A 71,667-nucleotide genomic window follows, 5' to 3' on the forward strand; every position below is an offset into this window, starting at 1 on the left:
AACATGCTGCTTTGACTTTCACTGCCTAAACTTGAAACGTACTACTATAGCTTTGTAGTATGTTTCAAGATAAGTCAGTGACAGTCTTCCCACACCACTCTTATCAGAATGATTTGGCTATTCAGGTTCACCTCTGTTCAAAAAATTTGGTAATTGCCTTTTCTATTTCTGTAAAGTAGGCTATTGGAATTTTGATTGGTATTGCATTGAGTCTGTAAATCAGTTTGGGTAGGACTGACATCTTCATGATATTTAGTCTTCCAGTCCTTCAACATGGAATACCTTTCCATTTGTTTAGGTCTTCTTTGATTTCTTTTTTTCTTTTTTTAAAGATTTATTTATTTATTTCTCTCCCCTCCCCTCAGTTGTCTGTCCTCTGTGTCTATTTGCTGCGTCTTGTTTCTTTGTCTGCTTCTGTTGTTGTCAGTGGCATGGGAATCTGTGTTTCTTTCTGTTGCATCATCTTGCTGCATCAACTCTCCGTGTGTGCGGCGCCATTCCTGGGCAGGCTGAACTTTCTTTTGTGCTGGGTGGCTCTCCTTCCAGGGTGCACTCCTTGCGCATGGGGCTCCCCTACGTGGGGGACACCCCTGCATGGCACAGCACTCCTTGCATGCATCAGCACTGTGCATGGGCCAGCTCCACACCGGTCAAGGAGGCCCGGGGTCTGAACCGCGGACCCCCCCATGTGGTAGACGGATGCCCTAACCACTGGGCCAAGTCTGCCACCTTCTTTGATTTCTTGTAGCAGTGTTTTATAGTGTTCTGAATATAGGTCCTGTATTTCTTTAAATTGATTCCTAGGTATTTGAGTCTTTTTATTGCTATTGTAAATGGATTTCCCCCCCTTTATTTCCTTCTCAGATTGCTCAATACTAGTGTACAGAAACATTACAGACCTTTGTGTGTTGATCTTGTATCCTGTCACTTTGCTGAGCTCATTTAATGCTCAAGTAGCTTTGTCATAGACATTTCAGAATTTTCTAAATATAGATCATGTCATCTGTGAACAGAGAGTTTTAATTCCTCTTTTCCTATTTGGATGCCCTTTATTTTCTTGCCTAATTGCTACAGCTAGAACTTCTAGTAACAGAGGTGACAGTGGGCATCCTTGTCTTGTTGCAGATTTTAGACGGAAAGCTTTCAACCTTTCTCCATTGAGTACAATGGTGGCTGTGCATTTTTCATGTATGCCTTTTATAATATTGAGGAATTTTCTTTCTATTCCTTTTTAAGTGTTTTTATCAAGAATCGATGTTAGATTTTGTCAAATGCCTTTTCTGCATTAATCAAAATGATCACATGGCTTTTGTTCTTCAGTTTGTTAATATGGTTCATTAGGTTAATTGATTTTCTTATGTTGAACCACTCTTGCACATGAGGAATAAGTCCCACTTGATCGTGGTATATAATTCTTTTGATATGCTGTTGGATTCTATTTGTGAGTATTTTGTTGAGAATTTTTGCATCTATGTTCCTTAGATTTGTCCGTAATTTTCTTCTCTTGAAGTATCTTTTTTTAAAGATTTATTTACTTATTTCTCTCCCCTTCTCCCCCCCCCACCCCAGTTGTTTGTTCTCTGTGTCTATCTGCTGCATGTTCTTTGTCCACTTCTGTTGTTGTCAGCGGCATGGGAATCTGTTTCTTTTTGTTGCGTCATCTTGTTGTGTCAGCTCTCTGGGTGTGCAGCTGCACTTTCTTTCGCACTGGGCGGCTCCCCTTATGGGGTGCACTCCTTGCACGTGGGGCTCCCCTGCGTGGGGGCGCCCCTGCGTGGCAGGGCACTCCTTGCATGCATCAGCACTGCACGTGGGCCAGCTCCACATGGGTCAAGGAGGCCCGGAGTTTGAACTGCAGACCTCCCATGTGGTAGATGGATGCCCTAACCACTGGACCAAGTCCGCTTCCTGTCTTGAAGTATCTTTATCTGTCTTTGGTATTAGAGTGATATGGACTCATAAAATGTGTTGGGTAATTTAAAAAGTTTTTCTTCCCCTTCCCTCATTGTTTATGCTCTCTCTCTGCTCTCTATGTCTGTCTGTTGTGTTCTCTCTGTGTTTCTGGGCCTGCAGGTCTTCTTTTTAGGAGGCACTGGGACCTGAACCTGGGACCTCCCATGTGAAAGAGAGGCACCCAATTGCTTGAGCCATCTCCACTTCCTGCAGTGTTGAGTAATTTTCCCTCCTCTTCAATTTCTGGCAGAATTTAAACAGGATTGGTATAAATTCTTCTCAAAATGCTTGGTAGGATTCACCTCCTCTGAAGCCATTTGGTCCTGGTTTTGTTTTGTGAGATTTCTGATGACTTATTCAAGCTCTTTAAATGTGATTGGTTGTTGAGTTATTGTATTTCCTATAGAGTCAGTGTAGGTTGTTGGTGCATTTCTAGGAAGTTGCCCATTTCATTCAGGTTGTCTAGGTTATTGGCATACAGTTTCTTCTAATATGCTCTTATGATCCTTTTAATTCCTGTGGGATCAGTCATAACCTTCCCCCTCTCATTTCTGATTTTATGTATTTGCATCTTCTTTTCTTTCTTTGGTAGTTTAGCTTAGGGCTTGTCAGTTTTATTGATCTCAAAGAACAAGCTTTTGGTTTTGTTAATATTCGCTATTGTTTCTTGGTTCTCAATTTCATTTATTGCTGCTCTGTTTTTATTCTTTCCTTCTGCTTGCTTTGAGATTGGTTTGCTGTTCTTTTTCTAGTTTCCCCAGTTGTTCAGTATATAATAGATCTTTGATATTAGCTCTTCCTTCTTTTTTAATATAGACATTTAGGGCTATAAATTTCCCTCTAAGCATTGCTTTTGCTGTATCCCATAAGCTTTTTGTGTTTGTTTAGGTACAGAGCCAGGGATTGAACCCAGGACCTCATATGGGGGAAGCCAGTGCTCAACCACTGAGCCACATGAACTCCCTGGAGGTTTTTTTTTTTTTTTTTTTTTTCATGTTTGCTTGCTGTTTTTGGTTTTCAGGAGGCACCAGGACCCAAACCCAGGACCTCCCATGTGGGAAGGAGACATTTAACTGCTTGAGGCACATCCATTCCCCAAGTATCCCATAAGTTCTGATAAATTGTGTTCTCATTTTTGTCTCAATAAACTTACTACTTTCTCTTACAATTTGTTCTTTGACCCACTGATTGCTTATGAGCGTGATGTTTACCCTGCACACATTTTCAAATTTCCCCTTTCCCATCTATTATTGATTTCCAGTCTCATTCCATTATGATTTGAGAAGGTGCTTTGTATGATTTCATTTATATTTACTGAGACCTGCCTTGTGACCCAACATGCGATCTATTCCGAAGAAAGATCCATGACCACTTGAAAAGAATGTGTAACCCACTGATATGTGATGCAACATACTATGTATTTGTCTGTTAGGTCTAGTTCTTTATCATTTCATTCAATTTCCCTGTTTCCTTGTTGATCTTCTATCTAGTTGTTCTATCTAATGCTGTGTTTTACTGAAGAAAACACATATTATTGCAGAGATATCTATTTCTCCCTCCAGTTTTTCCAAAGCTTGCCTCATGTATTTTGGAGCACTCTGGTTAGTTGCATACATATTTATGATTGCTATTTTTTCCTAGTGGATTGTCCCTTTTATTTATACATAATGACCTTCTGGATCTCATTAATATTTTTTGGACTTAAAGTCTTTTTTGTCTGATATTAGTATTATTACCCATGCTCTTTTTTGGTTACTATTTACATGGAGTCTCTTTTTCCAGCCTTTCTGTTTCAGCCTATTTGTATCCCTGGGCCTAAGATGAGTCTCTTGTAGGTAGCATATGGATGGCTCATTTTTTAAATCCATTCTGTCAACCTATATCTTTTGATTGGGGAGTTTAATCCTTCGCATTCAATGATAGTAGTGTAAATGAACCATTTACTTCCACCATTTTATTTCTTGGCTTTCACATGTCATATATTATTTTTGTCTGTCTTTTTACTCTTGGTTATCCTTTCTGCTATTCTTGTCTTCTACACTCTCCTCCAAGCCTGTCTCTCTGGTCTTTTTCTTTTAGGGTGTAAAGCTCCTTTTAATACTTCCTGCAAATGTAGATTTTTTTTTAACAAACTCTCTTAGTTTCTCTTTGTGAATATTTTAAACTCATCTTCATATTTGAAGGACTATTTTGCTGGATAAAGAATTCTCAGCTGGCAGTTTTTCCATTTCAGTATCCTAATTGTATTATACCACTGTCTCCATGGTTTCTGAAGAGAAATCTGCACTAAGTCTTACTGGGCATCTCTTGTATGTGATAATTGGCTTCTTCCTTGCTGCTCTCAGAATTTCCTCTTTATCTTTGATTTTGTCATTCTGAGTAGTATGTGTCTTGAAGTAGGTCTATTCAGATTTATTCTGATTCAAGTATGCTGAAATTCTTGAACACTTAATCCATCTCTTTCATGAGATTTGGGACATTTTCAGCCATTATATCCTCAAATACTCTTTCTGCCCCTTTTCCCTTCTCTTTTCCTTCTGGAACTCCCATAACATGTGTGTTGTTACACTTCATGTTATCATTCAACTCCCTGAGCCCCTGCTCAATTTTTTTTCCCATTGTTTTCTGTCTTCTTCTTTTCTCCAATTTCAGTTCTTTCTTCTGCATTACTTATTCTTTCTTCTATCATTTTGAGTCTGCTGGTGTATGCCTCTAATATTTTTTTTTTTATCTCAGTCTCTCATATCCATACACTCTGTTACTTTTCTATTCAGGTTTTCAAATGTGCTTAGCCAGTGTCTTCTTGATATCCTTTATCTCTTTAATCATATTGTCTTTCTACTCATTAATTTTAGTTTGGATATTTGTATGTCTCTCATTGATTAGTTGTCTCAAATCCTGTGTCTCATTAAGAATTTGATATATTCCTTTTCTTGGGCCTTATCTTCCTATTGTCTTAGTATGGCTTGTAATTTTTTGCTGATGTCTAGGCATCTGACTATGATGGTGAATTTATTCTGATGCTCAATTTCTTTCCTTCATAGGGATTTAGTCATGGGACCCTGTGTGTTACTGTTCTTTGATTCTTGGTTCAACCTATTCTAGGTCTTTAGGATTGTCCTTGTTAGTTGCTCAGATCTAGACCCTGGACCCAGTAATGGGGTTGCAGACCCACTTCCAAGGGCCTTGGGGAGGGAAACCATAAAGGCCAGGAAATCCTTTACTTTTTATTTCCTCACAAGCACTTCCTTGGTCTACCAGCAGATGGTGTTCTTTGGCAGTCCTCCCAGTTCAAACCCTGGTCATAGTGTGTTCACTGCAACACCAACAGAACAGTGTAACAGATGACCCTGTCTCAAGGATATTCAAAACCTTCCAATTCAAACTTTCTCAGAAGCTGTTCTCCAACTTTTGAGGGCAGCCCCCTCCCTTTTTGTCGGTAGGAAATAATTCCACTCCCCTCTATGTCCTCAAAAACCAGTCCCAGTCATTAGGGAGGGTAACTGAGAGGATCGGATCTCTTCAGTCCTGTGCCAGCTCCCAAGGCAAGCAATGGTGTGGCCCCAACCAGCCTGGAAGTGCTCGTGGGACACAGCAGACCAATTCATTGGTCAAAAGCTGCATCAGCCTTAGCCTGCATTCCCTCTCCTGTTTCCTGGGGAAGTGGATCGCTATGGCCCCCTCTTTCTGTAGCTGATGGCCAGAGGTCAGAGAATATAAAGCTCAGAGGGTGGGGGGAAGGATGCCAGCAGCTACAGCTGCAGCTTCTACTCACAGTATTACTGCCAAGATTCTTTTCCTGTGCCCTTCTCTCTTCTGGTAGGTGTCTAGCCTTCACTTGGTATCCTAAATCCTAGAGCCTTTTTTTTTTTTTTTTTTTTTTCCAGGCCATTTCTGCCTGTGCTCTAGCTATTTTTCTGGGAGAGAAATGAGTCCCGTCTCTCTCTAATCCACAACCTTCCTGGAAGTTCTCATTTCTTTCTGAATATATTTTTCTTCCTGAATATATTTTTCATGCATTTGTGATTACCATGGAGTTAAAATTTAGCACCCTAAATCTATAACAATCATACCTGATACCAACTTACCTTTAATAGCATGCACTTACTCTATTCCTCTACCCCTCTCCCTGCCCACCCCCCACCCGTTTTGAGTACTTATTACAAATTATATATTTGTACACTGAATATCCAAAACCATCAATTTACCTTTACTTTTTAAGCATCTGCATTTCAGCACCTGTAAGAAGTGTAGTTACATAATAAATAACACAATACAATAGTACTGGCAATTACAATACCCATGTGGCTACCTTTACCAAGGTCTTCATTTCTTTATGCTACTTTGATCCATTGACCAGTGTCCTTTCCTTTCAGTTTGATGAACTCCCTTTAGCATTGCTTGTAGGGCAGGTCTAGTGGCAATAAACTTCTTCAGTTTTTATCTGGGAATGACTTAATCTTCCCCTCATTTTTGAAAGAAAGTCTTGGTGGATATAAAATTCTTGGTTGACAATTCTCTTCTTCCAGAACTTTAAATATTTTGTACTTCTGCATTTTTGCCTTCTTGGTTCCTAATGAAAAATTGGTACTTAATCTCATCGGAATTCTCTTGTTGCTTTCTCTTGCAGCTTTCAGAACTCTCTCCTTGTTCTTAGCATTGAACAACTGTATTACTGTATGTTTATCCATGGTTCTCTTTGTGTTTATCCTGTCTCGGTTCACTAGACTCCTTGAACTTGCATATTCATGTCTTCTATCAAATCTGGGAAGTTTTCTGTCATTATTTCTTTGAATATCCGTTTTGCCTGTTCTCTTTCTCCCCCTTCTGGGACTACCATAATGTGAATAATGGTATGCTTGATGTGTCCCATGGGTTCCCCAGGCTCTGTCCGCTCTTTTTCCTTTCTCCTCCTCAGGGTGAACAGTTTTCTTGTTTTCAAGACCACTGATACTCTCTTCTAATTCCAATCTGTTGATGAAACCATCTAGGGAATTTTTTATTTCAGTTATTGTGTTCTTCTATTCCAGTATTTCTCTGGAGAGAGTCCCATATTGCTCATTCATTGTTTTCCTCATATCCTTTAGTTCTTTCTCCATGTTTTCTTTTATCTCCTTGAGCATACTGAGTGTCATTATTTTGAAGTCTCTGTCCAGGGAAGTGGATGTGGCTCAAGCTACTGAGCTTCCACACAGGAGGTCCTGGGTTCAGTTCCTGGTACCTCCTAGAGAAGGTGAGCTGGAATGGCAGGCAGGTACAGTAAGCTGATGCAACAAAAGAGACACAAAGAGGAAAGACAACAAACCAGGAGCTGATGTGGTTCAGGTGATTGTGCATCTCTCTTCCACATAGGAGGTCCCTGGTTCGGTTCCCAGTGCTTCCTGAAGAGAAGAAGAGCAGACACAGAGAGCACACAGCAAATATACACAGAAAGCAGATAGTGACTGCAAACAAGGGGGAGAGGATAAATTTTTTAAAAAATTTAAAAAGCGAAAAATAAAATCTCTATCCAGTTAAGTCCAAAGTCTGGTCCTCTTCATTGATGGTTTCTGGATTTTCATCTTGTTCCCTTGGGTGGGCCATAATTCTTTAATATTTTAATATCTTTAATATTTTAATATTTTAAAGTGTTGGCTCTGGGATTTAGTCCCTGAGCTGTATCCCTGTGGCAGTATGAGGCTATTTTATGAATCCCCAAAAGAGAAAGATTATGTCTGTAAACTAATCTATTCTGGGTGTGATACCCTTTCGTTGCATTAAATCCAGTTGAGAGGCCATTGATTAGATTACCTGTTAAGACTGATTCAGGGCTTTTGATTCAACTACATCAGTGGATGTGATTCAGGTTGAGTCCTTGCCCCCTTGCAGAGTCTAATATAAATGGACATTCACAGACACACACAAGAAGCGAGAGCTCTATCATTTTTCACCTTGCCATGTGACAAAAAGAAGTCCCGGGGGAAAAATGAACCACTTTGCCTGATAACTTACAGCTGAAATGGGGAAGCGAGCAGAACAGCTAAGACTGATACTGACGCCCCAGAAAGAGAGAAGCTCTATGCCAGGAAAGAGAAGACAATAGGATCACTTAAGCATGAGGTCTTAAGAGGTTGGGCCCACAGAACTCAAGAGAAGAGGAAGGGAAGCAGATGTGGCTCAAGTGATAGAGCTTCTGCCTACCATACAGGAGGACCCAGGTTCAATCCCTGGGGCCTCCTGGTGAAAAGAAGAGAAAGCATGCCTGCATGGCAAGTCAGTGCCCGTGTAAGTGGCCACCACATAGTGAGCCAGTGCCTGCACGAATGCCCACATGGTGAGCCAGTGCTATGCGCAAGTGAGTCACATAGCAAGATGATGACGCATCAAAAGAGGGACAAAGGGAGGGTTTTTGATGTTGGATTTTGATGCTGAAGCCTTAAGCTGGAACCTCGGGAAGTAAGCTCATAGAGGAAACAAGCAAAACCCAGGAAGAAAGGAACCCTGAGCCCAGGAAGAAGCAAGCCCTGGGAAGAGGGGAACCCTGAATCCAGAGAGAAGTGAGACCCTGGAAAAGAGGAACCTAGGAAGCCTGAACCCTGGCAGACGTCAGCAGCCATCTTGCTCCAACATGTGAAAATAGACTTTGGTGAGGGAAGTAACTTATGCTTATGCCTGGTAACTGTAAGCTCCTACCCCAAATAAATACCCTTTATAAAAGACCAAAAAAAAAAAAAAAAAAAAAAAGAGGGACAAGGGGAGAGTCAAGATGAAGTGCAGCAGAAACCAGGAATTGAGGTAGTTCAATCGACAGGGAACCTCTCTCCATATAAGGGGTCTCCAGGATCAAATCCCAGTGAATCCTAGAGGAGAAAAAGAGAAGAGAAGACAACACAGACAGCAAAAAAAAACAGCAGGACAGGAGGGGAAGGGGGAAAAATAAGTAAATAAAAATAAACCTTTTAAAAAAAAAAAGAGAAAGCCCAGAGGGGAAGGAGAGACCGGGCATAGATCACCCACCATCTTGCTTCAACACATGGCAGCTGACGTTGGTGAGAAAGCACCTTTATGGTGCCTTGAGTTGGGCTTTCCATGGCCTTGGGACTGTAAGCTTTTACCCCAAATAAATACCCTTTATAAAAGTCCACAGGTTTCTGGTATTTTCCATCAGCACCCATTTGGCAGGCTAATACGATTCCTTAAGTTTGTACCCAGCTAGTGATATGACAGATTTTCTTGAATGCCAGGAGCTAATTAAAACAAACTAAGTAAAAAAGCACCTTTCACTATCTTTATAAATGGGCTCTGCTTTTGCTGATGGTCAACTTCAGTGCTTAGAAAATCAAGGGCTTAGATATTCACTACTTAGAATATCAAGAAAATCAGCACAAGGCAGATGGGAAGTGCAGGGTACTCTTCTGAGCCTGCATGGAGCCAGGGCCAGGAAGCCTGCTTCTTTTCTTGGGCTTATGCTTGCTACAGGCTTTAGTAATTCTGCATTTACAGTATACAAGAGTTGAGTAAAGGCCTCCTGTACACCCTTCGTAATAGTCCTCCTCCTCCTCCTGGGAGCTGAGTGACTTAATGCAAGTAGTCCTTTGCCCCAGACTACTTCAATTCTCACACTACCCCAGCTGTCTGCAAGGGGCTTCTCTACCCTCAGACAAACTCTGGGAGGGTGAGCCCAAGACAGGTTCCCTGGCTCAGTCTCCCAGAGTTCTATCTGATAGATTGGCACTGACATACACGTACCCCAGTGTGCACACAAGGGCCATTCTGCTCCCTCTGGAACAGGGCCAGAGACCTACAATGGGAGAGCAAGCTGACTCCACCCTGTCTTGTGGAGGAGGTGGAGGAAAGGCCAGCAAGGGCACAGGAGCTTCCTCTATGGTTTTTGAAGCTGCCTTTTCTTAATTCGGCACTACTGGTTAATATAGCCCTCTGTTTTCCAGTTTTGAGCAATGTACTGCCTTTAAGATTCCCCTGTCACTTTTGCCCAGGCAGCTGGAACAATGGCCATCCTCCAAGCTGTATGAAGTAATTGATCAAAGGTAGAGATCTAGGATCAGACCACACACTACCAGAGTTTGGAGGACTCTGTTCGGAGCTTCAGTCCCCACTGCTACCTGCCACAAGGCTCAGGGAAGAGAGATGGTAGCAGCTGCAGAGAGGGTGAAACTCAGGGCCTTTATCACAATCTACCAGCCTCTTCCTCTGACTCCTGCCTGAATGTGGCACAGAGTTCCACTAGACTCCAGTGTTTCAAAGTGGTTGATTCAGACAGTGCCTACCAGTTTGAAAGGTTTGGGTAGAGGAACTGGTAACTGGAGCTTCTTACTCTGCCGTCTTCCCACAATCCTCTGAGCCAGCTTCTGTTCTGGTCTTCTGTTTACATTCTGTTCTGAGCAAACATTCTGCTTCAGTGCCTCTGAGCTGTTTGGATGCTTTCCAGGGTACTGCTCACCTGACATTTAAACCCGTTTTTTTATGTCCCCTAAATAATCCAGACCTAGATAGAGACATGTAAATGGCTCAGATATGATGTCCCCCCATCACTGTATGTAATAAATTGGGCCTCCTTCCCACATTTAACTGGTCACCAAGTCCCAGTGATTCATCTCTTAAAAGTCTGGAAGACATCACATTCTCTTCTTCCCCAGGTTGTCTTGACCTCTCACTATGCCTTCCTCCTGTCAGTTTATTCTGCTTATTTGCCTCGTCTCTTCCTTAAAAGAAAGAAAAACCTAAGTCTCTCACTGAAAAGTCTCTTGGCTACAAGATAAATTCTTTTAGCCATTAGTTGCCTAAAGCAGGTGTATGAGTCTCCTATTGCTGCTGTAACAAATTACTACAAACAGAGTGGTTTAAAACTACACAGGCATGTGATGTGGGGGCATTTTTGGAGGTTGGAGTTGTCTGGGTGGTGCTGCAGGGACAGTTACCAGACATTGTATGTCCTCCCATGGCCCACTGAGTGGACTGTGGGAGAGTGTGGGCTATGGTGTGGACCATTAACCGTGAGGTGCAGCAGTACTCAGAGATGTATTCACCAAGTGCAATCAATGTCTCATGATGATGGAGGAGGATGTTGTTATGGGGGGAGGAGTGGGGTGAGGGGGGTGGGGGGTATATGGGGACTTCATATTTTTTTAATGTAACATTAAAAAAAGAAAGAAAGAAAAAAACTACACAGGCATTTCAGCTTATAGTTTCAGAAGTCAGAGGTCCAAAAGTAACCTTGTGGGACTAAAACTAACGTGTTGGCAGGACCACATTACTTCTGAAGGCTCTAGGGAAGAAGCTGTTTTCTTGCTTTTTCTAGCTTTTAGAGGCCACCTGCATTCCTTGGCTTGTGAGACCCCTTCCTCCATCTTCAAGTCAACAGTTGCCTCCCTCAGACCTCATTGTCATATCTCCTTCTCTGATTGACCCTTCTGCCTATCTCTTATAAGCACCTTTGTTTCCACTGGACCTACCTGGACAATCCAGCATAGTCTTCTCACCTCAAATTTTTTAACTTAATCACATCTGCAGAGTGATTCACAGGTTCCAGGGATTAGGATGTGGACATCTTTGGGGGTCCCAAAGTAAGGCTCAGCAAACTCTTCTGTAAAGGGTCCAATGGTAAATATTTTAGGTTTTGCAGACCATATAGTCTCTGTCACAAGGATCAGCTATATAACTTTTCATGCCTGCAGCCAAACAAAAATATCGGGCCTATTATTTACAAATTATTGAAAATTTCAAAATAGTGACAACAGAAGTATAGGGCCCCGTAATACTGCACAAGTTGCATATCCACAAAGCCAGGCCTGCCTATAGCAGTTACTCAACTCTGCCTCCACCATATAGTTTGAAAGTAGCCACAGGCAATATGTGAACATCAGGCATGACTGTGTGTCAATAAAATTTTATTCATGGACACTGGGACTTCTATTTCATGCAATTGAAAAAAAAAAAAAACTTTATTTTTAAATAATTCCAAACTTAGAGGAAAATTTAAAAAAATAATATTCAAAAACAATACAACCTGTTTCATCAGTGTGACTCATTTATTGCATTTGATGAATACATTTTGGAACATTGCTACACAAAATGGATTAGGGTATCTGATATTTTTTAATGTTAAAAAAAAAAAAAGCATCTTCTCATCCTCTATTAAACCCATCATAGTCAAATGAGGTTGTATATCTCAAAAAGTGGAATTAATACTATAGAGGTAATCTAGGGGGAAAAAAATACAGAAAAATGTATGTAATATACCCCTTCCCCTGAAAACCAGATTTACCAACTTTTAACATTTTTCCACATTTGCTGCAGTTACATCATTTTATCAGTGATCTAGTTATCACTCTATCCTCTATCCATCTATCCATTTTTCTACCTATCTTCAAAACATTTCAGAGATGTAGAAATCATGCTTCTTGAACACTTAATATTGGCATGCATATTTCCTAAGAACAACAATATTCACTTATATACCTACCTTAAGTACAATGATCAAGTTAAAGAAACTTAACATTGATAGAAAGTTTACAGTCTATATTCCAAGTTTTTCATATGGTCCAATAATGTCATTTTGGGCCTTCTTTCCTCCATTATTAGATTCAGTCTGGGATCATGTATTGCATTTAATTGTCATTTTCTCTTTGGTGTCTCTCTCTCCCTAGTAATCTATATACAACAGAAAATTTCTCACCTTACCCATTCCCAAGAAAACAATTCCCAATGCTGTGCTACCATCACTACCTTCCATTACCAAAACACTTCCATCAACCCAAGCAGAAATCCTGCATCCATTATATTTCATGTAATTTTCACACATCACAAAATATTATTCTTGCTTTCATTTTTTTTCAACCATTAAAAAAATGTAAAAATCACACTTAGCTCATGGGTTGTACGAAAGCAGGTACTGCGCTAAATCGGTGTGTAGTTTGCCAACTCTAGTCCTTCAGGCTTTAATCCCAACTGCTCTATCTGACCCCCCAGCCACATATGGGTAGCATTCCAATCTCCTCTGGCCATCCTCTTCCCTCACAACCTGCATTCCAGCACCTCCAACATCTCCCTGCTCAAGAGCAGGGACCCAGGCTGAATCATTTTTGTCTCCTACCCTCACAGACTTTCAGTAGCTCATGCTGAAGGAATGGACCAGGACCTGGAGGGAAAGCAAGAGCAACTTGGACCCACAGTCGCTCATATGTACTATTTTCCACCCCTAAGGATCAAAACTACACTTCCCACAGAAGAAAAAAAAAAAGCAAGAACTTCCTTTCAAAATCAGACCATAGGGAGTAAAAAAAAAGATGTCTGGGATTAAGCAGACCTGAGTTCAAATCTTGGTTCTGTCGCTCTGCACTAGGTACGTGCACTCGGACAAGTCGCTCCCCTCACTCGTAGAACTGAGCCTCAACTCACCTGTCAACTCCTGTGGCCCACCCCTACAAATCCCATGAGTCTCTTCTGCCAGTGTCTCCACTTCTCAGTTGTTGTTACGTGTGCCAGGCTCCTGCCTGCCTCAGGGCCTTTGTACTTACGGTTCTTTCTGCCTGAAATGTTCTAATCCCTCTTTGCTTGGTAATACCCTTCAGCCGCAACACCACTGACAAGGGAAGCCTTCCCTGGCCACCCTAAAAGGAGGTCAGGTCCTCCTGTTAAATGCTTTGCTGACTCTCTGAACCACTGCTGATTATAATTATTTCTGTAATTTATCACTATGAATAATAGATAAGATTTAATAAACACCTTATGCCAGGTTCTGTTCTAGAGATTGTAAGTGGGTTATATTATTTAATTCTCAAAGCAAGTTCATGAAGTATTATAATCATCCCCATTTTATAGATAGAGAAACTGAGTTACAAAAAGATTAAATAATTTGCCCAAGTTTGCACAGTTAGTAAGTGTTGGAACTCCCCTCTTAAACCTGTCTCTGCAAGTTAATTCTGTGGGTGATTAAAAAGTACTGATGAGGGAAGCGGACTTTGCCCAGTGGATAGGGCATCCGTCTACCACATGGGAGGTTCGCGGTTCAAACCCCGGGCCTCCTTGACCCGTGTGGAGATGGCCCACGCGCAGTGCTGATGCACGCAAGGAGTGCTGTGCCACGCAGGGGGTCCCCGCATAGGGGAGCCCCATACGCAAGGAGTGCACCCTATAAGGAGAGCCGCCCAGTGCGAAAGAAAGTTCAGCCTGCCCAGGAATGGTGCTGCACACATGGAGAGCTGACACAACAAGATGATGCAACAAAAAAAACGAACAAATTCCCATGCCGCTGACAACAACAGAAGTGAACAAAGAACACGCAGCAAAAAGACACAGAGACCAGACAACTGGGATGGGGTGAGGGGAGAAAAATAAAATAAATAAATAAATATTTTTTAAAAAAAAATACTGATGCCACAGGGAGCAGACAACTGTGGGGTGGGGGAAGGGGAGAGAAATAAATAAAAAATAAATCTTCAAAAAAAAAGTACTGATGGGAAGTAGATACAGCTCAAGCAGTTGGGCACCCGCCTACCACATGGGAGGTGCCAGGTTCACTTCCCAGTACCCACTAAAGAAGATGAGAAACACAGAGAGCTGACGCGCCAGGCTGGTGTAGCAAGCTGACACAACAAGATGATTCAACAAGATGACGCAAAAAAGAGACACAATGAGAGACAAAACAAGCAGGAGCTGAGGTGGTTCAAGCCATTGGGCATCTCCCTCCTACAAGGGTGGTCCCATGTTTGATTCCCGTTCCTCCTAAAATGAAGACAAGCACACAACAGACACAGAGAGCAGACAGCAAGTGCAAACGAGGTGGAGGGGGGAATTAATTAATTAATAAAACATTTTTTTAAAGTGCTGATGGCTTAAAAGAAATGACATCCCAATGGCAATGAGCACACCTAGCAATCAGATCTTGATTTCTAACACCATTCTCCAATAAATGGAACCTGGGCTCTGTGGAGAAATGGCTGATTTGAGGATCAGGACAGGAAATAGACAAGATGAGCCTGGAGCATCTTGCTGTTCCAGGAAGTAAGGAAGTGCTCTAAAACAACCACAGAAACTTCTTGATAGGGGTATATCGGAGGGGCCCAGGAGCCAACTGAAAGAACTCCCAATGGCCAAACTGGGAACAATGTGAGCAACAAAATAACCATGGGTTGTAACATAAAGTATAAAATAAATACAAGTCCATACTGATCTAATTAAATTGCTGAATAAATTAATACTTGGCAGAGAAGAGAAAAATCTCCCATACAGAAGAATTCTAAATAATTTATGAAGATACTCCACTCTGAAGGAGGGGCAACATAACTCCCCATCTCTTAAATGTAGGCTGTACATGGTGCCTTCCTTCCAAAGGTACAATAAGGAAATGGCAGAGGAAAAAGTCATTTCATTATGGAGAAACTCAACTGACACTATCTTAGCCAGGTGATGAAGGCCAACATCAAGTCAAAAATAATACTGACAGCATGTGCTCTTGATCTGATGTGATGAGAAGAGCACTTTACTTCTGTGCTCTTCCTCCCAAGAACCTGTAATCCTGTTCTTATGAGAAATGTATCATACAAATCCCAGGAGAAGGGCATCCTACAGAATCCTGACTGGTACCCCTCAAAATGGTTAAGGTCATCAAAAACAAGGAAAGGCTGAGAAACTGCTACAGCCGAAAGAAGCCTAATAAGGTGTGATGATTAAATGTATTGTAGGATCTTGGGTAGGATTCTGGGACAGAAAAAGGATATAAAGGAAAATCTAAGGAAATCTGAACAAAGTCTGGACTTTAGTTAATAATATGTATCAATATTAATTCATTAATTATAACAAATATATCAAATGAATTTAAGCCATTACTAATAGGGGAAACTAGGTGTGGGGCAGATGGCAACTCTCATCTATTAATATTACTAATGATAAAGTATTGATTTATGAATGAAGGCCTTCATTCTTCATCATGATGACAATGATTATAGCTCCCACCTCACAGAGCTATTGTGAGGATTACATAGATGAATGCACATAAAGTATTTAGTATACAGTATGTACACAATACTAAGTACTTGTCACTGACGTACTAACTGACACCATCCGCTATGGGAGCCACTACCTTATGGAGCTGTGTAAATTTAAATTAATTAAAATCAAATACAGTGCTCAGTGGTTGAGCACCTGCTTCCCATGTACAAGGTCTTGGGTTCAATCCCTGGTACCTCCTAAAAAAAGAAAGAAAGAAAAACAATTAAAAATTCAGTTCCTCAGTGGCACTTGCCACATGTCAAGCACCCAAAAGCCACATGAAGTTAATGGTGGCTGAATTGGACACTGTAGATATAGTACATGCCCACCATCCCAGCAAGTTCTACTGAATATGGCCCTAAACAATGAATAGTGGAATTTTTTGCCCAATGTCCTCAATTTCTTCAGGTTTTTCTTTCACTGCCATCTTCTCACCTTGAAACCTTTCTGACTGCCTTTTTTATAATTGCAATCCCCACATTCCCCAATTTGCTTTTCTCTTTACCACTTTTCACCATTTGATGTGTTGTCCACTTCATTGTTTCTTTTCTGCCTCAGTCCAACACAGTAGCCACTGGCAACATGTGACTTTTGAGTCACTGAAAGATGGACAGCTGGACTTGAGATGTGCTGTGACAAATTTCAAAGATGTGAGAAGAAAAAAAAAAGATTGCAAAAGATCTCATAATTCTTTATATTGGTTATAAGTTGAAATAATATTTTTGATAGTGGGTTAAACAAAACATTAAAATTCACACACCTTTTTTTCCTTTTAAATTTTTAAACGTGGCTACTAGAACACTTAATTACACATGTGGCTGGTATTTGTAGCTGGCTTATATTTCTATTGGACAGTGCTGGTCTAGAATGTCAGCTACTAGAAATTTAAAATGATGCATGTGGCTCACATCTGTGGCTCGCTTATATTTCTACTGGACAGCGCTCGTCTAGAATATCAGCCCAGTGCAGGCAGGTATTAGTATCTGTTCATTTCCCATACAGTGATAGGCACACAGGAGGTGTTCAACAAAGCTTTAATGAGTGATTGTTACACTGAGCTTCTGGGAGCTCGCTTGCTTACTAACGGCAACACTGGTGAAGTGCCCATCACGTTCCAGGCCCGCCTCTTCACCACACCAGATAAGGTAACTGAGGCCCAGCGAGGTGACCTCAGCCCCTGCCCAAGAGCAATTAGAGAGGAAACATCGGGGCAGGGATTCGAACTCGAGTCCTGTCCATGTAGTCCTGGCGCGGTTACCATTCCTACCTGGCAGGGCGGCTGCTGCGAGGTGAACAGGCTCAGTGACCACGGCAGGCACTCGACCAGGGACGCAACTCCTCAGCTGACTTCTCTCGGCTCGCTCGCCCCTCCGCGGCCATCGCGGGCCACCCGCGTCCCCGCCAGTCTACGAGAAACTCCGCAGGCTGCGCCGACCGGAAGTCCCGCCTTCCCCGCGCGCCCCGGGATCCCGCGACAGCCGTGCCGGCCAATAGGAAGCGCGCCGTGGCGGGCGCCGACCAATGGGCGCGCGCGCCTGGGGGGCGTGTCCGGGCCGCGGGCCGGAGCGGGTCGTGCGCGCTGAGGAGGAGCCGCCGCCGCCGTCGCCGTCGCCGCCGCCGCCGCTACCGAGGCCGAGCGGAGCCGTTAGCGCCTCGCTGCCGCCGCCCGCCCGCCCCGGAGCACCCCCGGGCCCTCCCGCCCGCGTCCAGGTGAGACGGAAGCCTTAGGCGGCGCCCGGCGGGGTAGGCCGCGTCAGGCCTGAGCTCGCCTGACCGGGCCGCGGGCGCCCGTGGGCCTGCACCGGCCGAGGACCAGGCCGCGCCAGGCCGGGAGGGGACGCGCGCGGCCCGCGGGGAGCGGGGGCCGGCTGGTATGGGCGCCGGCGACAGGCCCCGGGCCGGATTCCTCAGCCGCCGCGAGGGGAACACGGCGTGGGCGCGCGCCTGGCGTCCGGGGCGAGCGCTTGGCCCCCGGGCCCCGGCGGTCTTGGGAGCCCGGAATCCGGGGGCGGAAGCGTGAAGCCAGAGACCCGGGAGTGGGGTGAGCGCCGTCTGCGCGCAGAGGTCACAGCCCACGGGCTCGCTCTCCCGGGAAATCCTACAGATTCTTTTGTGGTCGTTGTCAGAGGACCGCAGTCGATCTGGAGTCCTTTTTGAAGTGTGCAAACCTTTCAGTATGTATGAGTGTCCTAGAAAAATATTTATCTTGGGGCGCCATCTCTAACAAAGCTGTTTATGGGGCGTGGGACGTTCGGATTTGTAAAATGTGTGTGTGCTGAAACACAAACTGCACGCAGTTGAACAATGGGGGATGGATGCTCTTCCTTTTCCGGTGTCCTCTGCTGTTAGGTTTGTTAAAATGGGTTCTGAGACCTACTGTGTGGGGAAGAACTTCTGCATGTGCTGCGCCTGGAGGGACAGAGCAAGCCCCCCATATGGAAAGTATTCAGGTGGGATCCTGGTGGCCAATGCTTCAAAAGTGGGAACAAGGGGACGATGATGGGACTAGAGAAGGGTTACTCAGCCTTGGAAATTACTGATATTTTGGGCCCAGTAAGTCTTGGTTGGGGGAGAGGGGAACGTCCTGTGTTGTAAGATGTTTAACAGTTACCCACGTCCTCTTCTCACCAGAAGCCAGTAGCATCTCCCTCCCCACCCCCAGCCCTAATCATGAGAATCAGATATATCTCCAGACATTGCCAAAAGTCCCCGGGGGGGGGGGGGGGGGGGGGGCGGGACATAGAATCTCCCCCACCCCCAGAATGAGTTCACTGACTTCCCCAGGAGCCAAGGCTCCCAAGACCACGGACAAACTCAACTGTGGGGGCCTTATTTTCCTTATCTGTAAATTGGAGAGGATGAGAATATCACTGTGCAAATTGAAGTACAGGGAAGCCAGGCTGATTGTGCATGGCTTTTGCATGGTGGGCACTGAATAAATGCTGTAAATACTTTCCAGTATTTATTGAGAACTTTTTGCTTGACACTTCACATTTATTCCCAACCCTTGATGTAGGTACTGTTATAATTTCCATTTTATGCATGAAGAAACTGAGGCAGAGGTAGGTCACCTGATGATGGCCAAACTCACACAGTCAGGCAACTGAGCTGGGATTTTAACTTAGGCCTTTCGACTCACAAGCCCTTACTCTTAAACATGGTGTTCTACGGCTCTTATAGACACAGGGGTCCAGGAGACCCTGAGAGACAGTTTTTCAAGGAATTCCATTCAGTTGTTACTGAGCATCCACTGTATGCAAGGCTCTGAGCTGTGTTCTGTTTAAAAATTTTTGCTGCCTCAAGGTTCATGAAGAGGCTAAGATATATGAATGTCTCAAAATGTGGAAGGAAATTTAAAAAAAAATTTTTTTGAGGTACTAGGGATTGGACCCAAGACCTCATACATGGGAAGAAGGTACTCAACCACCAAGCTACACCCACTCTCCTATGAGAGTTGGTTTTTTCATTTGTTTGTTTTTGTTTTTAGGAGGTACTGGGGATTGAACCCAGGACGTCATGCATGAGAAGCAGGTGCATAACCACTTGAGCTACATCCACTCCCCCAGTACTATCTTCCTGATATTGGCTTTATCGCCTACTCTCCCTGTGGACCTGTTTCCCATCTCTGTTGTCTTATCACAATCCAGCAAAAGTTGTTTTTTTAAGACAAGGATTTGATCATGGAGATGGGGGTGGTGAGGAGGGAGAATGACAAAGATGACAGTTGACCTCTTTGGGTGACTTACAAGATAAAGTCAGAAGCTCTCAGCTTGGGATTCCAGGTCTTTCACACTCTAACCCTTCTTTCTTTTTTGACCTCATCTGCAGACAAGACCCCAACTATGGGCCTCTCTGCCTCTTGTTCCCACTGCCTGGAATGCTATTCTCCTCCACCTGTAGATCTCTCCCTTATGCTGTATGACCCATCTCAGAGCTCACTCATGGCCTGAAGCCTTCTTCAACTCCTACTCTGCCTCCACCTCCACCAGAATTAACTGTTCCCTCATTTGTGCCCCCATCCCATTCAGTTTTTATTGAATCCAATTTAATGCTCATGAGAGAAGTGCAGTTACAGCATTTCACCCCTAGATGGCAATAGTGAACTAAGGCCTTGGTCAGGAGAAGCCCTAAGGAAAGCAGCCTGTAGAGGGGAAGTGAGTCTTGCTTCCCTCCTTGACCTAACTTTCCCTGATCTGCTGTGTATCCCAGACTCTCTGCTAGGTTCTGGGGAGGCAGTAGTGTATATAATGTGTGTGGAGATCGTTTCAGTCTGCTCTAGTGAGCGCAGTGATAAGTTACATACCACCTGATAGGGAAGCACCGAAAAGGGCATTGTGATCAGACTTGGTGCACAAAAGAGATGACAAAAGGCATCCTGGAGGAGGCAAGGCATGAGGCAGAGTTAGCCAAAATGGTTCTAAAGTGAGACTGATTTTCAGGGTGCAGGAACAGTGTGAGTAAAGGCCTTGAGGTAGGAACATCTTGGTTTGTTTAGGGAACCACGTGGGGTGTGGTAATTGAGGGGCAAGAAGGATGAAAGCAAGTAGATTCAAGGTAAGAGTTGTATCTAGTTGTGAAGGGCCCCCATGCCTGTCTGTTGTGTAGTTATCTTGCAGGCTGGGCCAGGGGCAGTTATTGAAAGTTTTAGTTTGCAGAGTTGGGGGAGTCACATTTGCATCCAGGTGGAAGAGTTGGAGGGGGATAAAGTTGAAGGCCAGAAAACCAGTTAGGAGGGATTGTTTTCCTTGAGGTAAGAAAAGTTGAGAAGATTACCCAGGGCTGTATCAGTAGGGAAAGAGAGGGGTTTGAGACAAAGATATAGGACTAAGTGGATACTTAGTGATGGCAGGTGAGTGTCTGCAGAAGAGTGCTGGGTGGCTCCTGGGTCTCAGCTGGGTAGATGAGCAGGGGTCACTAGATGAAACAGGCCAGAGAAGGAGCATTGTAGTATGTGGCCATCAATGAGAAAGCAGAGCCCTAGAGTTTAATGCATTTCCTGTTAGGATGCATGCACACTGACACATAGACAATGGAAGTGGGAAGGCGGCAAAAGGAAGCTTCTGGGTTTGTGTGTGTGGCCAGCTCACTTGGATGATCACCTGGTACGTCTCCACTTGATCCAGAACCTCCGTGGGAATTGGCACAATCAGTGATCACATTTTTTTTTTTTAAAGATTTATTTATTTATTTAATTTCCCCCCCTCCCCTGGTTGTCTGTTCTTGGTGTCTATTTGCTGCGTCTTGTTTCTTTGTCCGCTTCTGTTGTCGTCAGCGGCACGGGAAGTGTGGGTGGCGCCATTTCTGGGTAGGCTGCACTTTCTTTTCACGCTGGGCGGCTTTCCTCACGGGCGCACTCCTTGCGCGTGGGGCTCCCCCACGCGGGGGACACCCTTGCGTGGCACGGCACTCCTTGCGCGCATCAGCACTGCGCATGGCCAGCTTCACACGGGTCAAGGAGGCCCGGGGTTTGAACCACGGACCTCCCATGTGGTAGACGGACGCCCTAACCACTGGGCCAAAGTCCGTTTCCCAGTGATCACATTTTTATAGATTGGGAAACCAAATTTAATTGCTTGTTTATTATCATGGGAAATAGAGAGATGTAGAAGAAATTGTCTCCTCACAGAACCTACGATCCAAATTGGGAAGATAAGGCATGGATGTGTTCAAGAACAAAATAATGATGCAGTAGGGCAGGGTGTGACAGCATCTAGAGAGTGTTAAAGAAATGTTTGTCCATTGCTTGGTTTTTGTCTTCATGAAAGAGATGGTGCTCAAACTTTTCCTTGCAGTCGATTGGAGAGCAGTGGGGAGGTTGTCCAATTGCAGCAAACAGCCTGAGTGAATGACAGAGGGAGAGGAAAGCACAAGAAGCTCTGCAGGTGCCAGTGGACTGGTTTGGCGAGGCAAACGGTCTGGAAGGTGAACTTGGAGATGAATCTAGCTCAGAAATGACTGATTCCACCCATCCATCAAAGAGATGTTTCTGACAGAGGAGGGATTCACAGGAGAAGGAATAACCTAGAATGACCCACTGGCAAGGCTGATGTCACCATAAACAGAAACAAGATGGGGAAGGTGGGTGATTTGGAGGGGAAAAAATAAGCTTGGGTTGAGAGATGCCAAATTTGAAATAATTGTTTAGCAAGAGGTGACAAGCACAATTGTGATTATACCAAATACTCCTGGTTGTACACTTTGGGTGAATTGTTTGCTTTATTAATATGCATCAATTAAATAGATTTGTTAAAAAATAAATAAAACATAACATTAAAAAAATAGGTGACAAGGACCTGAACAATGAAGAACAGTGGCAGAGTGATGAGGGGAGAGTTAGAGAAAGAAATAACTCATATATAAAACTAGCAGAACTTGGTGTGGGGGATGGCGAGAGGGAGCTTGGAGTACAGGTGTGGATGAGCCACCAAGAGAAATAATTCAGAGGAAGGAGGAGGTTTGAAGAGAGAGGGTGTGGACAGTGAAGAAGACATAAGAATATTTCCAACCTGGGGCAGAGAGGTCCTGGAAGCACATATGCTCACCTCGATTTTATTGAGGAAGTCGGAAGCAGGATCTCTCTCAATAGAGCATCAGGATATGGGACATGAATGAAGTTCACCTTGCTAGTGAACAAATCAAGAGGTTGGCTGATTGGTCCAAGGTTCTGTATGCAGATTATTCCACCCAGGTGGCAACTGTGAATCCTTGCTTGCATAACCAAACTGCAGCCCATTAGAAATGGCATCAAAGATGTGGGAAAGGATTGCGGTTCCTTTGTAGACCCAGTGGTCCTGGAGGGACCATGCACCAGAACTGCTGGACACTTTGAAGTAGGTGGGGGCATCCTCATTTTACAGACAGGTAACTGACACTCAAGTGAGGTAGTGACTTACCCAGAAAAGTTCATCTGATCAGTGGGAGAATTAGTATCGGATCTCAGGTTTGCCAGACTCCAGAGCTTGTGGGGTTTTCCTGCTCTGCAATTCTGAGCAAGAGCCCTGGAGCAGCATGGACCAGCCAGGAAAAAAGCCCTTACTCCTAGCAAGACCCTGGAGCTGATCAGGTTCCCAGAACCTGGCCTGCACCTGGTCAGCTTCTCTCTCAGCCTTCTCTGCCTGGCTATAGGGAATTGTGGGGTTGTCCCCTCCCTAGGCCACGAGAAAAGGAGTGGAAGAAGTGTGCACTGTGTAAACTGCTCGCCTCCCATAGCTAGTATAATTGGGTCAGGTGATGCAGTCACCCTTTTTTCTGGCACCAGAGCCTGTCCTGAGTACCTTTTATTCTTAAGAAGTACCTTGGAGAAGGCAGATTTGACATCTGGAAGGAACCATAGAGATGATTGAGTCAAAGCCCCATCATATGATGTGTGAAGTTCAGGGTTGAGCCTGAGATTATATTTGACTGTTCTAGTTTTGTTCTGGCTCAAGCAGTTTAGAAAGCATGCTCTGTGACTGTTAAATGAGACCAGTTCTCTTGCATGCCTTATGGAAACCAGTCTCTCTGCTTCATATATGTATGCACACATATCCCCTCTATATTTAATAGGTGTGTGACAAATGTCAACTTTGCTGAAGTCACACAGGCAACCAAGATTGTTTAAAATAGTGTGAGGGAGCTAAAAACCCTCAGAGGCCATGCATATTGGATTTCTCCAGATATGTCTAGTTTCTGGAGACTTTTCCAAATTAGCAGGAATCAAAATTTCCCTTCTTGCTCCCTGCAATTGACTCTGCATCAGTCAGGGATGGTGCTTATTGATCCTAAAAAAAAAGTAAGATCCTGAATGTGTTAATAGAATGTCAGGACAAATACAGCAAATGCCCATGATTCCAGGGTGAGTCTGAGACTCTGCACTTTCCTCTTCTGTGTGTGCCCTGCGTTGACACACCCTGACTGGGGACACTGGGGTTCCAGTGTAGCCTCGGCCCTACATGCCCTCAAGGCTCTTGCCCATTGCATCGGGAGAAGCATTTCATTACAAGTCAAAGTGATGAGTGCAGTAATAAAGGTTTGCTCCCACTGAGAACTAGAACAACCCATTGTCATGGGGAAGGTGACTTTTTAAATTCTCTTTTTATTTTTTGTTTTCTTGTTTTTGCCTTTTTGTCTTTGAAGGTGACTTTTTAAAGATAGTAGAGAGGTGAGGGAGAGAGAGGGGGTTCCACATGAAACAAAGGTACTGAGATATGAAGGTCTGTATGGGTTTGGGGAGAAGCTAGTGGGAGGGGAGTGTTAGGGTGCAGGGAAGGAGGCTGAGGAAACACATGGGGATGCAGGGGTTCAGGACCCTGTGTTTCTTCCTTGGGAGACTGCTCTCTAGTGACCACTCAAGGGCTGGCCTCTCCATTTTTTTCACAGAGTGACCATAAGTGAAATAATGTGGCCTCTGAGCCTGTGGGTGGTGAGGCCACTGACAGGGAAAGCTGGCAGGGAGGACCAGCCTGATGGGGCTGCATATGTTGAGTGCGAGTTGCTTGCAGCACTTCCCAGGGGAGAACTGTGCCGAGCAGATGACAAGGGGCTGGCCAGCTGAGAGAGGGGCAGGGGCAGCTATGGCTTGTGCACCATTGGTTGTTAGGCAGTGGTGAAGGTCCATTTGTGGTTGGAGCTTGTGGGGATGGAAGCTGGTGTGGTCCACACTTAGAAGTGTGAGTTTGGGAAGAATCAAGGGAAAGGACCTGGTGAGCAGACTGGAGTGGCCTAACAGCATAGTCCTGTGGGGTTTGCTTTTTCCCAGGTTGCGGGTTTACCCAGTGTCGAGAAGGCAGTCTGCAGGGCTCAGCCTCCAACTGGGTATGTCAGGAGGAGCAAGCATGCTGTGGAAAGAGGCAGCAATTTTTTAAAATTCACTTTTTTATTTGCTTCTGGTAAAGTTCACTTTTTTGTATGTAGTTATTCTTAAAGTTTTGTCATATGCATAGAGCCGTGGAATTGCCACCATAAGCAAGATAAACCGAACAGTTCCATCACCACCCCCCACCACCCCAAAAAAATTTCATCACAGTGCTGCAGGATAGTTAGCCCTTCCCCTCACTCCTTCCTCTGTGTCAACCACTGATCTGTTCTCTCTCCCCAAAATTTTGCCTTTTGCAGAATGTCATATAAATGGAGTTACACAATGGGTGGCCTTTTGAGTCTGGTTTCTTTCACTCAACAAAATGTATTCAAGATTCATCCAAGTTGCATGAATCAGCACTACCTTTTTTTTGCTGAGTAGTTTTCTATTGTATGGTATACCACAGTTTATCCCTTAACAGGTTTGAAGGACATTTGGGTTGTTCCAGTTTGGGGGCAATTATGAATAATGCTACTGTAAACATTTGCACATAGTTTCTTTTATGAACAGAGGCTTTTGTTTCTCTTAGGGTATATACTAGGAGTGGGGTTGCTGGATCATATGGTAAGTGTATGTTTATATAAGACATAAGACACTGCCAGTCTGGTTTACAAAGTGGCTGTAACATTTTTTGCTTTCCCACCAGCAATGTATGAAAGTTCTGGTTTTACCCATCCTTACCAATCTTGGTATTGTCTGTTGTTTTTTGTTGTTTGATTTGGGCTTTGACTCTAACAGGCAGCTAGTGGTATGTGGTTTTCATCTGCATTACCCTGGTGGCTGATGATGTCAGGCATCTTTGCATTTATTTATTTGCCTTTCATGTATCTTCTTTGGTACAGTATTTGAATCTTTTGCCATTTTTAAAATTGGGTTGTATTGAGACGTTGTTGTTTTTGTTGTTGTTGTTTTTAATATATTCTGGATACAAGTCCCTTTTCAGATATATTATTTGCAAATATTTTTTCCCAGTCTGGCTTTTAATTCTCTGTCTTTGGCAGGGCAAAAGTTTTTATTTAGGTGCAGCTTTTTGTTTTATGGATTGGGCTTTAGGCATCATATCTAAGAAATCTTTGCCTAATTACAACATCACAAAAATTTTTCTCCTGGAAATTTTGTACTCTTTCATTTTAGAACAGGGGTCATCAAACTTTTTCTGTAAAAGGCCAGATGGTAAATATTTTAGGCTTTGCAGCCATACGGTTTTGGTTACAGTACTCAATTATGTCATTATAGCACAGAAACAGCCACAGATAACATATAAACAAATGAGTGGCTGTAGCTCCAATAAAATTTTATTTATAAAAACCGGTGGCTGGCTGAATTTGGTCCTCAGATCATAGTTTGCAGACCTGTTTTAAAAGAGTTCACATTTTACCAGAGAACAACCCACTCTGGATAAGAATAGGGTAATCATTGTCCAAGTCATCATCTGTGAAAGCAAGGTACAGAAGAAGGCAGAAGAGTAGATGCTTAACTCTTAGGGAAAAAGGGTGGAAAAAGAAAGGAAAAAAAAGAGGAAGAAGAGAACGTTTCCATTACATTTTTTTAAATTAACACATATTTTTAATGAAAGTTAATAGATCACATAGAAAGTTACATGAAAAAACATGAGGTTCCCATACAACCCACTCCCTACCCTTCCACCCCCATCATTTTTGTAAATTGTATTTTTTTGAAGATACATACATCACAAAAAAGGTTACATTATAAAAAACTTAAGAGGTTCCCGTGTACCCCCCATCCCCGCACCTCACTCCTACCACACCAACAACCTCCCCCATCATTGTGGCACACTCATCACATTTGGCAAACACATTTTGGAGCATTGCTGCACCACACGGATAATAATTTACCCTGTAGTTGACACTCTCCCCTAGTCCATTCAGTGGGTTATGGCAGGATATATAATGCCCAGCATCTGACCCTGCAACATCATTTAGGACAACTCCAAGTCCCAAAAATACCCCCTCATCACATCTCTTCTTCCCTCTCCTGCCCTTAGCAACTATTGTGGCCACTTTCTCCATGTCAGTTACACAATTTCTTCTATTATTAGTCACAATAGTTTTACAGTAGAATATCAGTAAGTCTACTCTAATCCATATTTTATTCCTCCATTCTGTGGACCCTGGGATGGTGATGTCCATTCCACCTCTATATCAAGAGAGGGTTAGATTTCACATGGCTGATGGATGCAATTCTCCTGCTTGCAATTGTAGGCACTCTTGGTTCCCTGGTGTGGTGGTTGACCTTCTTCACCTCCCTGTTAACTGACCTGGGTATGTCTAGCAAACCAGAGAGTAGGGTTGCAACTCTGCTGAGGCTCAGGGCCCAGCTGGTACATGGGCAGTCCAGAGGTTCAAGTCCCCTGAGTATACACCATCCCTAGCGGCAACCACAAGTTCATTAAAAGTGACCGAAGAGGCATGTGTATAAAGTTCACATCTGAGTCCAATTCCATCACTCTTAGGAGCACAAATTCCAAAGTAGGGCCCATTGACGTGACACAGAACTCAAAATCCATCTGCCATGACCATGTACCCTGTGGTTCTCCGTAGCCTTCAGGAGAACCAGTACCTAGGGTTGTATCTACTTTAGCTGTTTCTAGAATCCTGCTGAAGTATGCATAAACATGACCCCTCTGCTGACCTCCCAACTCTTTGTTGAAGACTCTTAGCCATATAAACTCATTTGTCTTTGCCATTTCCCCCTTTTATTCAAGGTCAAAAAGCTGTTTTTAACACATGATCTACATGTAGATTCAGATACTCCATTACATTTTGAGCAAACCTCAGAATGCGTTTTAGTTTCTCAAAGTTAACACTTGCACTTTGGCTCAGGCTTCAGCAAATATTTTTGTTGGCTTTAATTAATGATCTATTTTAAAGTCTCATGGTAACAGATGGTTACTTACTAGATGTCAGTGGCATACACATACACACATTGGTGACAACCAAAAGTGTCTCAATATATTGCCAATATCCCCAGCAAACAGAATTGCCCGGGGTGAGAACCACTGATCTAAATAATACAGAGCAAATATTTTCCCTCAGGCTGCTGCTTGTCTTTTCACTTTGCTTTTGATGCCTTTTGCCATGCAGAAGTTGTTAACTTTATGAAGTGAAACTTCCTAATCTTTTCTTTTATGGTTTTTCACGCTAATCTACTTTATAAAGAACAGAGTGCATAGAACATTTTCAAATGATTAAGTGAAACACCAAGAAACTACACATGTTGCACATTGTTTATGATCTGAAGCAAGTTAGAGAGTAGAAGGGTAGGGACAATCTAAAATATTTCCAAAAGGAAAAAAGAAGCCATACATAACTACTCTAAGCATTTATTCAGGGGGGTAGGTGTGAAACCTCTGAGGAAGAGATGTATTCAGATGTTTTTGGAACCACCAGCAAGGCTATTTTTAAAGAAGACTAAGTGTTAATGGCCCTGGCATTGGGTTTTCAAGTATCAAATCAGAGCAGTAGGGACAATGATCTGGAGAAAAGGGTAGGCTGCCTGCTGAGACCTTCAGGCTGGTGGTTGGAAGGAACTTTTTCTCATAGATGACAACATTTTTAGACCATGGGGGTCAAACATAGTTAGAGGTAGGCAGATGGGGCCCTTACTAGGCAGAAGCAAACCCAGTATCCATTGTACTTTTGAGAACTGCGGTCTTGGTCTCTTGGCTGCACTGATCCATATTCTTCTCTGAAGCTGTCACTGTGCTCTGATACCGTCACTAGAAAGTAAAGACATCTGCAGGCCACTCAAAGAATTCAAAAGCCTATAAGCAGGTAGCGGACTTGGCCCAGTGGTTAGGGCATCCGTCTACCACATGGGAGGTCCGCGGTTCAAACCCCGGACCTCCTTGACCCGGGTGCAGCTGGCCCATGCGCAGTGTTGATGCGCGCAAGGAGTGCTGTGCCACGCAGGGGTGTCCCCCGCGTAGGGGAGCCCCACGCGCAAGGAGTGCGCCCCATAAGGAGAGCCGCCCAGCATGAAACAAAGTGCAGCCTGCCTAAGAATGGCACCACCCACACGGAGAGCTGACACAACAAGATGACGCCCGCTGACGACAACAGAAGTGGACAAAGAAACAAGATGCAGCAAATAGACACAGAGAACAGACAACTGGGGTGGGTGGGGAAGGGGAGAGAAATAAATAAATCTTTAAGGAAAAAAAAAGCCTGTAAGCATTGAAGACCCAGTTTTCCAAACTGGCAGAAAAATACTGACCTCTTTCCCAGCTCAGTCACTATGTCTTTTGAAATAAAGGGGCACAAAGGATTTGGGTGAGACGGCCCTGCCTGCCAGCTAGGTAGCACACAGGTTGTGTGGGACTGGGATGCTAGTGCAGACCTCACTGGCTCCTCAATCTCCAGCTAAAATCAGTAGTGGACATGGAGATGAGAGAGAGCCATAAAAAAAGGTTTGGTAAGTACTTGGGAGACAACCCAAGCCTTTTTACGGAAGCTTTGGTGCTGGAATTGTTTGTAGGTTTCTTTGAAGCCCTTTTAGTGGAAATGGTTGAACTCATAGTTTTTAAAACTAAGTGCGATTCCAGCTATTAGTTTTGTCTTCATATACTGCAATGTGAACGTTTAGAATTGACTTATTTTTTTTCTTTGCAGATTTAAAAAAAAATACAATGTCTAATGGTTATGAAGACCACATGGCCGAAGACTGCAGGGATGATATTGGGAGAACAAATTTAATTGTCAACTACCTCCCTCAGAACATGACCCAGGATGAGCTACGAAGTCTCTTCAGCAGTATTGGTGAAGTCGAATCTGCAAAACTTATTCGGGATAAAGTAGCAGGTAAAGAAACAGACAGTCTTGTAAAAAGCATATTCTTGGCCATCTCACTAAGCAGTCTACTCTTAGTATGGGCAAACCATTCAGCTCTCTGAGCCTCAGTGTCCCCATCTATCCAGTGGGAGCGATGGTTCTTACATCGAAGGGGATTTGCAGAAGGCCTGGTGCCTTCCTGGTAGAGTCCTCCCATCTACAGGAAGCCCTCCATTCTGAGAACATGGTTTCAGAGACTATGGAGAAATGATGGAAAGACCAAGTGCTGCAAAGCCCTTCTTATTTTCTTTTCTCCCCAGGAAGGAGTATTGTTCTGATGAGCTCTTTACTTCCTCTTCCTCTTCTTCTCTGCTCTGCTTTGGCAGGTGGGCCATCCTCTCAGGGTTGTGGGACTCTGATTCACTATACTGAAAACTAATTGAAAAGTAAAAACATTTTATTACAGAAAATTTCAAGTGTACATAAAAACAGAGAATAATATATTGAACCCCATGTGCTCCTTGTCCTGCTTCATCAACTTCAACATTTTGCCAGTAATATGAAGGTACCTGTCCCCAGGATTATCCCTGCAGAAGGTGTCTGACTGCTGAGCAGAGCTACTGCTATACAGGAATTACATCATCACATTAGGGGCATTGGACCCAAAATCCTTTTAATTGTAAGGCCCCTTCCAACTCTGAGATTTTGTGATTTAATAAATGTCTTCCAAATAGGTACTTTAGATAGCATACAGACTTAAGCAGTGTTAGAACGTTCTAGAAGCCACTCTCTCTACACTGGTAGGAGACCATCCTAAGTGAGAGAGTCCTTTGAAAATTCTCCTGTATTGCTAACAAGTCTTGCCTTTCTCCTTTAACCATTTGGTGGAAGGGTTTTTTGGCCCTGTTGGTATTTCTGAGCACTAAGAGTGCAATTTTGGAAGAATTCTCAGGTACCAGACTTCTTTGTTCCTTTATTGTGGTTTCCAAAAGAATGTTAGCTATGTTAATAGAAACACCTAGGCTTGGGGAGATCAGTCTGTAGTGAACTGGTTTTAAGAACTAGTGAAATGAGGCAGCAGACTTGGCCCAGTGGTTAGGGCGTTCGTCTACCACATGGGAGGTCCGCGGTTCAAACGTCAGGCCTCCTTGACCCATGTGGAGCTGGCCCATGCGCAGTGCTGATGCACGCAGGGAGTGCCCTGCCACACAGGGGTGTCCCCCACGTAGGGAAGCCCCACGCGCAAGGAGTGCGCCCCGTAAGGAGAGCTGCCCAGTGCAAAAGAAAGTGTAACCTGCCCAGGAATGGTGCCGCACACGTGGGGAGCTGACACAAGATGACGCAATGAAAAGAAACAGATTCCCATGCCGCTGACGACAACAGAAGCGGACAAAGACGCAGCAAATAGACACAGAACAGACAACCGGGGTGGGGGGGGGCAAGGAGAGAAAAATAAATAAGTAAATCTTTTAAAAAAAAGAAAAAGAACTAGTGAAAGGGGAAGCGGACTTGGCCCAGTGGTTAGGGCGTCCGTCTACCACATGGGAGGTCCGTGGTTCAAACCCTGCGCCCCCTTGACCCGTGTGGAGCTGGCCTATGCTCAGTGCTGATGCGTGCAAAGAGTGCCCTGCCACGCGGGGCGCGTAGGGGAGCCCCACATGCAAGGAGTACACCCCATAAGGAGAGCCGCCCAGCACGAAAGAAAGTTCAGCCTGCCCAGGAATGGTGCCACACACAGAGAGCTGACACAAAAGATGACGCAACAGAAAGAGACACAGATTCCCGTGCCGCTGACAACAACAGAAGCGGACAAAAAATACGCAGCAAAAATAGACACAGAGAACAGACAACCGGGGTGGGGGCGGGGGGCTAGTAAAAGGAGCAAATTTGTAATTTGAAAGTTTTTTCAGTTCAAAAATAAGCTTTATCTTATCTTTGGGAAATAATGTAATGTACTAAAAACTCAGGAGTTGTGAAGTAGATGGACCTGGGCTCAAATTTCAGCTCAGCATCTTGTTAGTACTTTTCATTGGATGAAAGTAGCTGTATGAGAAACTTAACCACATTATCACTTTTCTTCTCTTGCTACCAGAGTGTGAAAACTTCCTCAGTGGCCAGTTCCTAGGCCATGGCCTTAAATTTCACTGCCCTTTTATCCTTTTTGTTATACCAATCTGCCAGAACCCCAGTGGAAAAGCCAGCGGATCTGTAGAACTTCCTCCATTCTGAGAGCACAGTTTCAGAGACTCTGGAGCACCCTATCAAATCAAATCCCTAACCTAACTCAGTTCTCAACCTGGGGTTTCACCACGCTGCACAACTGCTTTTTCAACAGTTTCCCTTCTCAGATCTTAGACCATCCCTTCATGCGCAGCTTATAACTACTTCCTGTTTCAGAGCAAAGATAACAGCCATCTCTGCCCTGGCTCCCTTCCCTGGGATCCCTGGCCTACCAGGAAGCTGTGGCTGTACCCACTTTATCAGCTCTCTCCAGGACTGCCCCATCAGCATTCAAATATGCCCTAGTCTTACTGTCTTAAAGAATTCTCTCTGGATTCCTTGAATTTCTCTAGCTCCAGGTTTTCCTATCTCAGAACTCAGTAGATATTTGGGGCTGGATAACTCTTATAGGGGACCTTCCTGTCTATTACAGCATGTCAAGCAGCATCTCTGACCTCTGTCCACTCAATGCCCCTATATAGCACCCCTGAGTTGTGACAACGAGGAATGTTCCCAGACATTGCCAAGTGTCCCTGAGGAGCAGAATCACCCCTAGTTGAGAACCCTGCTGTAGCTGTTGCCCATCCTCTCTTAACCATTCACACAGCTGTCAAATTCAGTGTCTCCACTTCCTTTCAAAAGTATCCTTTCCTTGGCTTTCATGAATCACATGGCTTTCTTCCTACCCCTGTGGCCACTCTGATACTCTGACAGCTCCTCCTTATTCTCTAGCCCTTTCCTTTTTCCTAAGCCCACACTTCGGGTGAGCAGAGTTACTCTCGGCTTAAATTTACCGTCATTCTGCCGTCTTTCTAAGCCAGAATGTTCTCCTAAGTTCCATACCCCTCAATGCTTCAAATTCAGTGTATTCCAAACTAATCTTGCAATCTCCTTGAACACATGGTTCTTGTTTCCCAGTGTCCCTATCTCCCCCACATGGCACCACTGTCCCCTCAGTGGCTCTGGTCAGAAATTTGAGTGACTTGAACATGTCTCCTGGCACTTGTTCTTCTGGCTGTTTATTGAGTCCATCTCCTTTCCTCCATTTCCCCTGCCAACCTCCTGGACCAGAACACCACAGTCTTTTGCCTGCACAAAAGACTCTTAGCTGGCCTCTTAACTCATTTACCTCTTAACTTGCCACCCTGCACCCACTCTTGCTCCCTGCAGACCCTTCTCCTCACTGTAGGAAAGGGATCTTTTTAATCAATTTTATTGATACATATTAATAAAGCATACAGTTCATCTAAAGCATATTATCAGTGGTGTTTGATATAACCACATAGTTGTGCATTCATTACTTAAATCATTATTAGAGCATTTTCATTATTTCAATAATAATAATAGACAAAAACAAACAAAATTCTTCACATCTCAATCCCTGCTGTACAAAGCTGCTATATCTGGCTATTCTTGCAGTTTTTTATTTATTTATTAAGCAGTTTTATTGAGATGTACTCACATACCATATGATCTATCCACAGTGTATAATCAATGGCTTTTAGTATAATCACAGTGTTGCGCATTCATCAGCACAAAAAATATTAGAACAATTTCATTACTCCAAAAAGGAAAACTCCACACCCCTTAGCATGTCTTCCCCAGCCCCACATAACCATTAATCTAATCTCGTCTTTGTAAATGGATTTATATTTACATTTTATATAATCATAAAATGTTACACAATATATTTGGTTCATAGTAACCCAGTCATACTATCTTTGTCCTTTTGTATCTGGCTTGCTTCATTCAACATAATGTCCTCCAGATTCATCCACATTGTTATATGTTTTACGGCTTCATTTCTTCTTACAGCTGCATAATATTCCATTGTGTGACTACAACACAATTTGTTTATCCATTCGTCGGTTGATGGACACCTCAGTTGTTTCCAACTTTTGGCAGTCGTGAATAATGCTGCCGTGAACATCGGTGTGTAGATGCCTATTCGTGTCACTACTCTCAGTTCTTCTGGGTGTATACCCAGTAGTGATACTGGAGAGTCACATGGCAAGTCTATATTCATCTGCCTTAGGAACTACCAAACAGTCCTCCACAGTGGGTATACCATTCTCCATTCCCATCATCAGTAAAGAAGTGCTCCTATCTCTCCAAATCCTAGCAGAGGGATCTTTCAACAGTTCAAGTGTGACCCTGTCACTCACCTGCTTTAAAGCCCTCAATTTCTGGGCCTCATTGGCTTTTGGAAGCCTTTCCTCCCAACTCGGCGCTAGGTGCTCCTCTTCTGGGTTCCGGTAACTACCTTGGCTTTCCACACTGCATTGAAACAAGAGCTTTTATTAAATTTCTTGGAGGCAGCAACCTTATTAGTCTCTTTATCCCTAGACATAGCCACAGTCAGTGTTTGTTGAATGGATGGATGGATGGATGGATGGATGGAAGAATGAATGGATCAAGGGATTGCAGAAGAAAGATCACTGTGGAAGTTCATTGGTTCAGCAGATATTTGTTAAGTGCCAATACAAGCTGGGCACTGGTGAATGGGAGAAGGAGGGACAGGGTGGTGGCTGGGGATGCTGGGGATGCTTAACATGTTGGGCTGATCTCCCCAGCCTCAAGAGTCAGAATGTTTCTGGATGGCCAGCCCCTTCCTCATGTGTGGAGGGCATGGTGTTGCTTACTGATTCATGCACAAACAACATCCACCTGAGCCACTCCCTGCCTGTTATGCAGCCCTTCCCTCCTCTTTGTCCTGGCATCTGGCCTCTCTACAAAGGGCCATCTGGAGGAGGGCGGGACTCAGAAGGTGTCCACTTTATACCCCCTTGAACTGTCTGCTAACCACTGGGTTCCAAGCCCTCGGCCCATTTGCTGAACTTTGTCGTTTTACCATAGAACTCTGGTCAGGATAAAGCCCAAACTTCTGACTGTAGTTCTCAAGGGCCTGTGCACTTCACCCCCAGCCACTCTACCCCCCCTCTCATCCTCCTCCTGGGTTGGACCTAGCTGCTCACCATTTCCCCAACATGTCCTGCTCTTGAGCTTTCACAATTTTTATTACATGCCCTCTGCTGAAATGCCCTGTGTGAACCAAACAGGAAAAAAAGTCTAAATCATCTGTGGATGATTCCACTGCTGTTTGCTTGTTGGTGCATGTCCTTCCAGACTTTTTTCTTTCCATATTCCTGGTGGTAAGCAATCATGTACTTTTACAAAAATGGGTCCTCCCCAACACCAAAAGCTTGGATAAGCTTTTCTTCCTGTACCACTGAACGTTTTACCTTGTCACTAAATGTAGTGCTGTCACCACATCACCAGTCGTTACAGTGTTCTGTTGCATCGGTGGACCCAGTTTACACCAGCACTGGTGACAGGTATGTTTCCAGTTTTCCATATTGTAAGCCACACTGAGGTAAATATCCTGGCACACGTCTTTGCTTACTGATTATTTCCATAGAATGTCTTCCTAGAAGTAAAATAGTAGTATGTAATTTCTAAAAAGCTTTTTTATTTTTAATGTGGGAAAAATATATATATACCACAAAATTTCACATTTTAACCGTTTTTAAGCATCCATTCAGTGGCATTAAGCACATTATCGTGCTACCATCACTACCTTCCATTACCAAAATTTTACTATTACCCTAAACATAAACTCCACACCCATTAAGTAATAACTCCCCATTGCCTCTTCCCTCAGCCCCTGGTAACCTCTAAGCTACTTTCTGTCTCTGTGAATTTGCTGATTCTAGATCTGCATAGAAGTGGAATTCTGAAAGCTGTTGATACATATTGCCCACTTGTCCTCCAAAGTGGGTCTCCAGTTTTTAAATCCTGCCCTGACTCTAGCCATTCCATTGGCTGGGTGTGACTTGTCATCATTGCTAGTCTAAGTAAAAAAATAACATCTGATCATTGTAATTTTCCTTTTTGAAAGACTGGTGAGCTGATGGTTGTTTGCATGTATTGACTGTTTGGGTTTCTTCTCTTTTGAAATACCCTTCTTGTCCTTTGCACATTCTTTTCTTTGGGGTGTTTGCTGTTTCTTATTTATTGCCTAATTCATTCATTTCCCACCACCACCAAGACCCCATTTCTCTCCCTTAGCCAAGTCTTTCCTTGAGCCCTGTAGACTTTTATAGAAGGAACTCACCTCTACCTACCTCTCATGGCAGAGGAGGGCTTTGTTCACAGGGTTCTCATCTCCCTCACCTGTGCACCATAGTTTTTGAGGCTATTCCAGTTCAGAGAAGCACTAAGGGGTTAAAACAGTATGTCTTGGGAACAGATGTAGCTCAAGTTGTTGAGCACCTGCTTCCTATGTACAAGGTCCCAGTTCGATAGCCAGTATCTCCTAAAAACAAAACAAACCAAAAAACCAACTCTCATTGGGGAGTGTATATAGCTCAGTGGTTGAACCACTGGACTCAGTACCCACTACTTCTTAAAAAACAAAAAAATATTGATTGATTTGGTCTGCAAATATAGAGAAAGAGAAGTGTGTTTGGAAATGCAAGAGCATTTGACTGCCCAAGCAGGTGCCTGACTGGACATAAATAGTGCAGTGGCTCCCAGAGTGGTCCAGGCCAGCAGCTGCAGCCACAGCACCTGGGGACTTGGAGAAATGCATGTCTCAAGCCCTACCCAGACCCACTGGATCAACAACTCTGGAGTGAGTGAACCTCTGCACTTTAACCTGCCTGGAGGCACTGATACCTGGAGTGGCTGAGAACCACCACCTTGTGACCAGAAGGGGGTGCCTTTCTCATAATGGGGGGTAGTGAGCAGAGGGAAGCCTGGCCTCTAGAACATGGCTAGGCTTCAGATCCAGGGTTTATTCCTTCTTTATCCTCCCTCCTCCCCATTCCTCCCACCTCCTCCTCTGTTTCTTCTCCTTCCCTTCTTTCCCTTCTTTCTTTCCTTAATTTCCTCACCATACCACATCTCCCATCCCAGGGGTTCTTTGTGCCCCTCCCTCCCCAACACACACGTGCACGTACACACACACACACACCACACACACACACACACACACCTCCCCCCACTTTCCTTTAGCCCATGACTGTAGCTGGCTCTGCCCCTAGTGAGCAAGGGAAGTATCTGTAAGGAGCTTGGAAATGCAGTCTCATGCCCTCCCTGACACTCTGAGGCCCTGGACAGACAGAGTGAGTCTCTAATTTGCTGCATCCTTAACCTGCATTTCAGGCAGTCCTTGTACAGGTAATGCGTAGACTCTACTTTGAGAAACAGTAACTTGCAGGCTGCTTCCCCTCTTCCCACTGGGACCACCAGGTAGTGAGTGCCTTCCACCAGTGTTTACATTGTTGGAGATTGTTGGGCCAGGGCTTGGCTGTGGTCACCATGGAGACACGCAGCTCCTACCCACTCCCCCCCCCCCCGCCCCCCAGTGATTTAATTTTTCTGGGTGTGGTATGGGAGTTGATAGTTGGTTTTTTGTGGTCGGGTGTTTTTTTTTGTTTGTTGGTTTGTTTTTAACAAATCAGTTTTATTGATACATATTAATAAAGCATTCAGTTCATCCAAAATGTACAATCACTGGTATTTGGTATATTCACAGTTGCGCATTAATCACCTCAATCATCATTAGAGCATTTTCATTATTTCTATAATAATAATAATAAAACAAAATTTTTCACCCCTCTGTGTCTCCATGCTTCCCCTATTGTACATAGGTGCTATTTCTGGCTCTTCTTGCATATTTATTAATATATTCACATACCATGCAATCTACCCAAAGTGTATAATCAATGACTTTTAGTATAATCACAATGTTGTGTATTAATAATCACAAAAAAATTTTTAAACAATTTTATTACTCCAAAAAAGAAAAACTCCACACCACTTAGCAGTCCTTACCCAGCCCTATGTACCCACTAATCTAACTTCATCTTTATAAATTGATTTATGTTTACATTACATAAATGGAATCATACAATATGTAGTACTTTGTGTCTGGTTTCTTTCACTTAATATGTTTTGTTTGATATTAATATCATGTAGTATTAATGTACATTTACTCAATTTCAAGAAAAAAGTCTTACATATAAATGGGCATGGATACTTTTTAAAACTACAGGGGGAGCAAGTGTAGCCCAGTGGTTTGAGTGCCTGCTTCCCATGGACAAAGAACTTGGGTTCAATCCCTGGTAGTTTCTTTAAAAAACAAAAAACAAATGTAGTTCAAGTGGTTGAACACCTGCTTTCCATGTACAGGGTCCCAGGTCCAATCCCTGATACCTCATAAAAACAAAAATGAAAAAAAAAAACCAACTCATTGAGAAGCAGATGTAGTTCAGTGGCTTAGTGCCTGCTTCCCATGTACAAGGTCCCTGATCAGTTCAATCCCTGATGCTTTCTTAAAATAAATATTCAAAAGTGTTTTGGGGGGCAGATGTAGCTCAAGTGGTTAGCAGTAGTTTCCCACATACAAGGTCCCAAATTCAATCTCTGGTACCTCCTAAAAACAAATGGAGAAGAAAAGAAAAGATCTCCAGGTGCTTCTAACAACCAGCCAGGGCTGAGAAGTATGGATTTATAGTGAGAGAATGAGGAACGAGGTGCAGAGTGGGCAGATGAAGCACTGTAACCTCACCTAGTAAGTGAAACCAGTGCCATGATTGCTTCATTCCTTACCCTTACCTGCCCCTCCACTGGTGCCCTACACAAAGTGTAGAGCAGTCTCAGAGGAAATAGGGCAGACCCCAGGCAGTGGCCCAGTGTTGGCAAAGATCCCTTCCCACCCAGTCCCAGACCCCATAAGGCCAGCTTGGAAGACTTGAGCTTGTAAGTGATGTCAGGGGCCTACCTCCGGGGAGCTAACTGCTTTGGAGAACTCCAGCCCCTTCTGGAACAGCCCCTCTTCTCCTCTGTCTTCTCCTCTGCAGCCCCTGGTACAAGCTGCCTTCCTCTCACACCTGGACTAGCTCACAGGTTCCCACTGGCCTCTGTATCAGCTTGTGCCCAGAGGCAACCCTTCTCTAGAGTCGCACTTGGGGCTTTCAAAGATGAACATTTGTAGCTGCCTCTCAGGGCATTCCCCTAGAAACGTTTTGTTCCAACCCATGCTGGCCTTTCCTTTCCTGGCATTCACCAGAGACAGTCCCACTTCAGAGATCTGGCGTTTGCTCTGCTGTCTTGAACGCTGTCTCAGCCACCCCAAGGTCTGGGGTCAAATAGCACCTCCTCTGGGACCCTCTCACACCCGGACCATCCTAATGTGGACCCATCCCCTTATCCCCTCTCAAAACACAAAGTCATCTCTCTTCAGCACTGAGACACCAGCTCCAGTACAGAATTTCTTGCTGCATTATTGTTCATCATGCCCCAGTCTTGGGGTGTGAGCTTCGATAAGGCAGGAATTGCCTATTGATCCCTCAGCCTGGCACAAGCCAGCACCTAGTAGGCACTCAGGAACTGTGTCAGACTGGGGAGCAGGGCTACAGGAGGAGAAGCAGTGTTGGAAAGGGAGGTGATGGCCATATGAGGGGGTGACAATGCAAACAGGGGCACATGGCATTCAAGCAGGTCATCCAGGGTGAGTGTGTGGCAGAGACAGGAAGCCTGTAGATAGGGCACTGGGGACTTGAGAGGGAGGGGGACGTAGAGAGCACAGGGGGCTCTTTTCACCAGGGAGAGGGGGAGGCAGCAGGACAGGAAGGTCATTGGGGCCCGTGCTGCTCAGGGACACATGTTCTAAAATTGATGGCCTTGTTGAGCACAGTATTGGTAGAGTCAGTGTCCACTCTGAGGACCAGGAGCTCAGACCAGGAAGGGGCCACATTTATAAGCCAAGAGAAACCAGTTTTGGAAAAAGGCCTGAGGCACACTGAGGACCTTCCCAAGTCCCAAGCCCTCAGATTGGGAGCACCTGTCCCCATCGTCTGTTTTCCCCAAACAGTGCTTAGGCCACCTGTGGTACCAGGCACAAAGTGGACAGAGGCCAGGGATGAGATTGTTGTGGGTGGAGCAAACCGACAAGAAGGCCCAAATGTGGATGGCTCTGGGGACTGGGCCGAGCATCTGACACAGTGAGATGGGGTGGAGAAGCAGGTGTTGGGACTCAAAAACTCAGTGAGGCTGGAGTTATGGTCAAAAATCCACTCATAGGCATTTTGCGTTGTCAGACTTAATGTTTGTTGTTAGGACCACTTACAAAGACCTCCAGGTTCCTGGCCTGGAGCAGTTTGTAGTTTTCTGACCCATGGGTTCAGGCTCTCATATTGGATGGTGATTGGTTGAGGAGCAGTCCTCTGGGCCCCCAACCCGGCAGCCCTGCTGCTGTGGGTCAGGGCCTTCAGAAGCCTCCAAGTAAAGACCCCAGGGGCAGCAGTCTGCTCAGGAAATCTCTAAGACCTAGTGTTTTGTTGGAAATACAGATCTAGGGTCAGATTTTGATGTGTTTCTTTAAAAAAAGAAAGTGGCCTGTGCATAATTCCAAATAATTTCTGTAGCTACACTGTCCTGAAGGAGGGGGCACGTAACTCCCCATCCCTTCAGTATGGGCTGCGCATCGTGACTTCCTTCTAAAGACCAGTGTGGAAAAGGAATACAAAAGTGATTTTACAGTTGAGAAGCCTGAAAAACACCCCTCCACCCAGGGGTTCATGGTCAGTATCAATAGTCACAAATCATGTTAATCGCAATTGCATGTACCTGAGGAGAGGAGCCCCTTGCTTCTGTGGTCTTGCTCCCAAGAACCCATAATCCCAGTCTAACCATGAGAAAAACATCAGATAAATCAAAGTGGAGGGACGTTCTGCAAGGTTCCCAGCCAGTCCTTCTCAAAACTGTCAAAGTCAGGGAAGGGATGTGGCTCAAATGGTTGATCCCCGGTGCCTTCCAAAAACAGAAAAACAAGCAAACAAATGAAAAAGACAACTCAGGGGAGCCAGTGTGGTTCAGTGGTTGAGCACAGGCTTCCCACATACAAGGTCCTGGGTTCAGTCCCTGGCCCCAGTACTTAAAACTGTCAAAGTCATGAAAAATAAGGGAAGTTTGAGAAACTGCCACCGCTCTGAGAAGCCCCAGAATGCAGTTAGTAGTACAGTCTTTATTTTAAAGAACATTTTTTTAATTACAAAAGTAACATTTGCTGTTGTGAATGTATCAGTGCTGGCTCGTTGTGACAAATATATCAAGCTGCTGTTACTAATGGAGGAAGTGGGTGTGGGGTACATGGGAACTAACTTTACTGTCTTCACAATTTTTCTGTGCATTTAAAACTTTCCTGAAAATAAAGTTTATTTTAAAAAATGAAAAGAAATGGTAGCAGGGATAGAACTCTCCACTGAGCCCAGGATCTTCTCATCTGCAAAGAGGGCCTGGGTCTTGCTGGCAGCTGCACAGCTGGTTGAGCTGGCACCGGTGAGAGCCATGAGAACCTCTACTTCCAAGGGACCCTGCAGCCCCCAAACGTTTTGCCCATCGTACTTGTCTTCGGGCTTCTCCCTTGACTAGAGGGCTAGAACAGAGCTCAGTGAGGGCAGGGCTTTCAGCACGGGCATGGCTATCTCTCCACATGGCACCTGGCATGAAGGGGGTGCTCATTGGCAGTGGGAGTTAACCAATGAGGTATGAGGGTGTTGATTATGTGACTTTGGATCAGTCCATTCTCTTCTTTAGCGAAGTGTTTGACTAAATGCTCTGTAAGGCTCCTGTGAATGCTGACCCTAGATATTATTTCTCCCTGGTCCTTTCTGGAACCCAGGGGCTTTTCCCTCTGCTATGTTGTATTCCTCCCTTGGTGTCCAGTTGCCTCTGCCAGTATTAAGTATTTCACCAAGAAAGGGCAGGGACACCCTACCCGTAAGCCTGTTTTCTCCTGACTGCAGATAACTCAGGTTTTTGCATCCCTTAAAACTCCCCCAGACTTGCAGTGGTAACAGTTTACTTAGGATGGAGTCTGGTGCCGGGAGAAACCCTAGAAATGTGACCTGCCAGGGCAGAGCCTGTGCTACTGAGCTAAGGATTCTCTCTTCTCTGGCTTCTCCTCATGTCCCTGGGCCTCTTCTGCTTACCAGTTGGGTCAGGTGGGCTTCAGGTTTGGGAGAGTAAGTAGAACCAGTTCTGCGAACCTTTGCGCTCTGGGAAAGGGAGAGGCCAAAAGATGACCTGGAAGCCAACAGCCAATCATCTGCCTTACCCGGGGGCCACAGCCAGATGTCAGGCCCTCCCACTGCCTGTCCACCAGCTGGTGACCCTCCTCCTCACGTGCCCAAGCCCACACCAGTAGGACTGGGCACCACAATGCTTTGGGGACTGGTTCTGCAGGATGCAGTCAGTAGCACAGTCCTCTTTTTTTAAATAACCTTTTAGAAAAACTTACAGAAGTTAACAGTTGGTTGGAGAGAAGGTAAAAAGTGCCCAAGAAGTATAACAACAGAATAACCTTCTTCTGTAATCCTACCCCTCAAAGGTCATTGCTCCTAACTTTTTGGTATATTTTCTTCAAGTCCTCTTTTCCCTGATTGAATCTTTTTGAACCCACTAGGATCTATTCATGTTTGTTCTCTGTTTCTCTCACCCTGGCACGGTCCTTTTACCAATGTGCACATGTTCTCCAACACAGGACACAGCTTGGGCTATGGCTTTGTGAACTACGTGACTGCAAAAGATGCGGAAAGAGCAATAAACACGCTGAATGGCCTGCGACTCCAGTCAAAAACCATTAAGGTGAAGCTTTTTTTTACAACTTCATTCATTCACTGCATTGTATTTATTCCTACCCCTAGACAAAGGTCTGTCTGAGCCCCAGCCCAGGTGAGCAGACCCCACTTTCTGCAGTGTCACTGTTAAGAGGATCATTAGTGTTGCCGGTGCTTTCAGGGGTCTCCCGCCTGTTAGAGAGGAGGCATGTCATATCAGGTGCATGTTTGGTGGTAATTGTCCCAAGCCTTAAGCCCCGGCCTCATGTCCTCCTTGACCCCACCAGGCCATGGGCAGTAAAGGCTCCCATGAAGGGCACCTACACAGTGCATACACACACACATATCCCAGCCCAGGGCGTGTCCCTAGAGCATCTGCCTTTCTCATCTGCTTGCCTGTGGTCCCATCCTTGCCTGTCCTTGTACAGATATGTGGTCTCCTCTTCCCTCTGGCACTCTTGCTGGGGTTATTGCAGAGGTGGCAGCGTCCCCCCGACCACCCTGCCCAGTTTCCCTTTCTGCTTCATCACGGCCAGTTGCAGTCTCTCTCTCAGTCATGTAGCTAATATGTCCCAGACAGAGGACAAAAATATTCATTGTGTTTATTGAGCTAGAATGGGGTGCGCAACAGGAAACAAAAAATATGAAACCACATGTGATAGCACTGAGTGCGGCAGCAGAGCATGTTGGGGACAATGTTCTATAGGAGGCATCACATTCACTGGTGACTTTTGAGCAGAAGCCTAAGGGGAGTGAAGAGCAAGCTGTGCAGAGAACTGGGGGAGGGGCCTCGGGCAGAGCATCCCCAGAGTCAACTCCCCAAGCCAAGGATTTGAGTGACTTCCTGATGACAGGTTAGCAAGTTCTCTGGGTTATCCAGGACAGTCTCATCTGTCTGCATATCCATCTTAACCCGCAACCACTTACTCTATTCTCTCTGGTTGCAGTTCTCTCAGCCTGGATCCCCACCTCTGTCTCTTCTCTTCCTTGCTGTCCAGTGTCTGTCTTCAGGTTCCTGGGAGCTTTGGCAGCTGCCCCTTGGCTTACCATCCTGGAAAAACCTTGTGTTTTTCTCACCACCTGCTCCCATATCTCCAGTCCAACCCTGAGCATTGCTGAACCTGCCATTAGAATTCCAGGTGGAACTGTGACCTGGCTGCCCATGGCCACCTGGTAGTGGCCTGCCCACCACCCCTCTCTGGCTGTACCTGGCAGTTCACTTTTTGTCTCTAAGACATACACCTGCCAAAATTGTTTCCTTCAACCTGAAGCAATTTGGGATGAGATGACCATATATGAGCCTTTGTATGTGCCAGATCCTCTCCCCACCCTCACCCCATAGAAAGCCACTCCCCTCTGATTCCCATCAGGCACCCAGAATTGGTCATGCTTGGGGCCTCAACTGTGACCTGGCTTTCTCAGTTTATCTGGTCATCAGAACTAGCTGGGGTGCACATTCCCAGGACTCTGGCATGGGGCCCCTAGGTCAGACTCTATGGGGTGGGCCTGGGAGCATATATATATCTGCTAGCCCACTAGGGACATTGCAGAGTCTGGCTGTGACAACACATGTTCAGTTTGCAGAGCGTTATTTCTGTATCTGCTGTTAACTCATTTTGTGACCTTGATTGCGCGATGGTCTAACCTTCCCTGGACCAGGGAGCCACTCCCTCATCCAGCCATTTTCTTCAATGCATCTCATGCTGGGGAGCTGTAAAGGTACTCCTTGAGGACAGGAGTGTCTCACATATCGTAGTGTCTGGCACAGCTCCCAAGGGCTCCTTGCCGGCCTAGGCCAGTGAAGGAAGTCACATGTCACAGCATCCCCACATACCCCTAGCCCCAGCAAAAACAAGTTTGAATTGGAGCTCAAAACTGTGCAGTTGATTGCTTTTTTGACACTGTTGTTTTCACAGGCATCCCTCAGTATCTGCCCTAATCCTAGAGAGTCATTTTGTCTTCAAGGTGTCGTACGCACGCCCAAGCTCAGAGGTCATCAAAGATGCCAACTTGTATATCAGCGGACTCCCAAGGACAATGACCCAGAAGGACGTGGAGGATATGTTCTCTCGGTTTGGACGAATTATCAACTCCCGTGTCCTTGTGGATCAGACCACAGGTATGGGATGGCCAGCAACTGCAGTGAGGGTTTCCCTCTAGGTCAGGGGCCAGGTTCTCTAAAAGAACCCAGATCACTGTTTAATACTTAAATATTCTTATTTATTCCACAAATGAGGACAAAACAGAAATGGGAAGACCCTGGCTTTTGTTTTTAAAACTGGGAATGTGAAATAGGATAAAGGAATCTCCTGTGTTAGACTAGCACTTTATGATAAAAACACCAAGAAATTCGGAGACCTTCCCTTAGGCACCCAGATGTCCTGGCCTTGCCTCTGAATGGGGTAAAAAGGCCACTGCTGCTGTTTGTATTTCACGCTGATGGTTTGCAGTGTGAAACAGTCTTTTCTTGTCCATAATCCCCACTTGAATTGCCCTGAAGCTGCAAGATTGACCATTTCTGCTGAGCTGTTCTTCAGTTTATATAACTTTCATGCCCACCTGGGTAACACATCCAAAGGACATGGAACTCAAGAGCAGTGCCTTTCGCTGACAGTCCTGGCCCCTTCTCTGGCTCCTCCTCAGGTGATCTCAGCACCTTAACCCCTTGGGCTCTGGGCCTTGCACAGAGCAGCTGAGGGCCTACACATGCCAGTGGAAGCAACTCTGGGCAGGCAGTGGGCCTTTCCTGGCTCAGTCCCTATGTTTTTTTCAGGTAAGGGGGTAAAGGACTGAGTGGGAAGGCCATTACCTACAACTTGACAACAAACAGGGCATACCTCACAGGCCCCCAGTCTCCAGCTGAACTCGCTAGTGGACATGGAGACAAGAGAAAGCCAGAAGAAAGGTTTGGAAAGCTTGAGAGACAACCCAAATGCTTTTTATGCTGCTGGAATTGTTTGCTGGATTCTTTAAAGCCCTCTTAGTGGAAAGGGTTGAACTTGTAGTTTTGAAAAGAAAAATTGAAGCCATCCCTGCTTGAGGGCTCCTAAATTCTGTTCCCAGGAGGAGGGGGAATTTGCTGACATACTAGAAAGGAAGATTTCTTTGCCCACAGAGCTCAGTGAAGCTAATTGAACTGCCTGCAGTTGATTTTAATGTTTTCCATCACCTCCTTTTGATGGCCAGCCTATGGCTCCAGCATTAAACAGACACTGTGTAATTGGGTCAGAGAAGTCATGGCTCTGGGACGATCTCCCTTGGGAGGTCTGGGGCAGACCAGCAGCAGTCTTGAGAGTCTGCCAGAGGAATCAGCATGAGCCTTCCCCCTTCATCCTTGGCGGGCTAGGCTGGCTCCATCTGTAACAGATAAGGGTTGGAGATGCACCTTTCTCCCTGCTCTGGGTGCTTTGGGGCAGGCAGCCTGGCCATCTGCTCTCCCATCTCCCACCCCAGCTGTGGAAGCTCAGCTGGGCATGTGTTAGCCCTGCCTGCTGCCCATGCTGCAGTCCGTGCTAGGATCCAACCTTCAGAGGACCCTTATTGCTGGAGCAAAGACAAAGTGGCTGCTATGATCTGCCGAAGCTGAGGCTCATTCTGCTTCTGGAGCCTGGTCCATGGGCTCAGGCTCCTGGCAGGTTATGGGAGTGCACAGATATCGCCCTGACACCAGGCTGTGCCAGAGGATGTGGGGGCCACTCACACCACCACCTTCCTTCTGCCTCTTCACTCTGGTGGGGGCTGGAGAATCACATCTGTTTGGGGTCAGACTCTCCCCATCCCCCCAACAGTCTGCACCAGATTAGTCTCCTGTGGTCCCTAAGTCCCCCTTACTTGCCTTCAAGTGCCAGTTTAGAGAGAGAATGATCTGGTTACCTGGCAGGTGCATGTATTTATCCCCACCCCAACCCCTGCATAGAAGCTTCTGAGGGGCTGCCCCCAGACATGAATGGTTGCTGTGCCAGCTCACATTCTGCATCCACGGTCCCACCTTTTGTGGATTCCACATGGGCTTTTTACGTCCCCTTGAAGTCCTCTTTCCTGCCCTGCCTGCTGAATGGGCCCCGCTCCCTAGACAGAATCCACCTTGCTGTCCGTGGGGGGCTCTCCTTGGAGGTCTGTTCTACAGGCATCTCCCCTCAGCTGTGTGGACGTTTCCCTCTTTCCCCCTGCAGGGGCACTGTCTGTCTTTCTCAGCATTGCTCTCTGGTTCATGTCAGCCATGAACCTCAAGGTGGTTTACAGGACTGTCATGCTCTGTCCAGCCTCCCTGCCAACCTCTGCCACTTCAGCAAAGGAAGTAGCCACCCAACTCAGACCCTACCCTGAGTTAGTGGGTCCACACTTTTTATGTCCTCAGAACCACTGCAAGAAGACAGGAGAAGGGCAGAGGAAAAGGCATAACCAAGGGGTTACTTCTATACAGCCCTTCTACCCAGCCCTGCTTCCCAACCCTTGGGTTTAGAATTGGAGAGTGGAAAGGTGAACCCCCTGCGGTCGAGGGCTTCCCTCCCATTCCCTGTGCACCAGAGGAGGCCATCCACCCAAGGGTTCCCTGTGCTGAGGACAGAGACCTGCTTGTTGATGGGGTCTTGTGATGCTCAAAGGGGCACAGGGACAGAGGGGGGTGTGGCAGTGTGAAACGCTTCCAGTAGAAACTCAGGTAGGTTTGTGTCTTGAGTTTGCCTTCATATGTCTTGCATTTAGGTGTTAAAGGTGGAAGTTTTCTTAAGAAATGTCAACATTTTTGAGCTGACAGAACTAAATTTAAAAATATATATAAAACTCTGTTTATCTTTTTTATCTGTGAACTTCATAGTTTAATCACCTAGAGAATACCATTTATTGGTCTCTGGTCTTAATTTAAAGGAATACTAGAAAAACATGCAGAGCCATATTCAAAAATTATTAATTCATCAAATAATTTAGTGAATTTCTTCCCCCCTAAATTAAATAACATTCTTTTTCTTCTTTGTGCTCTCTTCCTTTCATTTTGGCAGTTTTAATTTGAAAACCATTCTGTGAAAGATAAAGCAAACCAAGGAAACCACATTTGCACACACACTTTCTCTCTGCTGGATCCCAGGGTCTTTATCAGAATGAAAATTGTCCCTGGAGGCAGCTTTCTGTAAGAGCCAGCAGCTTAAAGCTTTCAGTCATACTTGCCTAAGGTTAGCTTTTCTTTGAGCTCTCCACATCCAACTAAGCTGTCCTTCATGCCACGTCAGAGTAAATCAAAACAGTGCCAAGTATATGTTTTCAGGTGTTCCTTCTGAACTGGTATTAAAAATGGGCTCAGGCTTTAGAAATTTCCTAACACACACCTATCTTGTTAGGTCTGATTGTGCCAGGTCAGTAAGTGTCTTTGGCCGTGTGAATGTTTTAAGTTGATATTCAAACAGTCTTGGAGCCAGTGCAGGGGGTCTTCCCAGGTGCTGTGCTATGGGAGTCCCAGGAGGGGACGTTTTCTAGTTGGAGAATAGGGACATGAGCTTTAGGGCTTAGTACAAATATACACTGTATATTACAAAAAAGAAGGTCGATCAGAAGAAAGAATGCTTGGTGTGTGGGGCCCTGGCGACTGCATGTTTGTGTGCCCCCGCCAAGTCACATTCCCAGTCAGGCCCAAGTGGGGTGACTGCACCTTGTAGTAACTCACTTCTTTCCGGCACCCTGCCCACTAGTGGTGTGCCTGAGTCTCTCTGTGCCTTTCCACAGCCTCCAGGCAAGCCTAGGAGAACCCTGCCCTATGCCTATTGTGGGAAAGCAGTGAGGAAAGATGCCAGGATGTGGGTAGCTGACTTGGTGGGACCTTCAGCATGCTTCTATAGCTAGGTCCCCAAGACCCTGTGCTGTCCCCTTTGATTAGTCCCATTCACAGTGTGCTAAAGGCCTTTTTCTAGAGGCAGTCTTCAGAATGAGTGCTTTGGTTGAACCTGCTTACATTTTCAGTTTTAAAAGTACTCCCCCTCACCAAGGCACCGCTTAGGCAAGCACCCCTTAGGCCACCTCTTCCCAACTCCAGCTGAGTTAGTCACTCTCAGACTTGGGCCTCCTTGGCCATCACCTCTGCTGCTATAACTACACCATGACCTTCACATTTGACCCCTCAGTGGAAGAGTGAGTCCTTTTCCTTCATCCACATAGCCTTCTGCTATTTCCGTCGCCCATCGCCATTCCTTGAGTTCTTCAAGGGTAAGGACTGGGTCTTCAGGCCCAGACTATGGATGCATAGATGTGTGGAGAACTGCAGAACACTCTCTCCCCTCTGTGTGCTTGGCTTCTCACGTTTATGCAGGGCTAACTCAGTGTTACCTTTAGCATCAGACCAAGCCTTGCCCAGTCCTGCATTCCCACTCTGCGGAGGAATTGTTTCCTGCAGGTGATACAGGGCTTGCCTTCGGGTGCTCAGTTCAGGTGGCAAGAGAAGGGGACCCCCGAGGTCTTTGGAGGCTGTATCAGTAAGGCCCTGGCCTTGCTTGCACAGGAAGAGGAACTGGGTGCAGAGCAGACCTGAGGCAGGGACTCTGAGCCTGCCTGGAGAATCAGTAAGTGGTTTCAGCACTTTCGTTTTGCCTGGGAATTCTGGGGAGAGAGTCAGTGCCCGTATTTGGTTCTGAGGACAATTTGGGGCCCATAAGAGGTCCTGGGACTTAGAGTTCCCAAGAGGTGAATGAGACAACAGCAGCAGGAAAGAGTGGCAGGGGAGGATTGGGAAACAGCACTCCTCCCTTTGGAGTTGAAGGAGAATATGTGCAGGTAGTGCTGAGAGCCAGGTCAGGCCAGGAAGGGGGCAGAGGAACACGGGGCTCCTGGTGCAGTGACACTGGGCTAGACTGCAAGGCCCTCTGTCACCCTTGTTCACAGCAGTCCCTCAGAAGGCCACAGCTGCTCTTCAGATGTGCTTGTAGGACAAGGCAGCTAAGAAGGAGGCCCAGGAGCCCACAGAGTTTCTCAGACCTGGCCCCACCTGACCCTTCTTAGCTACCCTCCCCTCAGCACATCTGTGGTGGGGACTGAGTATTTACATAGTGATGATACATGTAATCTCTTCTGCCATTATATTTTTTAAAAAGAGGTTTTTATGTTATTCAGGATGTCTGTCACCAAAAAACTTGTTGCCACTAAGACTGGAGTTGCTGCTTCAACTCTGAAGAAAGTCTGAAATCTTAGTGTTTTACTAGTCATTATTTTTTTTAATCCATTAATTTGCTTTCATGTTTGGGTTTAATTTTTATTTGTTTCATTAACCAAACATTCGATTTGAACCACAGCAGACTGCTTTGACTTTTGTTTTTCAGTTTTAAAAGTACTTGCATTTTTCCCCTAACTTCATTTTTATTGATTTGTTAAAAAGGTTTATCCAGAGGGGTTGCGTTTATCCGGTTTGACAAACGATCGGAAGCAGAAGAGGCAATTACCAGTTTCAATGGTCATAAACCCCCAGGTTCCTCCGAGCCCATTACAGTGAAGTTTGCAGCCAATCCCAACCAGAACAAAAATGTGGCGTTGCTCTCACAGCTGTACCACTCGCCAGCTAGACGGTTCGGAGGGCCGGTTCATCACCAGGCACAGAGATTCAGGTGGGTCAGGAGTATGGAGTGTCGGAAGGTCTATGCGCTCACTCTTCCCCCAGCCCATTCCCACCTGGGACCAGCTGTAGGTGGCTACATGAGATGGAAAGTGCAGGGGATGCTGGACCAGTCCTGTTAAAAAGTTGCATTGCGAAGCATTTCATGTCTCCGTGCCCCCACACCCCACTCCCAGCCCCTCACAAAGGTACCTGTATGAAAGCCATTTATTTCCATTTGAGCGTTGTCTTTCATGGGAATCAAGATGACCACCGGTTCCAAGTAGCTACTGAAAGAGTGAATGTGTGTGCTCAGACTTAACGGTTTCTAGTGAAAGGAGAATGGCCCATGAGTTTACAACATCGTATTGTAGAATGATGATGCCACCTGACGTGTGATTCGGCAAGAGGTTTTAGACATTGGATCCACAGTCCTCAGACAAACCTTTTTCATAAGTTTGTACAGAGTCCTTTTTATATCTCAGTATTTTGTCTTTTGTTTCAAAGCCCTCCTACAGGTGAACAGTTTTCACATATTCTTTAGTCTTTCCATATAGAAATGGTTCTGGTTGCCAGAATACAGTAGGAAAGGGAAAATCAGAGTCAGCAACTTAGACTCCAAATTCAGGTTTGTTACCATTTTACTATCAATGGAGAGCAAAGTTTAGGAGTGACTTTTTGTAAAAACCTCAAAAAGTAGCATGAAGGCCTTTCTCAGTGGTGTGAAGGATTTTTCTGTCTGACTTTTCTGATTTCCCACCTTCGTTTAAGTGATGAGGTCAGGTAAACCTTGCTCATTCCCCAAGTGCTCTTTTGAGGGGCATTTGCTGAGCAATCCAGAATTCCCAACTGGTTACATCCCAAATCTGACCTTTCTTCTCTAGCCTCTCTAGCTTAAAGATAATGACTGGGAAGCAACTTTGCAGTGAAGTGAGCTGGACCCAATTGTACAAGTCAGATGAAGCAGTTGCATTATTTCTCCTTGGGTGGAGTGTGTGGATGGTGGCGCCTGATGATATCAGGAAGTGGAAAAACAGGGAAGGCTGGAGGAGAGGAGGAAACTTTGGTCATGGTAACTGGGAATAGAAAAGAGAGGGGAAACCAGAGAAGCCAAAACTGCTGGTGACACCCAAGAGTATAGTGACCACCAAAGGGAACACAACAAAGAGATGGGTGTAAGGAGGAGCGTAGGAGAGTCTGGAGGAAAGCAGGGAAAAACTCACCACCAGACGGCAGACCGAGATAAAGAATGAGAGGAAGAAGAACCTAGCCAAGCAGTTTGCAGTCAGTTCTTAAAGATCACAGCAGGAGAAGCCCCCAAATAAAGGGGCTGTTGTCCTTTTGTACCCTCAGATAAAAGAATTGGGGGGTGGCGGAGCATTCATGACTGTTAAGATCAAGAAATTAGCTCTAGTTTAGGAGGAGAAAAACCAACTTATAAGAAAAATTATTAAGAATGAGAATAGTTTGAATCAAAGACAGTAAAATACTACCTCAAATTATTTTCAGTGTAATAACTACATACAAATTTAGATATATAGTAACTTGTGTCCTTATTTGGGTTCCTCCAAAACAATGGAGGATTAAGGCAGTGTAATACAGTGTAATACAAAACTTGGGGGAGACAAGGTCCTTTTAAAAGGAGGAGCCTCTTTCTGGTGCTCATTGAAAACAGCTCGGCTTAAATGTCATACAGATACTTGAGTGCCTTTGTCCAGCCTCATTTCATTGAAACTGTGATCTCAACGTCATCCCACTGAGGCCGGGAACCACTGAAAAGCCATCCAAGTCATTTAACCAACTCAGACATCCTGGGGTGGGCTGTTTAAAACTATTCTTGAATACATCTTTGAGTTGCCTTACCCCCGTAGAAAATAACTCTGGGACCAGTGAGCAGCATCGGTGGGGGATAGAGGGGGGCTTGCCCACCTTCTTTCTTGGCTGTAGAGAGAAGGAATCTCTTTAATGGTGCTGGGATGATGGTTCCCACAGTGTTGAAGCCTCTGATTTGGGTCTGGAGCAGGTAATACCTCTCCTCCAATTGCATTGTGTTGGCTTTGTAGATGCCGTAGCATACACAAATATTCTTAATAAATTTGTAATTTGTGAACTATCTGGAGGGCAACATGGCTTCAATAATGATTCCATCACTTTGTCTACCTTAATCCTTATTGCCACATCTACACATTTTCCATAGGTTTATATATATATATATATATATTTTTTTTTTTTTTTAATTTATTACAGAAGTTGTAAACTTAGAAAACAATCCTGCATAAAGTGCAGAATTCCCATATAACACCCCTCCACCAACACCATACATTGTTACTGGAACATTTGTTACAGATTAAGAGAGAACATCATCAGACCCTAACCACTAACTATGGTCTATAAATGTACATTATGTATATTTTTTCCATACTCCCCCTCCATAGGTTTGTTGTTTTTTAATGTAAATAAAAGTGTTGCTTTGGAAAGATCCCAAATTTTTAAAAGTTTGGTGAACTTGCAGGTGCTAGTGTCCCTTGCCCCCATTCTCTGCCCCCTCGAGTTACACAGCCCTCAGCTCAGCCCCTGGCCCAAGCCAGCAGCAGGGGTGTCCCACAGCTGTGGGAAAGGAAACTCTAGAGGTAGAGCTCCTTCATGGGGGCATGCTCTCACCAGTCTCTCCTTTGTGAACCCTCAGAGAAGGAAGGTCATGATAAGGGGAAGGTACAAAACTTGGAAAAAGAAAAGAAAAAAGGTTCATTTCCCCCTCCCCCCCCCCCCCGTTACACACATGCAGAGTTTGAGGGACTAATTTCCACTAGGGAGATCTGAGGATATAAAAGGCTTGGAAGAAGCATCCAGTTCTTAAAATACAAGAAGCCCGAGGAGTAACTAAATGGGCCTCCACCCAAGGGGGTGGAAGGATTAGCTGATCAGAGGCCCCCCACAGGGCTTTTCTCTGAGATAAGTCAGGCTTTTGGCTAAAACCCTCTCCAGGCCACAAGTGCCTTGGCTGAGTAGGTTTCCTCCAGGGCAGAGCTCCCACACCCTCCCTCCACTACAATATTGAATTTCCTCTCAATTTAAAAAAGAAAAATCTGGGAGCCATACAGCTCAAGGGTGGAGTGCCTGCTTGCCGTGTAGGAGGTCCCAGTTCAATCCCTGGTGCCTCCTTTTTAAAAAAATGTGTTTTTGACTGACAGAGCTGTCCTAGTCTTCCCCTCTTCAACAGCAACTGAACCCAACTGGCTGCACAGAGCAGGAAAGGGACCCAGTGTCCGAGTCAGCATGCATTCATGTTGCCCTTCCCATGCCTTCTGTGTCATTGCATTTGCCTGAACTGAACTTGACCTGAATGTTGTGCTCTCTGTTTGCTAGGTTCTCCCCTATGGGTGTAGATCACATGAGTGGGCTTTCTGGTGTAAATGTCCCAGGAAACGCTTCTTCAGGCTGGTGCATCTTCATCTACAACCTTGGTCAGGATGCTGATGAGGGAATCCTCTGGCAGATGTTTGGCCCCTTTGGTGCAGTGACCAATGTGAAAGTGATTCGCGATTTCAACACCAACAAGTGCAAAGGGTTTGGTTTTGTGACGATGACAAACTATGAAGAAGCTGCGATGGCCATAGCAAGTCTGAACGGCTACCGCCTGGGGGACAAAATCTTACAGGTTTCCTTCAAGACCAACAAGTCCCACAAATAACCTGCTCATGCTTTTTTGTACGGAATAGATCATTAAGAGTGACAGAAGTTGAAACTTTTTTGTTATTGTACAACTCATTTTGCGCCAATTTTCACAAGTGTTTGTCTTAGTCTAAATGAGAAGTGACAAGGTTTTTTTATACTCTGGGATGCAACCGACATGTTCAAATGTTTGAAATCCCACAATGTTAGACCAATTTTAAGTTTCTTAAGTTATTTCCTTTAAAATATATATTAAACAGAAATCTAAGTAGACTGCATTAACTAACCAGTTTCTCTGGATGGTGGTAAAACTGAAGCATGCTTTAACTTACATGACCATCTAACATTTGTTTGATTTGATGTCTCCACAAGCTGGATTTTTAAAAAGTTATCTTTTAGTTTTAGATTTTAAACTAAAGATGTTAGACAGAGGCTGAGTGTGCATTCTCTCAACCGCTTCAAGGTTTTAAACAATCTGTGCTTTGGTTAACAGGAGATTGCTTTCCCAAGCAGGTCCCATTGCCACCTCCTGTTCACTCAGTCCCGGGCTCTGCCAAGTGGCCTTGAGAGTAGCAGCGTGCCTGTCCGACATGCGCCACCTCGGGGGAGGGGGGCCACACGCTGGGCCGTGCCTCCCAGAGAAAGACACAAGCGTGTTTTGTAAGCCCAGGCGCTGATGGGAACGGACCAAAGAGTTTCAGAGAAACTCCAGTATATTCCAGAGTCAGATCTAAGCTTCAGACACGCCTGAAGATATGTTGCTACTCTGACACCCTGAATTTCTGTCCAAACATTGCATGCACGGTGCCCCACACATCGGATATGGTTGTTACAATAATTTGTCCAGTTTCCAAGATTATTTACCATAGCTTGAATGCATAAAATAACTCTATTTTTTAACAACATATAAACATTTGAGCATTGTATTTCTCGCATCCCTTCTTGTGAGCGCTAGATTTTTTTTTCTTATTTTAGTCGGATTTTGTTTTGAAATTTTGCTTTCGTATGAACACTCAGCAGAAAAGTACTTACTTCTTGCCAGTTGTCTATTAACAAAAACCTTTGATTTGTAGTTTTAAAGATTAACCTTCAGATTTCTCTTCATAACTGCCTTGACATTTGGGTTGTTCTGTTCTGTTAATTTTCTTTTGCTTTTTTGTGTTTTTTGTTTGTTTTTACTTTTGCATTTAAGATCATTAAATTTGATTTTGTTTTGCTCGAATTTTGTTTTGTTTTTTATTTTACATTTTCTTTCTTTTTGGCTAGGTAAGGTACAAATGGTCCAGCATTCAGGGAGAATTTATAAGGTCTAAGACACAAATATTTGCCTCGAGAAAAAGCACACGCAAATCTGTGACGTAGAAACTGCAGTCACAGGCAGGTGTTTTTCAATGGGCAGTCAGGAGGCAGAGTCTGACAGTGGACCTGTGGAGTGGGCAGGGCCAGGTCTCTGGGCGACTCTTCAGGAATGTGATCTGATTTTTATAAATGACTAGTGTACAGAGAGAAACTAGGGATAACTCAGTACCAGCAGTTTTTAACTTTACATGAGATAAAACGTAACAAGTCTGGTGGGGTTTATTTTGGTTGTTTTTGATTTTAGTTATCGATAGCATGGAATTATGGAGTTATTTATTTATTTATCTATTTATTTACTTATCGAAGTGGAAAATGGGACATGAGGCCTGGCCCTTCTCCAGAGCAGGTCAGTGTTTTGAGCAGCCTTGGGCAAGTTGAATGCCCCAGGCTGCTGATGCCCATGCTGTTGCCCTGGTACTCAATTGAGGTGCTGCCAGCTGTCTGCATTGTCCTCACAAATCTAAGTGTGACCATGTACTTTTCCCACTAAAGGCATTTTGCACCCAGATCTGGTCTCTGTTGGCCATGTGCCATTGAGGACCTTCGAGTCCAACAAAAGTTACAGATCCTTAGTAAAGGCCAGCTTGTGGAGCTCCTCTTGAAACCCACACCAAGGCCAGGCTGCCTGGATTCGACACAGAGAAAGCCCCACTCTGTTGCCCCAGAGTATTCTTCACCCTGGGATCAGAAAGTTTTCCTGGAAAAATACGTCTTTCAGATTGTGGTAGCCTTGGGCCAACATTTTCTGAGTGAGGATGGAATTCCCAATTCTGAAACCTACCCATAAGTCTCACCATTTCCACACATTCCTACCAGCCTTAGCTAAGCCTAGTGCTTGATTACTTAAAAGAATTTTATCTTAAGCAGAAACTGTGAAAATGGTAGTGGGCACATAGCCAGCACCTTGTCTTCTCCTGCTTCCTCCCAACCCCCCGCTTTTATTTGAACCGAATTGATTATTCTGATGCTGGGGCAAATGGGAAGGAAAATTCCCTCAAGTTTCTCAGTTCGATAAAATTTTCATTTTCCACAATCTCAGCTGTTTGAACAGCCTTCTAGCTAAAAATCCTAATGCATTTCTTTGAAAGTTTTAATTTGCAAGAGTGAGGAAGGATTTAGTTTTAGAAATGCTTCTCCTAAAAAGCAGTCTTCATTCCCAATCAAGGTACTAGGTGCTAGGTGCTGAACGTTCATTTCATCTCATCTGGAGATAATACAAAAAGGAAGGGACCTTTTTTAAAAGTCACAATCCAGAAACCGTTTAGAAAAACTTTACATAAATTAATCATTTTTGTACTTAGCAAACTAGGGCTCTCCTTTTATTTGAGACTTTGCTTGAGAAGAGTTAAGAGTAAATAATGTTAATTTATCAAAAATTTAGTTTGGTGAATATCATAGAGGATTTGACTGAATTCTCTTTTAGCCTGTTTATCTTCCCCTGATAGTCATACGATCAGCAGCTGGGAATTTGGCAAGCCCATTTCTGGCTTAAAACAGGTTGAATTACCCCATTTTTCCCCTTGGCTCTGCCCTTAATTTGGCTTTCCAATAAAATGCCAAGCTGTGGTTTTTGGTGCTGATTGTGCTTTTAGTCGCAAGTTTTGTGCCTGTGACTTCCCAGCCAGGGTGCTCAGTCCTCTCCATTTCCACCGTCTTGTGAGAATATCTGGAAGCAAGCAGGCTCTTTCCCTTGGCCCGGATGCAGATGGTGCTAGGTGGGGCTCCACCTTCTTTGTTCCCAGAAATTGAGTCTTTCCTGCTCCAAAGACTGCTGCCTTAGCATCGGAGAGTCCATACTTGCTGTTAATACTGCAAAACCCAGCATCCAAGGCCCTAGACTGTGCTGCTCTAGAGAGCTCAGCCGCCTCTGAGCTGGCAGCTATGGCTTCACGGCCGGCTTAGAGAACAGAGGAATCCAAAGACAGTTATTGGCAATTATTTATCCTGGCTTACCTCCAAGCAAAAGCCATTTGTCTATCAGGTGTAGAAAAGATGGGACTTGGAAATCAAAGTTAACATCACACAGCTGTTCCATTTCATGTCCCCTGCAGCATGATTTTATTTCTGTATGCTTCTGCAGCCTTCATGTTTGGCATGAGAGAGACTAGTAAACTGACAAGGGCCTCTTTTGCCCATCCCACACCCCTCCTCCTCAAACCCTTTCCCAGCGTCCCAGGACCTCGCACGCCTGCTATGACCTCTGAGGCAGCTCCCAAGGAAAAACCTCCCCCTGTTCATCAGGCTCCCAGACCCATGTCCCTGAACTTCCTGAGCCAGCCGTGAAGTCACAATTGCTTTCTGTTGAGTGGCATTTGTAAAACTGGCCGTTTCTTACAGTGATGGTAGACTGTGAGCTGCCATCTGAATCCCAGACCTCCTATAGGGTTCACATTTTTAAACGTCTTGATTTTCCTCTGACCTCTAATGATTGTATTGTATTTCTCTACCTTTTGGTGACATGGTTCAGTTTTTTGCTTGGTCATTGAAAAGAAAAAAATCACTTGTAACTCACCATAGGTATCTAAGTTAGGTTACCCAAAGGGTTAACCAGTGACATGGAGTACTGTATTTTCCCCCAGAAGGTTTTTCGTTGGTGCCACCACTTTTACCATGTGATGTTTGGTTTACAGTGACTTGCTTTGGGACGGGCGGCTTTTTCAATTGATTCCATGTTGTACAGAAGATGGTTAGACCTTTTGTATATTAGTGTGTTTTAAGTTATTGATTTGTTTTATATAAAATAATTTATTTTTCAGGTACCATTTTTCATTTTAACTTTGTTTTTACGTGGGTTTGTTTTCAATAAAGTATGACACTGCTGTCCAAAAGCCAACAATAAAAGTGAATCCCATTGTGTTCTTTTGAGGATGCTTATGTAACTAGCTTTTTTATTATTTTCAGAAAAGCACTGATCCGTTTTCCATCTTCCCATTGCCTTTTTTATCCTTGTGAATAAATGTTCTTTAGTGTTTTAGAAGGAAAAAGCAAACCTAGATTTTGATAATCCAGAAGATTTCAGATTAATAAAGAAGCTTCGAAAGAAGATCATTTTTCAAAATTTCAGTGAAGTGTGAATATTTTTTGTCAATAGCTTTCTCAAAGAGATTGAAACTTTTGCACCATTTTCAGAGTTTTTATAGAGATGCCAAATTGATATATTTACATGTAATGGAAACATGAAAAGTTTTATTAAACAATTGTTCATAGCTGTGTAGACATTTTAATTCAGTTTCCAAAGCTCTCAAAGCGTATTTTTGAAGTACGGAGCAATGTGGTTTGGGGTGTTACTTACAATTCCAGACAATTCAATTGTCCAAATACTTAGTTCTCATCACAGGTATCAGGTTTGTGTTAAACACTGTATGTTAACTATGACTGGAGTTCTGTGATATTTTGGTAATAAATGAAGTGGGATCATTGAGATATGATGGTGTAGGGTGATCGTGTGTAACTTGTAAGCAGCCATCAGCTGAGCAAAGCGCTGGCCGGGCCTCTTGGTGACTCTCTTCTTCCTAGGTAAGCGGGTGCCAGGCCTTGACCCTGTGGGGTGGGGCACCGGGATAGGCACCCTGGGACGTGCCCTGGGACTGGCTCTCCCACAGCCCTTCCACTTCTGCCCAGATGTTGCCCCTCCCCTGGAGTACGTCCACAAGCCTACCTCCTCCCCGGGAGACCCTGAGGCCCCTCTTCTCCAGGTTCACAGGTCAGTGGGCCTTCTGCTCCCCACACCAGCCCTCCCCGTCCACCTGGCCTCCCTTCGCCTGCCGTGGGCCAACTTGAGGCCATCTGATCCTACCTCTCCCCCACGTTGGACCATGGTATGGCACCTCCTGAGCCCCGTGGTCATGCTGAATGTCTTCTGGGAATAACCTCTGGTTGAAGCAAGTTTTAACTCAATTAGGGTCCAAGGGCCAAATCATCTCAGGATTGAACCCAACTCGGCTTTTTCCCGGTGTGATGTATATAAGCCACTGACTCAGCCTCAGTTTTCCTTTCCGTGAAATGGGTACGGAAGACCCACCCTGTGGGATCCTCACAGAGTAAAAACATACTGGAGGACACATACTTCCCTTGGTGTTTGGAGTTAGGCTTGAGAGCAGCAGCAGCCGTGCCCCACAGCTCCCAGAGGCTTAGCTAATACCTGTGGATGGGCCTCTCAATCAGGCCTTTTCGGCGACTGTCTTGAAGTCACTGGTTTTTCTTTCTCTTGTGTGTGTGTCTTATAATTCTCTGTCCATCTCCCTCTTTTCCTTATGTGGCTAAACAGACCTGTGGCTTCTAAGGATGCCTCAGAATTTGCAGCCCATCTGTCCATTGAGGGGACAGATCGGCCTCTCTGCCTCAGGGCAGAATGGCTGTGGTCCAGCAGAGGACATTCAGGAGTGCCCCTTGGGTCGGCAGACCTCAGGGCTGCCGGCAGGAGCCCCTGGGGCCTCCGGGCAGCAGACTGGAGCTCTGACCTCTGAGGCTAGCATGGGCAGTTCCAGGCTCCACCTTGACCTGTAAACTGAGGAGAAGGGACCTGAGTGTCCACCATTCCTGAGCTGGGAAAGCAGTGCTTCCAGGATTTGAGTGTGCAGCCTCCTCCCCAGAACCTTAGCAGGCAGAAGCTGAGGCAACAGGTCCAGAATGGGACCCAAGACTCTGCTTTTCTAACAAGTTCCCTGGTTATGCCCCTGCCCCTGGTCCACAGACCCTACCTTGAGAAAACAGGTTTGAGAGAGTGCTTTAATGAAGCCATACCTGTCCCCCATATCCACCTTCTGGTGCTTCGGATTCTCCCTCACCCCAGAATTCAGAGCCTCAAGAGGCCCCACCCTGAGTCCCATCTCACTGAAGCAGGAGTGATTTCTAAGTGGACCTGGCTTCTGAGAGCTTACTCCCTTCCCTCCAAACTGCTTCAGTGCATGCAGTTTTCATCATTTCATTCAAGAGCAAGGATCTGAGGGCCAAATCTCTGCATTCTTTTGGTCTTTAGGTTCTTGTGTTTTCTTCCTTAACCTTAGTCTTTCCTTAGCACTATTCCATAGAATTTCTGCGAGAGGAGTAGAACCTAGATTCCAGAGCTGTGATTTGTGTAATAAACAGGACCTAGTTGTGCCATGAGAGTGACTTCCCTTGGGATGTGGAGGCATGGTGAATTGACCCCTCCTCCTCTATCCCCAGCTTGGCTCCCATGCCAACCAGGGTAGATGGTGTGGGCATGGGGCACGTAACTTTTACAAAGGGCAGCCCTGGTCTCCCTGTCCCATCAACTTCAGGAAGCCACATAGACGTCCTCAGGCCACCCCCTGGCATAATTCAAAGCAGGCGAGGGAGTTTGTCACATGGAAGGACTGCCATGCCCACCTGCATGTGATGAGCACTTTGTATCCTACCCCAGAATTCTCACCCACCAAGCAGAAGGGGGACAAACGATACTTGAGGTCCAGGGTCCAGCAGGCACAAACCAAGGACCTTCACTCACCTAAGAGTGGGAGGGGATCTCAGCCCACCTGGAAGGGGCCCTGCGAGGAGTGGCACTTGTGCAGGAGCTTGCTAGACAGGGGAGGGAGTTCCAAGTACCTGGGATGCAGGGGTGCGGGGAGTGATAGCTGATAGCTGTCATGCTCTTTGCTTTACAGTGTGCTGTAGGTCATCAGCACATGATCCCGGGAGTAGGCTGTCCTTTAGTGTTGTGCCTCTAAACTGCCTGTTCTAGCGTTGAGTCGGGGAGGGGGAGTTTGGGGGGACAGGAGGACATGATGCTCCCTGTGGGCAGGGCACTGCCTCCATCACCGCACAGGGTGGGGAGGGGCTCAGCTGCCCGACGGCCAGTGCCAGGGAGTCCCCATCCCGGAGCAGCTCCTTCCTGCCTGGAGCTCCCCTCTGGCTGCCCCCAGGACTGGTGCCGAGTTCGCAGGCCCCTTGTCCAAACATCATTAAGAAGAGATACGATGTGGGGGCATTATCAAGGTTTGGAGTTGTCCTGGGTGGTGCTGCAGGGACAGAAGCTGGACGCTGTGTGTCCTGCCATGGCCCATTGGGTGGACTGGGGGAGAGTGTGGACTACAATGTAGACCACTGTCCTTGTGGTGCAGCGGGGCTCCAAAATGTATTCACCAGGTGCAGTGAATGTGCCACGATGATGGAAGAGGTTGTTGATGTGGGAGGAGTGGGGGGGTGTATGGGGACCTCATATTTTTTAAATGTAATATTTAAAAGAAAATAAAGAAAAATAAATGAATTAATTAATTAAATAAAGCCACACTTATAGAGTGAGGAAAAAAAAGTTTCAAGGTGGCGACCAAGCATGAGGCCCTGCAAAGCCGGCCTCTGGCCACCCTCCCCGTTCTCCCCCAGCCACCTCTCCCCAGAGGCCCTTCGTGGCAGCTGCTGACAGCCCAGCTGTGGGCTCCTCTCTGTTCCTGGCTTTTCCGAGTTGTCTCAGGTTTCTCGTGGAGCCTGGATTTCAAACTCCACCTTGCACTTTCATCCCAAGTCTGGTTTCCTCAAGCTGAAGGAATTGACGCAGGGCCGTCAGAGGCGGCGTTCCACTGTGACAGGTAAGTGCTTCTGTGCTGAGGAAGGTGATGGGGCTGGTACAGGCATGAAGTGGCGTCCAGGTCCCGGGGAGAGGGCTCGGCCTCAGGATGGGACAGCCACCCAAGGCTACTTCCCAGTTGAAAGAGTCCAGGCCAAGTGGCAAGAACAGCAGTGGGCCCAGGAATAGGGAGTTGGAAGGGGAGCCCAGCAGAATGCTCTTAGCCTCCTATCAAGTCACAGACGTTGGCAGGGAGGCCTCAGGGACAGGCCACAGCATCAGCCACCAAGTCTCCAGCCCCCAGCAGCTGATGTGCTGAGGGAGCGCAGAGCGCCCAGAAGAGTCTGGGAAGGGCCTATAGCCGCTCAGGGAAAACACCAGAACCCTCTGGGGCTGAAGGACCCCCCAGGAAGGTCTCACCTCCAGGCGGGAAGAGAGGGAATAATTCCTCGGCTAAAGCCAGTTCTCACCAAGAAATGAATATAAGATTTCTTCTTCGTCCACGCAAATAACATAAAACTGCCATATCCCCTGCAAGCAGATGGTCACCAGGTTGGGATGGTCTGATCCTCCTCACTCAGGATTCCTAGCAACCGAAAATCCCTCATAGGGCGCCTCCAAGAGCGAACGCTGACCCAAGTCCACGCGCTGCCTTCAAGAGAGCCTCCATGCCCAAAGGACACCGGAAACTTTGGGTAGACGCTCCACAAGTGCACGCAGGTCTTTCCTGAGGCATGGCCACCTCTGGATGGTTCCTGAGATTCCCCAGTGGCCAGGAGGGCACTGGGGCCGGGCCCAGCGACACTGGGGAGGCCAGGGTCCAGGTCTGTGACGATGGTGACAGGTAATGATTCCCTGTCCTGGTTACCGCACTCTTGCCCATGCTGGCCCTCCTACTGGGATTGGCCCCACCCATGTTGCTGTGACCTCAGTTCCAGTCACACCTCCGTGGGCCACCAGCTCCCACTCGCTGTTTGAACAGGAGCAGGACGCAGTGGTGCCCATGGTTTGTTGGAAGCAGAGGCTGGGGACAACAGCAAATGAAGCACAGCTGGACGAGGTGTGACATTTCAGGGTGCAAGCCAAAAGTGTTTTGTAGTTGCATAAGGGAACCCTAGGAAGAGCTGGAGGTATGAGTCTATGACAGTCACTGCGAGAACAGCGACCTAATTTGAGGCAGAAGGTGGTTGGCAGGGCAGGCGTCAGGGCCCTGGCCCCACACAAAAACAGAAATATATATCTTTTCTCTGATTTTTTTCTTTGAAGCCCATTCTTTGTGGGTAATTTTTTACTCATTACTTTTATTATTATCTTTTTTATTAAAGATATAGATCACCCAAAATGTTACATTAAAAAATATAAGAGGAAAGCAGATTTGGTTCAACAGATAGAGCATCTGCCTACCATATGGGAGGTCCAGATTTCAAACTCAGGGCCTCCTGACCCATGTGGTGAGTTGGCCCATGCGCAGTGCCAATGCGTGCAAGGAGTACCGTACCCCATATAGGGGAGCCCCACGTGCCAGGAGTGCACCCGGTAAGAAGAGCTGCCCTACACGAAAAAAGTGTAGCCTGCCCAGGAGTGGCGCCACACACATGGAGAGCTGATGCAGCAAGATGACGCAACAAAAAAGAGACACATATTCCCGGTGCCGCTGACAAGAATACAGGTGGACACAGGAGAACACGCAGGGAATGGACACAGAGAACAGACAATGAGGGGAGGAAGGGGAGAGAAATAAATAAATCTTTTATATATATATGAGGTTCCCACATACCCCATACCCCACCCCACTCCTCCCTTATCAACAACCTCTTTCATCATTGTGGCACATTCATTGCATTTGGGGAATATATTTTGGAGCACTGCTGCCCCACATAGATTATAGCTTACACTGTAGTTTACACTCTCCTTCCGTTCATTCAGTGGGTTATGGCAGGATATATAATGTCCTGCATCTGTCCCTGCAATATTGTTAGGACAACTCCAAGTCCCAAAAATGCCCCCATATCACACTTCTTCCCTCTCCCTGCCCTCAGCAACTACCATGGCCATTTTCTCCACGTCGATGATAACAATATCTTCAATTGCTAGAGTCACAATAGTTCTATAGTAGAATACCAATAAGTCCACTCTAATCTATATTTTATTTCGTTGTCTTGAGGACCCCGGGATGGTGATGTCCACTCCACCTCTAAATCGAGAGGTAATCTTCTAAATCTTGGAACATTCCATTCATCTCCTCTCTTGACCAAAAAAAAAAACACAAACTTTCCTTTTTAGCAGATTATTCTTAATTCCTTTGGTCCTATAAAGAGGAAATCTTAAACTTTCTCAATTTAAAAAGTCCGTGTGTGTAAAACACCACCTTTCCTCTTTCTTTTCCTTCCCGCACTTCTAGTCCATTTTCAGCCCCGCCCTGCCCAGGGCAGGTTATATCCTGAAGCGCCAAGAATCAGGCAGGGGGCCTGGGCAGCATGTCAGGGAGGGTGATGGCAGCTGAAATGGACATACTGGGAGGACGGGCAGAGGAACGGAGGAGCCTGAGGCTGTCCAGGACCCATTCCCCAGCAGGCGCCTGCAGGCGGGGTTCAGGCAGCCCCAATGTTCCCCGAGGCCCATGAGCCTGGTGACCCCGTGCCTGCCCCACACGAGTCCCAGAGGAAGCAGCGGGCATCACAGCCCTGGGAAAGTCCTGCTCAGGGGACAGGGTGGCTGACCCCACACACTGATCACCCTGCATACGTTCACTTGAAACTGCCACTTTTTCTTAAACTTTTTATTTCAAAGCAATTTTTAAATTGTGGGACAGTTGCAAAAATGACACAAACCCCATACAGAGAACTCCATCATACCCTAGCCCGGATCTACCCATTTTAACATTTTACCATACTTGCCTTAGCATTCCATGTATCTGTCTATACATCCATCTGTCCATCTATCCATCTATTTCTCATATATATGTATCCATCCAACAAGCTATCTGATCTATCAGTAAAAATGCCACTTTTAAAGGTAAGCTTTTGGGAAGTGGATGTGGCTCAACTGAATAGAGCTTACACCTACCATATGGGAGGTCCAGGGTTCAAACCCAGGGCCTCCTGGCCCATGTGGTGAGCTGGCTCATGCATAGTGCTGATGCACACAAGGAGTGCTGTGCCATGCAGGGGTGTCCCCTGCATAGGGTGCCCCACGTGCAAGGAGTACACCCTGCAAGGAGAGCCACCCCACACAAAAAAAGTGCAGCCTGCCCAGGAGGTGCCCCACACATGGAGAGCTGATGCAGCAAGATGACACAACAAAAAGAAACAGATTCCCGGTGCCGCTGACAAGAAAGCAAGCAGACACAGAAGAACACACAGCATATGGACACAGAAAGCAGACAATGGGGGGAGGGGAGAGAAATAAATAAAAAATAAATCTTAAAATAAATAAAGGTAAGCTTTTGCCCTGTGTATTTGACATGTGATTTATATATGTGGGGAGGTATGGTTTTTATTTATTTCGTTATCGCTGCCTTAAGTTTCTGGGAACATCACCGGCGCCCTCCAGCTTTAGTGTGGGCTCAGCACTTCTGGCTGACGAAATCCCTCCGTCTGTCCTCCGTTCCCTTCTTTCAAAGAGTCCTTCCTAACAGTCAGTGCTCAAGTCGTTTCCCAGCCCACGGGGGTTTTGGTGGAGAGAATCGGGGCGTGTTGACGGTCCAGGGAGCCCCCTCCGGCCCACGAGATTGACCCAGGAGGCCCCAGCCCCTCAGGCCAGTGCCGCGGCTGGAGGACTGCCGCCAGGGGAGGAGAGTGGCAGCTGGGCTGGCCTGGCTTGAACCCGCCGCTGGGGGCTCTGGGCTGCTTCTGTCTGTCCCAGGCAGGTAGCCAGGGCGGGGGCTTTGGGGTTTCTGGCTGCAGCCGGGTGTCCTTGAGCTGAAGGCGACATCTGCAGGGACAAGAGGAGGGCAGGACTGTGGTGCACACTCGCTCCCTGCCCTTGTCATCGTGGCCTCATCTGGTCCCCTGCTGACCACACAGGGCAGCCAGGGTGGCCGTCAGCCATGATCGAAGAGTTGCATTGGGTTACTCCCGTTCTTCAGGTGAGGAGACAAGCTCACACTGAAGCCCAGGCCTTCCCGACCCATCTTCCTCTTTCTACCATCACCTGGTGCTGGTGGCTCACACCCCATCCCTCCCCTGCTGCCAGCTTGTGAACTTGGCCCTTTCCCCACGCACACCAGCACCCTGTCTGCTCTACTTTGTCTGCTGTACCCTCCCCTGAAGAACCCTCCAGAGGGCATCTCCCCTCCAGGCGCTGGCCCTTTACTGCTGAACGGGATGGCCTTCAGCCCCTTGGCCTGACTTCAAGGCCCCAGAACCCCATCTGCCCACATGGGCTGCCCCAGGCCCACCTTGCCCACTGGCCTGGCCACCGCCTCTGCCTTAGACCCATCCCCCTCCCACCACCACCACAAATGCCCTCTCCACCCTGGGGACCCTGCCCAAACTGCCCCTCCTCCTAGCAGAGGGCCTCCCTGACCCCTGTGTTGGCTGAGTGCACACAGCAGCTGACACCCATTCAAAGAATGCGTTCCCAGCTTGCTCCTCTGATCACTGTAAAGGAGGGGTCCAAACCCACACTCTGGGTGGGCTGGGTTGGACAGACTCTGGAAGCTCAGGGCCTGAGTTGAGGCCTAGCCTGACCACTGTGTGCTGGTCTCTGTCCTGGGGTATGCCGAGGGACAGTGGGTGGCCCCTCACCAAGGGAATCAGCTTCTCTACAGGAACAGGGGAGAAAGCCCACCGCACAGCATTCACTATGCAGAGAATGATGTAGACCACTGTGAGCCATCTCCCACACCGTGACATGGAAGGCTGGGGTGGGCCCCAGACAACACGATCGCCCTGTGCACAGAGATCTCCCCACCTCTGCACAGAGATCTCTCCGGACCCCTGCCCCTTCTGGAGCTAAGAGTATATGGGAAGTCCAGTCTGTAATCAGTAGGTGGCCTGGTGTGGGGGGACAGGACAGAAGAAAGCTATGCATTTACTGAACTTGCACCTTGTTGGATAAATCATTTTAGGCCACTACAAAAGGAGGTGATGGACAGTGGAGTTTTAGATTTTTATCTTAAGCTCTTTTTGGTTGTTACTTTCATTATGTTTTTTACATAACTACAGACCAATAAAAAATGATATTCACACATAACCCTACCATCCAGGAAATCCATAATTAGCTTTCCAATGTATGGATTTCCAGATGCTCCCTATGCATTTGGGAGCACTGTAAGTTCCAAATATATTTAGGTATGAAAATGGGACATATGGTTTTGTCATCTCCCTTCCCTTCTAGTACCTCGGGAGTGCCTTTCCACATCAACGTTCCCACGTGTTCCCACAGCTGCTGTTCCAGACTCTAGGCCCCTGCTAGGCAACCAGATGGTTCCAGGAAGAATGTTCCAGGACTTATCTGAGGCTGTTTGAAGCCTGGGCACTCACACTCCCTGCTCCACAGCAGACAGAAGATGCCTCCCGAGGCCTGAAAGCTCCCACCAGCCCACTTGGCCTCCCTGAGGGGGTGCTCTGAAGGCAAGGTCCTTCAGAGCCCTTGTTCATGTCTGCTCCCCAAAGGGCAGCCACATCCCAGCCCTGGCCCTCCGTGGTCACCTGCACATCACACTGTCTGGTTGGGGGGCTCCCAGCCCTGGCCCTCCAGTGTCACCTGCTCATTGTACCATCTGGTTGGGGGGCTCTCATGCTCTTCGGCCAGTGGATTACCATCCCAGACAGCCAAACACACCCTCCTCCATGCATGGGTATGAAGTCCGAGGGGCTCGAACCTCACAGCATCCCTTGCCCAGCCACCAGCCTCATCAACCAAGCCACAGGGCCAGCAAAGCCACGCGGCCCTGCCCAAGCTCAAAGGGCTGGCATGGGGGTGGTGTTATACCAGGACCCTGCGCCCCTCACGACACTCCGAAATGGTGGGGGGAGTTCGCAGGGGGCAGTGGCTATTTCTCGAGTTGAACCTCCAGGGAACGCAAACAGCTAGCAACCTGTCCTCAGTGCCTTCTGACCTGGATGCTCATGAGGGTCGCAGTAGGATGGCCACACTGCATGTAAAGGAAAGAGCTGTCTGACTGTCTCCGTTTTGCTCACTCCACCCCTGCACTGGGGCTGGCCCTGCAGCTCAGAGGGGGAATTTTAAAGGATCACGCCAATCCTTGTGGAATGAATCAGTGTCTTAGGATAATGTGGTTTCATGCTTGCCTGTCGCCATCTTGAAATTCTTTGTAAGTTTCAAACACCTTTTCATTTTGCGCTGGGCCATCATTTCCCGTGTCTTGTCATCGCTTGTGGTACACTGTACATTTTGCTCTTTTAATGTGCTATCTCTGGAATTTAGTCATGGAGGTGTCTGTTCCTAAAACTTATATCCAGCTAACGTTATGACAGAGATTTCCTTGAATGCCAGGAGCTAACAGAAAAAAAAAAAAAAGGAAGGGAAGGAGCGAGAGAGGGAGGAAAGGATGAAGGGAAGAAGGAGGGGGGGAGGGAGGGAGGGAGAAAGGATTGGGGATTTTGCAGATCAGTCTGCCAGAATTCTCTCCTTAAGAATTTAGCCTGTCTAACAATGAGATTAAAAACAATCTGAGGCAAAATCATAGGGTCCTCTCTGGTCTTTGCTGAGCATGCCTCTTGTCCTGACCATGAGTCCATGGCCCTAGGAATTCTCCCATTTACATGTCTAAATGTCACAATTCCCCTAGGAAATAGTATTTCCCCCCAGTCCCATGTGCTATACTGTATGTCCCACAACCAGCAATCCTTTGCCCCAGGCAGCTGAAAATTGATTCAGTTAAGGGACCTTCGATTAGATCCCTTTTGATTAGATTACTTTAGTTAAGAAGTAATCTTAACTTTAATCTCAATCAAAGCAGGAAAGGCATTGGACAAAACCCAGCATCCTTTCTTGATAAAAATACTTTGAAAGATAAGAATAGAAAGAAGGGAAGTGGATGTGGCTCAAGTAAGTGATTGGGCTTCTGTCTACCATATGGGAGGACCCAGGTTCGATTCCTGGACCTCCTGGTAAAAACGTGCCCACACAACGAGCAACACAGCAAGATAATGATGCAACAAGAAGAGAGATGCAGGGGAGAATCAAGGTGAGACTCAACAGAAACCAGGAACTGAGGTGGCGCAAGTGATAGGTTATCTCTCTCCCATATCGGAGGTCCCTGGGATTAAATCCTGGTGAAGCCTAGGTGAGAAAAACTAGAAGAGAAGACAAAAAGAAACAGACACAGAAGATCACACAGCAAGTGGACACAGACAGCAAAAAAATGGGGTGGGGGGGGAGAGAAATTTTTTTTAAAGTTGGAAAATAAAAAGAACAGAAGGAAAATTCCTCAATATATAATAAAGGGCATACATGAAAAACCCACAGCCAACTTCATATTCAATGGGGAGAGGTTGAAAGCTTTCCCTCTAAGATCAGGAATAAGAGAAAGATGTCCAATGTCACCACTGTTATTCAATATCATGCTAGAAGTTCCAGGTAGAGCAATTAGATAGATAGATAGATAGATAGATAGATAGATAGATAGATAGATAGATAGATAGACAGACAGACAGATAGAGAGAGAGAGAGATAGAAACAGGAAAAGAGGAAGTAAAACTCTCACTTTCACAAAAGACATGATCCTATATTTAGAAAATTCTGATATATCTACAACAAAGCTACTTGAGCTAATAATCGAGTTCAGCAAAGTGGAAGGATACAAGATCAACACGCAAAAATCAGTAATGTTTTTGTACTCCAGTATTGAACAATCTGAGGAGGAAATCAGGTGGAGACATCCACTTACAACAGAAACAAAAAAATTCAAATACCTCAGAATAAATTTAACCAAAGAAGTACAGGACCTATATGCAGAAAACTACAAAATGACACTAAAAGAAATCAATGAAAGACATTCCAGGGAAACGGACTTTGGCCCAGTGGTTAGGGCGTCCGTCTACCATATGGGAGGTCCGCGGTTCAAACCCTGGGCCTCCTTGACCCGTGTGGAGCTGGCCATGCGCAGCGCTGATGCGCGCAAGGAGTGCCGTGCCATGCAAGGGTGTCACTCGCAAGGAGTGCGCCCGTGAGGAAAGCCGCCCAGCGTGAAAAGAAAGAGCAGCCTGCCCAGGAATGGCGCCACCCACACTTCCCGTGCCGCTGACGACAACAGAAGCGGACAAAGAAACAAGACGCAGCAAATAGACACCAAGAACAGACAACCAGGGGAGGGGGGGAAATTAAATAAATAAATAAATCTTTAAAAAAAAAAAAAAAAGAAAGACATTCCATGTTCATGGATTGGAAGACTAAATAACATGAAGATGTCAATCCTACCCAAACTGATTTATAGCCAAAAGGATTCTAAAAAAGAAGAGCAACATGGGAGGAATTTCATTGCCTGACCTTGAAACATATTACAAAGCTACAGTGGTCAAAACAGCATGGTACTGGCATAAAGATAGGCACATTGATCGGTGGAATAGAATTGAAAGTTCAGAAATAAACCTTCACCGCTATGGCCAACCGGTTTTTGTTTTTTTTTTTAAAGCTTTATTTATTTATTTAATTTCCCCCCCTCCCCTGGTTGTCTTTTCTTGGTGTCTATTTGCTGCGTCTTGTTTCTTTGTCCGCTTCTGTTGTCGTCAGCGGCACGGGAAGTGTGGGTGGCGCCATTCCTGGGCAGGCTGCTCTTTCTTTTCACACTGGGCAGCTTTCCTCACAGGCGCACTCCTTGTGCGTGGGGCTCCCCCACGCGGGGGACACCCTTGCGTGGCACAGCACTCCTTGCGCGCATCAGCGCTGCACATGGCCAGCTCCACACGGGTCAAGGAGGCCCGGTGTTTGAACCGCGGACCTCCCATATGGTAGACGGATGCCCTAACCACTGGGCCAAAGTCCGTTTCCCCCAACTGGTTTTTGACACACTTACCAAGTCCATGTTAATGGGAGAGTACAGTCTCTTCAACAAATGATGCTAGGAGACTGGCTATCTATACCAACAGAATGAAAGAGGACCCTTTTCTCACTTCCTATACAAGAATCAACTCAAAATCGGTCAAAGACCTAAACAGAAAAGCCAGAACCATAAAACTTCTGGAAGAAAATGTAGGGAAACATCTTCATGGCCTTATGGTAGGTTGTGTTTCTTGGACCTTACACCCAAAGCACGTGCAACAAAAGAAAAATAGATAAATGGGACCTCCTCAAAATTAAATACTTTGCACCTCACAGGACTTTGTCAAAAGGATGAAAAGGCAGCTGACACAATGGGAGAAAATATTGGAATCACATGTCCAATAAGGATTTACATCCATGATATATAAAGAGATGTTACAAGTCAACAATAAAAAGAAAGATGACCCAATTTAAAAATGGGCAAAAGATTTGAACAGGCATTTGTCCAAAGAAGAAATACAAATGGCAAAGAAAAAATACATGAAAAAATGTTCAACATCACTAATGCAAACTAGGGAAATGCAAATCAAAACTACAGTGAGATATCATTTCACACCTAACAGAATGGTCACTATTAAAAAGATAGAAAACTACAAGTGTTGGAGAGGATGTGGAGAGATATGAACACTTATTCCCTGTTGGTGGGAATGCAGAATGGTACAGCCACTGTGGAGGACTGCTTGGCAGTTTCTAAAGAAGTTGCATATAGATTTGCCACATAACCCTGCAATACCCCTACTGAGTATATACCTAGAACAACTGAGAGAAGTGACATAAATAGCCAACAGCACACCAATGTTCATAGCATCATTATTCATGATTGCTAAAAGTTGGAAACAACCCAGGTGTCCATCAACTGATGAATGGATAAAAAACTGTGGTGCATTCACACAATGGAATATTATGCAGCTATAAGAAAAAATGAAGTTGTAAAGCATATGACAACATGGAAAAACGTAGAGGACATTTTGTTGAGTGAAGCAAGCCAGACACAAAAGGACAAATACTGTATGATTGTGCTGCTATGAACTAAATACATTGTGTAACATATTTTATGATTCCATTTATATAAAATATAAATATAAATCAATTTATAAAGATGAAATTTTATTAGTGGTTATATA

The 71,667-nt window shown here is 45.7% G+C and overlaps 1 protein-coding gene and 1 long non-coding RNA gene across 2 annotated transcripts; one reads left to right on the top strand and one right to left on the bottom strand.

The window, feature by feature from the left end:
- Positions 1 to 6,142: 6,142 nt before the first annotated feature.
- Positions 6,143 to 15,884, bottom strand: LOC131274632 (uncharacterized). Its single transcript, XR_011646554.1, has 3 exons — positions 11,406 to 15,884; positions 10,221 to 10,325; positions 6,143 to 7,334 (listed from the first exon to the last, which is right to left on the bottom strand). It is a non-coding gene; the product is annotated as an uncharacterized lncRNA (long non-coding RNA).
- Positions 15,885 to 17,464: 1,580 nt separating this feature from the next.
- Positions 17,465 to 57,852, top strand: ELAVL1 (ELAV like RNA binding protein 1). Its single transcript, XM_004484188.5, has 6 exons — positions 17,465 to 17,652; positions 29,410 to 29,598; positions 42,338 to 42,441; positions 44,379 to 44,532; positions 49,768 to 49,993; positions 53,347 to 57,852. The coding sequence occupies exons 2-6, from the start codon at positions 29,427 to 29,429 to the stop codon at positions 53,669 to 53,671; spliced, it is 981 nt and encodes a 326-aa protein (XP_004484245.1). The 5' UTR covers positions 17,465 to 17,652; positions 29,410 to 29,426; the 3' UTR covers positions 53,672 to 57,852.
- Positions 57,853 to 71,667: the final 13,815 nt, after the last annotated feature.

The sequence above is a fragment of the Dasypus novemcinctus genome, chromosome 19 (genome assembly GCF_030445035.2).
Source record: "Dasypus novemcinctus isolate mDasNov1 chromosome 19, mDasNov1.1.hap2, whole genome shotgun sequence".
NCBI lineage: Eukaryota > Metazoa > Chordata > Mammalia > Cingulata > Dasypodidae > Dasypus > Dasypus novemcinctus.

Excerpts from the sequence above, each read along its gene's own strand:
- ELAVL1 (XM_004484188.5), top strand. The coding sequence starts at position 29,427 with ATGTCTAATGGTTATGAAGACCACATGGCCGAAGACTGCAGGGATGAT. Across the intron at positions 29,599-42,337 it reads TATTCGGGATAAAGTAGCAG|GACACAGCTTGGGCTATGGC; the intron begins GTAAAGAAACAG and ends TCTCCAACACAG. Across the intron at positions 42,442-44,378 it reads TCCAGTCAAAAACCATTAAG|GTGTCGTACGCACGCCCAAG; the intron begins GTGAAGCTTTTT and ends TTTGTCTTCAAG.